This window comes from Strix aluco, chromosome 22 (genome assembly GCF_031877795.1).
Source record: "Strix aluco isolate bStrAlu1 chromosome 22, bStrAlu1.hap1, whole genome shotgun sequence".
Classification (NCBI taxonomy): Eukaryota; Metazoa; Chordata; class Aves; order Strigiformes; family Strigidae; genus Strix; species Strix aluco.
This window is the reverse complement of record NC_133952.1, coordinates 9,700,316-9,765,486: the sequence shown is the minus strand read 5'-3', so window position 1 is coordinate 9,765,486 and position 65,171 is coordinate 9,700,316. Positions and strand designations below refer to the sequence as shown.

General features: G+C 44.2%; 1 protein-coding gene and 1 long non-coding RNA gene across 4 annotated transcripts; one reads left to right on the top strand and one right to left on the bottom strand.

The window, feature by feature from the left end:
• The first annotated feature begins 35,366 nt into the window (after positions 1–35,366).
• On the top strand, positions 35,367–42,520 carry LOC141933570 (uncharacterized). Its single transcript, XR_012626127.1, has 3 exons — positions 35,367–35,604; positions 39,080–39,405; positions 42,393–42,520. It is a non-coding gene; the product is annotated as an uncharacterized LOC141933570 (long non-coding RNA).
• LACTBL1 (lactamase beta like 1) lies at positions 42,329–59,796 on the bottom strand. Of its 3 annotated transcripts, XM_074848332.1 has the most exons (8): positions 59,786–59,796; positions 58,776–58,863; positions 55,030–55,174; positions 53,465–53,574; positions 50,589–50,746; positions 48,714–48,961; positions 45,722–45,827; positions 42,329–43,933 (listed from the first exon to the last, which is right to left on the bottom strand). In XM_074848332.1, the coding sequence occupies exons 2-8, from the start codon at positions 58,794–58,796 to the stop codon at positions 42,955–42,957; spliced, it is 1,767 nt and encodes a 588-aa protein (XP_074704433.1). In that variant the 5' UTR covers positions 58,797–58,863; positions 59,786–59,796; the 3' UTR covers positions 42,329–42,954. The 3 variants fall into 3 exon arrangements, with proteins under 3 accessions (XP_074704433.1, XP_074704435.1, XP_074704436.1); XM_074848334.1 differs by lacking the exons at positions 58,776–58,863; positions 59,786–59,796 and adding an exon at positions 58,040–58,189; XM_074848335.1 differs by lacking the exons at positions 53,465–53,574; positions 55,030–55,174; positions 58,776–58,863; positions 59,786–59,796 and adding an exon at positions 52,410–53,311.
• Positions 59,797–65,171: the final 5,375 nt, after the last annotated feature.

Sequence of the window (65,171 nt, the reverse complement as noted above, 5' to 3'; positions counted from 1 at the left end):
TTTCCTGCAATTTGCTAACAAAGGTAGCTCTTGCTAAAACCAGCTTGAACCAGGACATGACTCTTGTTAGCTCAAACAAGTCAGTGAAGAAGACTCAGAAGCAAAGGTATGTGCTGGGCATGTGGCCTCAAAGTGCTCTGTCCATGTTAGAGGTTACTTGTGTCCAAGAAATATCTTTTGCCTTGGCATGTCTAAATGTCTTAGGAAAAGCTTCTGTTTCAATTGAAGAGGTTACTGAGTCAGTACAAGCCCAAAGATGTTGCATAAAGACATGGAAATGGAAACAGAAGCTGGCACAGGTGCTGGGAAACATGAGTGATCTTGTTATAAGGTGGTTTTAGCACCACCATAATTTACCCTTGTGAAAGCAAGGGGTGTTGTAAGAAACATTCTTCAAATTGGACCACTCCGGTAGGTGTTTGTTTAATGCATTGTCTTTGTCTCATTTGTTTTGAAAGAAAGCTGCCTTGATATAAAGAGATCCTTTGGGATGGTTAGCTGTATACCGAAGTTAGTGATAGTTCACAATCTATCTGGATACAGTTCCTGGTATGTCAGGCTGCCTTTTCTGCAAACAGATGACATGTTATAGCAGGGCTGCCAACTGTATAATGTCAGGGGCCATATGGACTGCACCAGCTTTACTAGGATTTACTTATTTTCTTTTGTAGCTGAGCAAGCTAGAATTGCTAATTTTCAACCAAGAGTCCTAAAAGAGCTGGCTGAGATCTTTCAGCTTGTGACTTTTTTGCTGAGCTTGCGGGGGGAACAGAGTATGGTTGCTACAGCTGACTTCCAATCATGGTACCATGTTCTCTTCACCATTATATACAAACCCTTCATGTGTCACTCTATGATCATATGAGTGTGGTAGGTACAGAAGAAAATTATTAATTTCACTCTTTTGGTCCTACCTGAGAAGAGGGTTCCCATTCCACCCATCCACTCTTTTCATGGGGACACAAGTGTTATTGGTGAGATGGACAATGCTGTCCCCTTTGCAGCATGTTCACTTACATAGTCCAGAACTTTCAGTTCTTGAGGCAGAACTCGACTTTATTCACATGATAAAATACTATTAAACAGCTATCATCATCTCATTGTTTTTTTGATTTCTGTGACATCACTATCATTCCCAGTAGCCTCTTCTAAAAAAAAAAAAAAAAAAAAGAAAGAAAAAATAGATCTGAGTACATTTTCAGAAATACTGAGAACTCTGAATCTGTTCTCACCTTTGGGGACCTTAACAAATGGTTTGTCATAAAATGTAGTGGGTTGAATATGCATAACCTGGTAATAGTCTGTTTATGAACCCATCACACTGGCTTGAAGCAATTCTTAATTTGGGGTGAGATGCCACTCCACATTGCCAGGCTATACTTATGTGGAGCAGATGTGCTGCACATAGATGTGTTAATTTGCTGAGAGTGTAACATTTTGTTAAATAAAATTGAAATGTAATTTTAGCCCAAGGTCATTATTGCGATTCCTTATTTTGTGCTTATTATAAGAAGCCCATCAACTGTACCTCAGTGGTCCTAAACACTGCCTTGGGATTGTCTAATCTATTCTGCATCTTAAATTTCTTTGACCCATTCCACATCTTAAATTTCTAATATTTTCTTCTTCTGCTTCATAAGATGAAGCTTTTTGTCAGGGTCCATAGTATGGAGATGCATACCTTTGTAACTGATTTTAATATTCTGACTAAATACTGTTGTTTTGCTGGCTTGTGAGGCTAATAGGCACATCTGTGAATCTTTGTTGACACGTAACTCAAAGGATTTCTATAATCTTTCAGTGTATGCAGTGTAAATGTATCCTGATATTTGGACCTGTTAGACTAAGACCTAGGAATCATGAAGAATTGTGGCAGAACTGGTATATTGACCTACTTTGTCACATACTGTTTCATTGCAAGAGTCTGGAACACAGCATTTCCTGCACACACACAAAAAAGTCAGTAAGAATGATGTTTAATTAGACAAAAACTTTAAAAATAAACATGAAGGTGAAAATCAGACCTCATTAGATTTGAAATAAACTCTTGCATGAATAAGAGAATCTCATAATGTCTGCGTAACCGGAGATGTTGACCTTTGTGTATATTTTCACAAATTCTGTCAGGAAGACTTTTTGAAGATGAGTGGGTTTAAAAGGCAAAACCATAGAAGAAAAATCCGCCTGGAGATTTAAGCATAAAAATACCACATATTGCTCAAAAAAATTGCTAAACTGCACATTGAAGAAAGCTTGCAGGCTCAGCTGGAAACATGCTCCCTGAGCATGGCTTATGTGCTGTTCTTCTGCATCTATTACAGCTCCCTGCCCTTTTTGATATAGGGATCATAAGAACAGCTCTTCTGGGCTATATCGGATGACCAGCAGGAGCAGCAGGCTGGTCTGCTTTCTCATTTCTCTCTGGGTGCAGCCCTGTGGGACACCAGAGGATACGCCTTGCTGCTGAACTTGCATCCCCTTGCCAATGGCTGGAAGGAGGAGGCTATCAACAGCACCATCTAATTAAACCACATGGGATGGGGCTTGGTAGCAAACCTGATGAAGGCAGCAAGATGGGGTCCTTGGACGATGGACTACAGGAGACTGCAAGGAGCAAAGGAAAAGGGTATTCACATAGGAGGATATTCTCTCCCTCTCAGGCCAGCCTTCCTTGCCTTTCTCTGTGTGCAGCCACCCTGAAACCTCTCTGCTGAGCACCTGCACAGATATCTGTAACCAGACTGGGTACTTGGCTAAGGTACAAACGGAGCAAACTTAAACCTGAGCATCTCCCTCCTCCTCTGGGATGAGCGGTCTCCTCCACATGTGCTGCTTCCTGACAGAGTCCAACAGGTAGACCCAGCTGCAGTCATGCAAAAAACTTTGGAAAGAAATGCCACTACTTAAAAATATGAGTCCACTAGCCCTGCTGCTGAGTGGTGGATCTGGGTCTGCCCAGACACCTCTGACATCTTCAGTGGCTGAGTGGCCTTCTTCTCTTCTGAGGGGTAGGAGGTCACAGAAATGGTGGCAGCTCACCTACTGCACTACCAGGTCCCTGTGGTGGGATTACTGTTAACCTCATGGTCTGAGTGGTTGCAGCAGGAAGCATCTGCCTTCATTGGTGTTACACATCCTCATGGGCACCTAGTTCTGCACAGAGATTTTAACTCACCTTATGGGGATGGATCAGGATAGAGGTATCAGGCTTTAGCAGACGCGTTCAGGTAGATTTCGCAGCTCACGCGTATACAAAGCCACCTCTTTCACTTGTATCTGGCTGGGAAATGACATATGAAGCCAGTGTTATTGAACCTGTGTTTAATGCTTTAACATCATGTGGGTCTAACATAGGCTGACCTCTTCCACAAGCTGCTGCCTCATATTCACAGCGTTTTCTGTTATATTTCAGTGCTTGGGATCAGCCTCGTGGCAGTTTAAGAAAAGCTTGGCAGAGGATGTTAGCCTTCTAATTGCCCTGTAGAGTTCTGCCTTCCTTGGAAAAAGGAAAGGCACACCTTCCCCTCAGCCTCAACAGTGGTGAGACCTTTACTGCAGCCCACTAGGACATTATCTTATATTCTTGCTCTCAGAGGATTTTAGCTACCAGCACTGATACTGTCATTGTCTTCTTTCAGCTTTTGCACTGGCACCTCTCTTCACCTTCCTGGGCAAGGGTGCTCTCTCCAGACATGTTCTGGATGCTCCTTGCAGCCTCTTCAGTGGAACAATCCACTCTTCAGTGGGATTCCTGGTGTGCTGGGCAGTCAAGAAACAGGCCTCCCATGCTACAGACAGTCATTGTCATCTAGTTAATTTACTGATGATGGAAAAAGAGTGGTCAGCAGAGGGTGACATCCTTAGGGATGAAGGATGTCAGGAAAGAGCAAGCCCATGGCTGTAATAAGCAAAGGGAAACTGTGACACTGGCGGTGGAGGAGCCACGGTTGGAGAGATGTCTCCCAAGACAGGCAATGCTGGTGGGAATCTGGCAAACAAAAGCAGATGGCTGGGCTGGGACTGCCGAGGCAGGCCTCTGAGGACAGTCCGTGTGCCCTCCCTGGGCCTGGAGAAGGGCCCAGCAACAAGGCAGGGGGGTCCCTGCCTCAGCCTGGCAGTTTTTCCTTCTCTGGGCTGTCTTCGTGGGTGGGGAAACACATTCAAATTCTATTGTTTCCGTCCTAACACCAACCATGTTAACAACAAAAGTGTGCTTATTATTTAATAAACAATTAAAACATCTGCTTATCTGGGCCCAGGTTAAAGATTTTCCATCACAATACAAAAGAATGACAACCATGCCCTGAAATGTTATTCTATCCCATATTTAACATTACCACAGTCTTGCAGACATGCCAGAACGGGGTGCTGTGACCTCGTTCAAAGCATTTGCTCCAGCTGCAGACCTGCCTTGAGTTTTGGATTAATTATTTCCCTTTCTCCCCCTAATTAGACTAGATTTTCTAGTTCTGTTCAATGTGACTGTAGCATAAATGGTTCTTCACACCTGACCCTCTCAGTGTCTGTTCAGCCCCCTCCCCCTGCCATCTCAGCTGGCCCAGAATTCATTCTGAGAGCCTCTGGCATTTGATAATATTTAGCCATAGATCATATAGAAGGTGTTTTATGATTAATGGCATTTGGAAGAAACATCATATACCCTGAGAAGTTTTACACCCTGTCTATTCATGTGCCAGCAAGTGAAGATTTGCAGCGTGAGGTAACGTCTCTTATTAAACCAACTGATACAACTGGAAAAAAGAGAAATGCTTCCGAGCATTCAATGTCTTCTTCAAGTCTTAACCAGAAACTGCAAGTTTCTAGCTAAGTTCTGTCTTAGAATAGCTGTGCTGAGCTTCACTTAATTTTTTTATTCAGTTTGAAATAAAAACATGGTTGGTGAAAATGTGAAGTGTGATGACTATTGTGGGATAAAAGATATTGCTAGAGCAAGGAGCAAATAGTCAATGGAAATCCAGAATCAGTCTCTGAATCAGCTCCATGATGACCCATGGACTGATTGCCCATCAGCAGCTCTAGACCATATTTCCTTTCACTTTCACCTCAAGGGAATTTTCCATGCTCTAAAATTGCAGTGCAAGCCAGTCTCACAAGGTAAGACAGTCAGGAGACTTGCTTTAAACATAATGTGTTCTTAACTTGAACTAAAAGTAGATGCTCCTGATGAAGCCAGCTTTTTCCTCCAAAATCTCTGAAGTGCCCAAGAATTCTGATGAATTGGTTTTCCCCAGAAGCTGAACAAAAGTGCTGAGCCTTCATGCTCTCCTTCAACCACAGGTCCAGATAGAGACAGCTCTTACAAAACAGCAGATTTTTTTAGGGCAAGATCCTTTTAAACTGCAGGTCGACCTAGAAAGAAGAGGCTGGCAGTGAAGGAACCTTGGTGTGGATCATCAAGTTATAAACCAAGCTTCATTTGCCACCAGCAAGGGCTGGACTCAAATTCTAGGAACTCAGAATGCTGAGTTGGTGTGTGACCTGCACATCTGAACGAGGGAGATTAAACTACACATTTGAGTCTTCAGTGAACTTGTTTTCCCAAAGTCAGATTTAGACTCTGTCACTGATCCTGCTGGAAAGAAGGCCCTATGCAAGATCTGGCTGACATCATGTGATGACAGGCTCACCACAGGCTCTCGCTGACCCCTCTGGCTACCAGCTCCTGTGTTTTGCTACATCAAGACTTCACATTAAAACACACTATTAAAACACACTATTTTAACAAGCATGTCTCCACACATAATATGAGAAAATGAATGGAAACTAAACACGTTTTAGGCCTTCCCTAACCTCTCTGAGGCACAACTCCCTTCCACCTGATGCACCTTCTCTCCAGAGGGAGGTGGAGGCAGCTCCTCTCCTGGGCTTCAGCTAAGACAGGAGTTGAAGAATAATTCTGTACTTTTCAGAGGAGTGAGCCCCAAGGACACTGCAAACTGGCGAGGAATAGAAATGTGAAGATGTCTTCTCTTGGCCTATTGATATCTCTTCTGCAGTTCTCAGCTGGTGGATGCAGGCCCATGTTGATGTGTTGATGCAGGCCCATGCTGCTTGCCCATAATTGCAGGTCACACGATGGTGTCAGGACTCAGGACTGAGACGAGTGGGTTTATACTGCAGGAGTGTATGGTCAGTGTGCATCGCACAGAGCTTCAGTGAGCTGGCTCTATGAGCAGACAGAAACTGAAGGTACGCTGAGTTGGCCGTCACTCAAGAGGTTTTGGCTCCCATTTCCCTGTAGAAAGAGGGCAAGAAAAGGAAGATAAGGGGGAAGTTAAGGCACACTTCTTTCTCTGGTAAGTCTGTTCCCTGGCTTTAAAAGTCTGCATGTATGAGTTGGCTGTCATGGTCTTCCCTCTTGTGACCTGCCCCAATCTTTCACAGCAGGTTGTTCTCCAAGGAAGGAGTCAGCTAGAGATCCCAGCACCTGAGAGGTGGGCAGCCAAAGCATTCTCAGTCTTTACGTAATGGGGCTTGGACATTTATTCCAGGCCCCTTGAAAGTTATGGGAAGCCCTGAGACCAAGCTTCAGAGCTGCTGTATACTGGGAACTGAGACTTTCTGATGTTAAGCAATGAGCAAAGCCTCAGCTCTTCCAGACCCCCACTTCTGCCAAACAGCCTGTGTGACCTGAGATTCTCAGCTGGAGGGCCTAGCAAGTTGGAGCTCCTCCAAAGCCTGTGTTTCCCAGCAAAAATAACATTTAAGAAAAGATCAGAACTTGCATATTGAAAATGACAGAGCAGAGGCTGCATAGTGTTCATGAACGAGAACTACCATTAGGGTACAGCTGTGAGGAAGTGAGATCCCAGGTCAGGTCTACCTTGTCTTTTGAAGCATAACAGCTCTCCTTTCAGGCATGTCCTCTGTTGGGAGTGGTCTGTCCATTTCTGAAGACAAAGGTAAAACAAAAGTCAATGTTTTGAAGCTTTGGAAGATTCAAAATTGTTGTGGATGATATTTTACCAATGAATGCAAGTTGCTGCTAGATCAAGCAAAAATCAAGTGACGTCTCTCTCTGTCTTTGGAAAGGAAGATCAGACTGAAAGGGAAGTGTAGTCCCTTTGCATTAAAGGCAACAATGAAATAACTACAGACAGAAAGCATTACACACTGCAGGGCACAAAATACTGACCAGCACTTCAGACTAAGTATTTCCTGTGCAAAATCCCAACAGTTTCAAGACATAGTGTGAGAAGAAAAGAGAAGGATCATTGATATTTCAGTGTCATTTGTACATGCTATAGCCCGGCATGCACAGTTCCCAGATGGCTTCAGATACTGAACCATGTCTCACTCTGCAGGAAAGACAGAGCATCCCTGACAGTCCTTGACAGACTGGGGAGAGAGAATTCCTTCCTGAGGTTCCCAGAATAATTAGTGTAATCATGCACACTGGGCCAGGATACCGAGATGTGGCAACCCGGAGGCATCAGCGCTCCTGGCACCCCTGCTGCACTCATCCTGGGATCCAGAAGACTTTCTGGAGCTCACAGGAGCTCTGGGTTTGCTAGGAAATGCTTTATTGCCTGTGAATAAATGAGCTAACTCCTTTTCCACACATTACATGTTTTGTTGTACAAAGTCTAGGGAAAGACAGAAGAAGATGGGAAGAGATATTTAGATATTTTAATGATCTCTTCCCATGCTTAATGGAAAGGGGGTTAAAAGTTGAATTCCATAACCCTTCAAAGTATTTCTGATAAGTACTGACTGGGATGGTTACAAGTGGACATATTAACTGACACTGTCCAGTCCCCGCTTGAAAGTTCTGAATTTCCAGGGTTGTAAAATCTCAGGACAATGAACTCAAGTTGGTAATCTGCAGATGACTGAAGTCACCTCTGTACTTCATGACTAGGCATGTTTATATCTATGTGATGCAAGCCATGCACACACAGTAACTCCAGACTGATATGCACGTACAGATGGACAGTGTACCAACTAGTCAAATTAATAAGGCAAATACAATTCGCAATTGTTAAAAATTAACAGCATAAGTCCTGTGCTTGGGATGTCCTGTGCAGGTCTCTGTCTGTGTCCCTACTATCTCAGGAATATTTGCACCTCTGTTTGCTTATGAGACTGTCTAAAGTTTGTTGACTGGGTGGGATGGAGTTTTCTTCTGGGAGATTTCTTTGCCATGGTAACCCCTGAGAACTCACCAATTCACAGCTTGGGATACCTCAGATCATAGCTTTTCAGCTTAAACAAGGCCAACTTCTATCAGCCTTTCTGTTTCCCACACACATTCACTCTTATATGCACTTTATAGACTTCTATGAAATATATCTGGCCTGTATTGGACTATTGACACCTTTGAACAACTCAGCTCAAATCACACAATTTGAATGCAACAGTGAGAAGTTTGCTGGAATCTCTCCCAGCATGTCTGGATCTCACTTAAAGAAGTGGAGGTGGTGATGAAGGCTCAGCTGGTTCCCAGACGGTACTAGAAATGTGTATCCCAAAAATCTGTCTGTTCCTCAGTGTGCAAACACTGCCCTGCTGTGATCACCAAACTGCACATCTGTGCCAGCCCCAGGACCTCCCCCATCTCCCTGTAGACTGGTGCTGACTACAGCCTAGGATCTTATTAGGGGCTCATGTGGCATGGTGAGGGCACATGGCGATAATAAAGGACTGTTCTTTGAAGTGAGACACTGTTGTTTCATCTGTTCGGCAAATTTGAAGGTTGCTTCCTTTGAACTTTGCAGCCTGGATCTCTGTGTGCATCAGAGAGCAGGGAAACTCACTTAGTTGCTTGCAATGAATATGCTGAGACATCCCAGAAACTCAGCTTTTCCTTTGGCTCTTGCTTCCATTTACAATGAAGATGTCTCTCTTGGCCCAACCTGGTCGCTCACAGAGTGATCCTGTTCAAAAGGCAAGGCAAGGGGCTGGAAATTCAGAAAACAAGCCTTACTTGACATGTATCATTGAAAGCTGAACTGAGTGGAGGGAACTCATTACTAATATGTATTAATATTAGACACAGGGAAGGAGCTTTGAGGACAGAGAAAGCATTCAAATTTTTAACCTATGGACTGTAGAATTAGGATCTGTCTCTCATGCATGTACTCTCCATACTGCAGCTGACCAGCAGCATGTCCACAGCGGTTCAGCAGTTATGCTGCCCATCCTCTCATACTACTCTGGGTGGAAGATTGAGCAGATCGGGTGTTGCATGCAAGATGAACTGCTGGCAGGTCATACAAATCAATGACCTCAAGTTGTGCCAGGGAAGGTTTAGACTAAATATTAGGAAGTATTTCTTTGCAGAAGGGGTTGTTGGGCGTTGGAATGGGCTGCCCAGGGCAGGGGGGGAGTCCCCATCCCTGGAGGGGCTGAAGAGTCGGGTTGACCCAGCGCTGAGGGATCTGGTGGAGTTGGGAACAGTCAGTGCTGGGTTAATGGTTGGACTAGATGATCTTCAAGATCCTTTCCAACCCAGATGATTCAGTGATTCTATGAAATCAGCAGTGTAGCTTGGTACAACTGCTTTTTGTATCCAAATGCAAAGCTGGAAGGATGACAGTCACCTTCTGCTGATCCTGGTCCATTGATTTCTCCTGATTTAAGCCAGCCTGCCTTGAAAACAGGGAAGGGTCAATCAAATGAACAGCAAGCCAAGTCCTGGGAATGAGAAGCATCTCTGGGGAATACCCTGGCTTAGCAGGATCTGCCTTTAGCTTGTTGGATCAGGCATTTTTGTATCACCTTTCCTTGCCTGAAGCAGCGGGTGGGAACGAGGGGAGGCATCTGTCTTGAACAACTGTCCCCTCAGAAAAGTCTTTTCAAGGTACCACAGAGCTAACGCAGGTCCAGGAAAAGAGGTGTAAATTCATGATCTTTGCATATTTAGTTTGCAAACTGATGGATCAGCCAGAAAGGCAGAGACAAGAAAATATTTCAGCAGAGGGTCCCACATAGGGACAGGAGGCTTCATCTCTGCTTATTCTGAGCTAGACAGGAATTTAATATGCTTTTCTTAGGGAAGTTCCATTTTGTAACTGGTGTAATAGAAAAGTTTTAGAACATTATCCAGATCTTATCCTTTGTTCCTAGGTGGGCTAAGATTTAGATAAACAGAAAGCATTTATGTTTTTGTACCATTACAAAGACATACACAGGTAGTCCATGAGCTACATCACAGGTGTAAATGTCCTTTTCAGCAACAAATTTATCAAAGTGCCTGTCAATTTTGCTTGAGCAAGAGCTAGAGGAACGGCCTAGGAACAAGCACTCATACTTATGGTCTCTTTAATAGCTTTTCAAACCTTCTGCATTAGAGCAGGCTAGGAAATGCCAGGCTGACAACTGGGAAGTGAGAATCCAAATAACTGGTGATATTTCAGTCCAGATAGATTTAAATGGGTTGTAAGAAACTCACTGCTTTTCTTAAAAATATTCTAGTAGTCCTTATGTCTGGTAATGGGCGTGCTGACATCGCAGGGTTGAGGTTAAAGAGGAAAATACACCACTTTCAATATTTTCAATATATTTTACTTACTTGTCTTGTTGAATCGGTGCCTCTTTCGGACTGGGCTTCATGCACAGATGAGCATTACTTTTGGTTGAAAAGCCTGTCTGTAATCATAGATAAACTATTAACAGTCAAACAATTTTTTTGAGCCCAAGAAGCACAAATAAATTATTTAAGTGTTATAACCCCTTTGAATAAAGACTGAGGAGAACTTTGCCTGTTTCTTTGTTGTTGTTTGTTTGCTTTGATTTTTAAGAAAAGGGCAGAAATGAACATTCAAATTCCCTTCCGTAACTTTGGGTTTACTAATACACCCTCCTGTAAAAATCCATCTTGAGGGTGTTTGCACCTCTCTCCCAGGAGATGGCAGAAGAGTCCTGATGATGGTAAATAACTGATCACAAACTGTCATTTTGCTGGGTGACTGATGTTTAAGCGGTGGGGAAAATCAGGGAACTGTTGAGGTACGATACAAATTATCAAAACCTTACAGGTTTACAACCAAAGCTTTTCATACTGTCTCTAAATTTATGCCCTCATGCTTTGCATATAGTTATGTGCTATGGCTTGATTTCATGTCACACATCCCTCTGGCTGAAGCAAAGTGAGAAGTCAGTTATAATGCATCAGCTGGGAGCAAAGGGGGTTGTAAAGGGCTGGGCTGTCTGTCAGACCCTGTTTTGGGTCAAGAGTGATAGGATGACAGTGACAGTTTTTAGCTTAGATCTCAGACTGCAGGACTGAATTCCTCAAAATGAGGTCACAATAATCACATTTTACAAATCTGTGGGTGGGAGATGGCAGAAACTGGGACTGAGGGAGCCACAGTGCCACACACTTCAAAGCTCCTGCACCTGACTGTGTGTGACGTGAGACTGTGTATATCAGGAGCAGGGCTTTCAGGTAGCAGCACTGGCACAAAGTGCGTTGGACTGGCTGAGAGCAAGTGGAAGCAGCTCAGGACTGACACCTGCTAAAATGTCACAGCGTGGTGTTGAGGTATCTTGCAGACATCAGGCTGCCTGGTCATCCGCCAAGCAATAGTGGCAGGCATCAGTAAGATGCACCCAGCCCATGGAGGTGTGGGGGGACCAGACATGGCACAACCAACAAACCAAAGGGTGTTTTAGATGGCCAACATAAAGGGCATGGACCTCACCCTCGTGGTTTCATAGCTGGAGTGCTTTTCTGTTGCACAACAGATCTGGTTCAAATCCCTCTCTAACCTGAGCCAGATGTCTCACCTCCTGGTAACGTGCCATCATCAGGAAATCCAAAAACCTTGTTCTTCAGCAAGTTGCTCTTGACCTACCAGACTGAACAGTCTCTCTTTAGCTCCATGAATATTTAACTACTTCATAGGAAGCTGAATCTTTAACAGGCAGGAGAGGAAAATCCTCCTTGTGAGACATCTTAGATCTGCTGTTCAAGGTTTTTCATGCAGTGGAGCAAGACCATTTCTGACCAGATTAATTGTCTCCTGCCCTTACTATCAATCAGCTTTTGAAACCTACAGTTTCAAAAGTAAGCTAAGACTGATATTACAGATCTTACAGATCTACCTAACAGAAATAAGGAAACTAAATACTAAGGGCATGTTTTATACAAGTGCAGAGTTCATAAAGCAACAATTGCCTTAACTCTGCCCTCAAATGACACCATGATGGAGGAAGAATAAAACCAACCTTCTGTATGTTTTTAAAAACCACTTTATATGAAACTATAAAACCTGCAGTCATAGAAGTAGTTGTTCTGTGGTTTCTTTGTACAAAACAGTTAAGGTTTAACTAGGTTATTTAGTCATGCTCCATTACTTTTTTAAAGTGTTATTTTTGTTTTGTTTTTGTCTGTGAGGTCTTTGCACTTACTGCTGCACACCTTGCTCAGTTTGTAGTCTAAATTTGATTAATTCAAGAGTTTTCCAGAACATCAGAGGCAACAGGCACATACAGAAGGATACAAAAATCTCCTTTTCTTTCATTTTAACAAAGACCTTCTATCTCAGTTTTCATAGATAAGTATAACACTATTGCAAATAAAGATCATGTGTGAAAAAATCTCACTTACTGGATCAAGAATCTAAACTATTTAACTATTTCTAGGATTACTGTTGAAACGGAATTAATACTTAAAAAGGACATTAATCTGTCTATGACCCCCATTAGTGCTTGGGATTGCCTCCACCCAGTTGCAGGACCTTGTACTTGGCCTTGTTGAACTTCATGAGGTTTGCATGGGCCCATCTCTCAAGCCTGTCAAGGTCCCTCTGGATGGCACATCCCTTCCCTCTAGACTATCAACCACACCGCTCAGCTTGGTGTTGTTGGCAAACTTACTGAGGGTGCACTCAATCCCACTGTCCATGTCACCAGCAAAGATGTTAAACAGCGCTTGTCCCAATACCAACCCCTGAGGAACACCACTCATCACTGCTCTCCACTTGGACATTGAGCCATTGACCACAACTCTTTGAGTGTGACCATCCAGCCAATTTCTTATCCACTGAGTGGTCCATCTGTCAAATCCCTGTCTCTCCAATTTAGAGGCAAGCATATTGTGTGGGACAGTGCCAGATGCTTTGCACAAATCCAGGTAGGTGACATCAGTTGCTCTTCACCAATGTTGTAACCCTGTCATAGAAGGCCACCAAATTTGTCAGGCATGATTTGCCCTTAGAGAAGCCATGCTAGCTGTCACCAATCACCTCCTTATCTTCCACATGCCCTAACATAGTTTCCAGGAGGATCCACTCCATGATCTTGCCAGGCTCAGAGGTGAGACTGACTGGACTGTCAGTCTCTGGGTCTTTCCTTTTTTCCCTTTTTTGAACATGGGGTTATGTTTCCCCTTTTCCAGTCAGCGGGAACTTCACTGGACTGCCACAACTTCTCAAATATGAAGCTTGGAGGAGGTGATCCTCGAATATTAACCAGCTTTCTTGGGCCCCTCTTACCTCCAGGGCTGTATCCCATGGTACTCTGCCAAGCAGATCCCTGAAGAGGCTGAAGTCTGCTCTCCTGAAGTCCAGGGTAGCGAGTTTGTTGTGCGCCCTCCTTGCTGCCCTGAGGGTATTGAACTCCACACTGTTTCATGGTCACTGCAGCCAAGGCTACCCTTGAGCTTCATATTCCCCACCAGCCCCTCCTTATTAGTGAGAACAGGGTCCAGCATAGTACCTCTCCTTGTTGTCTTATCTATCACTTGGAGAAGGAAGTTATCATCAATGTATTCCAGGAACCTCCTGAATTGCTTATGCCCTGCAGTGTTGTCCCTCCAACACATATCAGGGTGGTTGAAGTCCCCCATGAGGACTGGGGCTTGTGAACATGAGGCTGATCCTATCTGTCTATAGAGGGCCTCATCCACTCGGTCTTCCTGGTCAGGTGGCCTGTAGCAGACCCCCACTATAATGTGACCTGTCCCTGCCCTCCCTTTAATCCTGACCCATAAGCTCTTGGTTGCTCCTCATCCATCCCCAGGCAGGGCTCCATGCACTCCAGCTGGTCATTGACAGAGCGCAACCCTCCCTTCACATCTGCCCTGCCTGTCCTTCCTAAAGTGCCTGTACCCTTCCATTCCAACATTCCAGTCATAGAGGCCACCCCACCATCTCTTCATGATGCCAATAAGATCGTAGCCCTGCAGATGTGTACACATCTCTAACTCCTCTTGTTTATTCCCCATGCTATGGGGGTTGGAATAGAGGCATTTAAGTTGGGCCTCCAATGAAGCTGAGTGACTGGCTGGAGTGGCTGGAATTCCTTTGTGCTGCTCTTCAGGTGCTCTCCTGCTGGCCTTTGATCCCTCTCCACGCTCTGGGCACCTATTGCACTGGCATCAAACTGGTAGGAGTAGCATGGGTTGAGGTTCCCCTCCCCCAGCATCTTTACCTTAAAGCCCTATTCAGCAGCTTGGGAAGCCTATGACCAAAGATGCTCTTCCCCTTCTCTGAAAAGTGGACCCCATCAGTCCCCAGTAGACCAGGTTTCTCAGAGGGAGTCCCATTGACTAAGTAGATGAACCCCTGGCTGTGGCACCATTGCTGTAACCATTTGTTGATTTGCCAGATTCAACTGGCCCTTTCAAACCCCCTCCCTTTGACTGGGATGACTGATGAAAAAACTGCTTGTGCTCCAAAGTCCCTTACTACCACTCCTAGGGCTCTGTAACCCTTCCTGATACTCCTCAGACTGCTCCTGGATGTATCAGTGGTGTCCATGTGAAACAACAGCAGCAGATAATAGTCAGTGGACTGTCAGGTGCTGACACCCCTGACATAAGCTCCCGGTGAGCAGCACACCTCTCTAGAGAGTGTGTCAGGTCGGCAGCTGGGTACCTCCGTTCCTCACAGAAGAGAGTCACCTACTACTACCACCCGTCGCCTTTTCTTGTTTGCGCTGGTTGTTATACAGGAAGCAGACCGGGCTGCCTTGCTCAGCTCCAGCGTCTCTCCTGATGTGATGCATCTTTCCTCTTCAGTCTGCAGAGCAGTGAAGCAGTTCTGCAAGGGCAGCTCAGGCTTTGGGGTACGTTGCTTCCTCTTGCAGGTCCTTGCCATTGCAAGCTTCCATTCTTCTGCATTATTGCCTCCCTCCCCCCTTCTGTGTGACAGTGGGGAAGTTTTTGGCTGTTTGGCTGTGGGTCCGCTGCAGACTGCTCTTGGAACGAGCGATCTAACTCCTTCTCAGCCTCCCTGATGCTATGCGGCCTTCTCACCACCTCCTGAAGCTCAGCTACCTGCTGCAGAAGGTCCCCCACCTGGGCACACCTTTTGCCCACAGGTCTGCCTCCCATCCCTGCCCCAGGAGAAAAGTTTGGGCACTTCCTGCAGTCTGAGGTCTGCACTGCAGCCTCTCCCTTCAGCAGCCCCATCTGGGTGGATGCGTCGGCCACTGCTGGGGTAGATGGTGCAGACCCTTCAGCCAGAGTTGCATCCTCTGCTCTCAGACGAGTGCCTGCCATCCTGCCCTGAGAGCCAGGTCGGATGAGTGCCCTTGGCCTGTGCAGATGATCACAGAACAGTGCCCCATTGCTGCGTTATGTGGACTTCACACCTCTCCACTCAGTCAGTGGAATGTCCCTCCTTCGAAAAGGTGCCCTCCCTGCACGCCCTCCTGCACCAACTGCCCCGCCCTGGCTGCTGCCCCACGCCCTGTTCCCCCCCTCTGTTGGCATCGCTACTGCTGGCTGGTGCTCCCTGGTGGGACTGGGGTGTGGCCAACGTGACTCCTGGCACCACCCATGCCCTGTCCGCCGCTCACTCTCATGAGAGCTGTGGGCTGCTGGTGGGTCCCCGTACTCCCCTGGGGTTCCCCCAGCCCAGGAAACCGCCCTGTTTGCTGCAATCCCCTGCTCTGCTGTGAAACGTGCCCACACCAGAGCTGGTCACCTCAGCGAGTGTTGATGGCGGTTACACTGCGTCTAAATCTGTATTTTCAAAGTGCAATTTGCATGATGCAGGTGCAATTGAATCTGGGTTTTGCTTAGAAATATTTCTGCTACAACCTGACCAGCAGTCACAAGCACCAAGTTCAAAACTTAGCAACAAGTGGATTGATCTGTGCTGAGAAGGACCTTAATTTTAAAGAAATTTAAAATAATCTGGTGTTTACCTGCCTCAGCCTCCTCACTGAGAAACAATAAACCAAAGCTCTCAATGAAGAGCATCTTTTGAGCGGGGGACAAGGACAACAGAAAGAAAACCTGCTTCATATATAAAAAATAGCAGTTCTCTGTTAAAAGTAACACTGCTTGGCCATTTTCTCTGGCGTTTTGATGAGGTGGCCCCTGGTGTCTCATACTGCTGTCCACCTTGGGCAGTCAATCCTTGCTGGCAGCTGGGAACCACGGGACCAAGGGCTCTGGTCCGGATCCTCTGGGGCAGAAATCACTCAACATCACTTGGCCACATCACTCCAGGCTGGCTCACGCAGCTTGCTGCATGGGTCTGTTCTCCTCAGCAATGCAGGCAGCAAGCAAAACTCCCTGTGACTCCAATGGAAAACCACCTTCTGTCCTTGCTTGCTTTGTCTGTTGCCTAAGGCTAGAGGGACCCTTCACCATAGGTCTGTGTCCGTGCAAGCAGAGGCCCATGCTTTACACATCCTCTCCACTTCAGAATAACTTCTGTGTTGTTGCAGTCTTCCTGTATATACATACAGACCCTTTTAAAACATGTTTTGATTAATTTCTGCCTTTTTTTTTTTCCCTGGCTGTTCTCCCAGTCAGGGTAGACCTGCTCTGAAAACAGGTCAGAGGGGAGCAGAAAGAGGTGGTCAGACACCAAAACAGAGACGTATTTTCTGCTGTAATCTCAGCTCTGCTATAGGGATGGAGCAGGGCAGGGCTGTGCACAGACATTTCTGTCTCTTGCTGCCACTGGTCATTTGAGTTTTCTGCTTAGGAAGATAAATTTCTAGATTTTATTTGAACTGGAGAATTTTTTATCTGATTTTAGCTTGGAGTAAGAGGTCAAAGTTGTGAGCAGTGGGGGAATGTGCCACGGGATGCTCTGAGGCTCCATGTAATTCATCCTGGAGCAGAAGAGTTGCCTCCTTTCAGGAAGAGATAAAAGTTTACACATTAGCAATTGAAGGTGTCAGAACTAAGATGATGATGTTGTATAAGGGGAATATGTAGAACAAAGGTCAGAAAAAAGGTTGAAGAGCACTAAACAATTAGCAACCTGGAATGTCATTTGCCTTCCCTCTTTCTTCTGCAGAAATTGGTCTCTGCTGGAAGTGAGGTTAATGGCCTTCTCCCCACAGCAGGGACCTTGGATACAACCTGCCTTTCACCAGTTCACGGATCACAGTAATACAGGAAACCGCATTTGTAAAAGAAGCTCTTTTATCTCACTATGTTAAAAATTGTCTCATTTTGCCATAATACATAATCCTTAATTACAATGTCACTATTTCTTCAAGGAATGACTAAGGCATCTCAAGTATTACCTAAGATCTTTGTCCTAGTTCACTTGGAATTAGTTTTTCTGAAAAACCCATAGAGTGAAAATTGTTCCCTTTGTCTGTGTGTATACGTAAGCATGTACACCAGTTTATCGTGGTGGTCCCTGTGCGGATAGAAACTGTTCTTCCAGTTTTCAAAAGCCTGGGAACTGTATGTCTATTGTCACCAGTACCATGAAAGTTACTTTCAAAAATTTCGCACTTGACTTGGCTGAGACTTTGGGATTCAAAATATAAATATACCTTCAGGGTGTACCATGTGCTCCACTGAATGTTTTTGTTTATTCATTGGTTATTCATTATCCATTGATTATTGAAATAATTCATTATTATTTTTATTAGGTAACTCTCAGATAAAAGAAATATTGACACAAGGTAAGAAGCAAGATTGCTAGCCTGTTCTTGTAATACACACACAAGATGTGCAAATGTAGGCAGTGGATAGATCAGCAAGGAGACTTTGACGTGCAAACTCTTATGCTGTCCATAATGCAAAATGAGATCCTAGCTAGTGTGGCAACTGAAAATGGGGTAAGATAAAATCCTTTCAGCTCCTCGGTAAATAGCAGTGAGGAGAATAATGCTCCCAATCGGCTTTCCTCCTGTGGTATTGCACTAGTTGCTCCAGGCTCTCTTCATGGGTGGACAAGTGAAAGCAGAATTATTTGTTTTACTACCTGCCGCACAGATGTTGAAAATTACTTTTTTAAAGAGAAAAATTAATCTATTTTTAATTTTCAGTGGACTTAAAATTAAATAATGTTGAAAGCATCGTAAAGACTTAAAATTAAATTATGTTGAAAATAACTATTTTTGTTGTTATTCTGTCTTTGGGGATTTATTTTTTTTTAACTCCACTGTGGGTTTTTCGTCATTTCACATCAAAATCTTGCAAAATACAAACACTGCCTTTTTTCCCCTTAAGGAATTATGTGACTGCTTTTCAGTAGACCTTTGCCAAAAGTATCCTGTCACCTGCTGGAAGTAAAACAAATGAACAGAAACCTTTTTGCAGTTGCTGGTCACTTCTCATCAATGAAGTGGATGTAAACAAAACATTTCAAAGCATGTCCTGCAAGAACAATGAAATAATGATCCACCAAACTCAAATGGCAGTAAAATCTTCCCATGATCTAGCTAATGAGATATACATTCCTCATGGAGCCAAGTTATCTTCACCAGTCACATGCTATCAACAAAGACGTTGCCCTCCACATTTCCAACCTAAATGTGCTACATCCAGGCTCTCTGGTGCAAAGCTGACAAATCTCAGCTGCTGACCTCTCCCTGACTTGTTCAGAGCCAGGCCCATAGCCCAGGTAAAACAGACATAAACCTGCTGCCCTGCTCCAGACCTCCATGTGCTTTGGGAGCCTCCAGCCAGCTACACGTGGAGCAGGAAGACGTGAAGCGGGTGAGATGCTGAGACTCTGCATCACTGCCTGTTAGGGACCTCTGACCCAGGGACCCTGACTAGACCCTGTTCTTTTTCTGCAGCCCAGAGCTGCAGCAGAAGGTTCCCTTTTCAGCAGCAGATCCCCCTTTGGGGAGTCTTGTGCTAGCAAGCAACAACAAAACTCTGACACTGGCATAGCTTGTGGCACAGATCAGACCAACTTGGCTTCTGCTGTAGGTGGTAGGCAGTGAGCTGAGCAATTCTGGGTCAGGCATTACTCTCTGATTCCTCACATTTTTATAAAGGTGATTGTAAATGAGGTATTGGATTCAATCAGTTAATCATCTTCCAGAAAACAGAACCTGGTACTTCACACTTCACCCCACATGTGAACATCTGCAGATCACTTTACATGATGGGAGCAGCAAGTCTGCAGAAAAGCAAACAGCACTGTCTGCCCCTTTTTGCACAGATGACATCTTCACTACAAAAGTGGAGATGACTTCTGTTGTTTGGTTTTATCTTTTTTTTTTTCCCCTCAGCTAGGTGATGAACATTACTAATTCTATTACTTACAAAGATTTATGCTGAAACAGTTGGTCAATGCTCACTGCTGACTGCAACTTTTGGAAGACCTTTCATTTTTTCCCCTTGGCAAGATTATACAGACTGGGCACTGACAAAGCCAGCACCTACCACTTGTCACACCTGCTTTAGATCAACAAGGTTGTGCTTTTGTTTTTCAACTTAACTTACCAACTGAAATTTCACCTGTGCTTCTATCTGCTGAGATAAATGAATATCATTACATTTTCCCAACAGTTCCCTGAGATGACCTCCTGAAAGAAGAAAACATTGTGTAAAAAAAAAAAACCAAAACAAAACAAAAAAACCCCACAAGAAATACTGGAAATTTAATTGTTTTCATTCTTTTTATTTTAGTTAAGGTAGAAAATCGAAGGGAAAATGGGAAGAGCAACCCAGGGAGTCTACTCAGACCTGTGGTGAGGCTTGCAGAAAATTGTTCTACATGACAGCATTATTATTTAAATCTCTGTGTTTAAACAGTGGAGCTATTAAACCAGATACAGAGTAGAAGGAGGCAGGGGAATGTGCATTTTTTGTGAAGAAGGGTGACATGAGATGGAGATGGGAAAAGAAAGGCAGCCATCATGGGCTTCAAGCTTCAAGCACCTGCTCCCACAGTGCTTCTCCCAGGGCCTTGAGCCCTTCTGAAAGGGGACTTTTAAATAATTAAAATCTGAAATTTGTTCACCAGGAAACTAGCAAAGAATGAGTAGGCTCTTACTCTCCTCTTAGGCATTCTGGCTGGGGTGCATTTTATTTGTATAGCAGACTGCAATACTTGTCAGTTAATACCCTGGGTATAGGTGAAATTTTCCAGTTAAAGATTGCATTAAACCTATATTAAAGTAGAGTTTAGACTGAAACAACAGACCATTTGGGGAGGGTTAAAAACACCACAGAGATGTTGTTGTTGCATGTGTGATAAATTCCAAGTGAATACTATGCATCAAAATAATCCACCCATAGTTAGGGAAGAAAAGATGTTAAAGCACTTTAGATTGCCCTAAATCTTGCCAAAAGTGATGAGAAGTATTTTTGCAGCTCTGCTGTCAACTCATGCTATCTTTAAAAACAACCCCACATGTTCTGCAATATTTTGTGCCTAAGAAAGTAACTCAGCTGTGAAAAAAGCCTTATCTGGTTGTGTAGATTGCATACTTCCCACTTATCCATATTTGAATGTCTTTCAAGTGTAACCTTAGCTGAATAATTTGAGTTTATTGGGCTTGTTTTGAGAAAATTATCTCATCATGGAGTAATTACAACATCCTTGTAAGACTCATTGGAGAAAGACAAACTCAGAGAGGAGTTATGAATGGTTCACTGTCAAACTAGAGTGTTGTATCAAGTGTGATTCTGCAGGAGTCTGTGTGAGCCAGCACTATTCAATATTTCCATTTAACACCTTGTACTGAACAGATTTTGCTTACATTTGCAGATAAAACCAAACTGCAAAGGATGACTTGTACAGGAAGACATTTCAGAGTAAGAGTGGTCTTTCCTGGCAGCCTGGAGGTGCAGCCCTTTTTTTTTTAATGAATACTGTTGAACACAGGCAGGTACATGCCATGTAACTTCAACAGGAGTACTTGGCTACGTGTAACCACATAGGAACTACTGGCCATGGAGCAGTTTTGCAAAAATCTGGGTATTATTATGGATTACAAATTTGATGTGAGACATGAAATTGAAAAAAAAAAAACCAACAACAAGGCAAAGAGCATAACCAAGGGCTGCAGAGGAAATAGCATTTCCTTGGCCAGAGAGAGGAAGGAGGACAGTTCAGTGAATGACAGGTGAAGGGACTGGCCAGACTGGGCTCCTGTCTCGTGAGCACTTACTGGAGGCACATATCCAAGCAAGGCCAGATGTCCCTGGCTGCATAGGACAGCCTCAGCCCACAGAGCTGGTGGTGATGTACTAACTCTGTGCAAGGCCTTTCCAGATGTTAAGACCACCTTCTGGTGTAAGGAATCTTTCCTGGGAGGTGGTGGAAAAGAATGGGGGGACACCACTTGGTGCAAGGCATTTTCATGGCCTTCTCATACAGAGGTGGACACCTTCCAGGCCAGAGGAGGTTTGGCTGTTATGAATCGCAGAAGCAGGTGGCTACTTCTGAGTGTCAGATTAGACATCGGGATGCCAGTGACTGGTGAGATTTAAAGTCTTTCCTTGACATTTCCCACTCACAACACCAGCAGTTCAGGATGTCATTTTGAAACACCTCTATCTCTTCATGTATTGGACAGGTGATGTGTCCTGACTCAGTCTCACATGGCAGGATTGCCACCTGTATCTTGGCTTTGGTCATTCACACAATTCCATAGCTAAGAGATCCCAGCTGGGGGCTCTTCCAGGGTCTCACAGTTGCTGAACGTCATCACAAGATGGATGTGTGCATGTTGTCAGCCCAGCCGCACTTCTGGTGGATGCACACTGAAGACTGCTATTGCACTGAGGGTTCTTACTTACAAATTCTCTTTAGTATACCTCTTAATGTGGGTTGGTGCTTGTGAAACATGAATTTGGACTTGCATAGGCTTTGCCAAATATTGCCCAGCATTGCCAGCAGGACTAGGAGACGATGATGGAGGCAATTATCTGAGAGTGGAAAGCATCCTGTCTGAGCTGCCCATGGCCCAGGCTACCCTGCCAGACACTGCTCTTACTAACATCAAGAGATGGGCCGTCCAGTTTGTGAGTTCTTTGTAGGCATAGGGGATGCATGAAATAAGGGAGCTGGGAGTAAAATGCTTGCTCCGTACATTCTTGTTGTCAAAGCATGGGACAGGTCTTGCAGGACAAGGTGTTCCTACAACATATACAAAGTGTGTTGATCCCTGCAGGCCCTGAGTATGACAATATGAATATGAAATCCTCTGCAGCACTTGTCCTGGACTGACAGCAAAGACAAGATGATGGAGTATGGTGCTCTTAGAAACAAGCAGAGGCAAGGTGAAATATTCCTAGTTTATATTTTACCTGACAGAAACGTTCAATGAGAAAGAAAACCATTGGTCTTATTTTTCATTGAAGAAAATGTCTGTAGAAGAGGAGTGAATTGGCTGAGATTCAACACATGTGAGCTGCAAAGCAATTGCACACAGATGTGGTGTACAAAGGATTGAGTAGTGTATAACCTTTTCTGTTTTACTTGGTGATAGGGAACAGTTTGGGAAACAGGAGTGTTAGAAGACCCTACTTTCAGGTTTGTTTTCAAGAACAAGCAAGGATTGGATGGGATCCTGTGACTGAATTTGGATTCACAGGGTATAAAACTGGTACAGCTCAGGAGACTTCATGGGACTTGCTTGAATATTCAGTGAATGTACCCAAATAGCTTAGAACAAAACCAAGAATCAGGATGAATCCTCAGACCCTCATTCATAACAGAGGAAAGTGCCTTGTACTCTGGGGACCATGTTTTGACTTTGCTCACAAAACTGTAACTAGTGTTGACACAGCAGCAGATGATCTTTTCCACAAACCTGTAGTGACAGGACCAAGCTTTCTGGATTCCCATCTCTGTGACCTTTGCTATACCCTGTGGAGCCACCACTCACAGGAGGAACACAGTGCTTGCAAGACTGCAGCTTTTACTGGGGTTGTCTGTGCAGAATCCCAGACATGCAGCACTACAGGGATTAACAGGGACAGCACTCCAAATCCAGCTCTCTGCATAGTGATCTGTGTCACCTTCTGTCACCCTGCTTGGAAGCTGCTGCCACTCTTGTAATTCCCAGAGAAATCTGGACCCACAAATGTTCTGATGTAAATATAATCCTCAGAGAGAGAGGCTTGTAATATTATCCCCCTCCCACACGTTCTAATCCTGTTGAAATTCCTTGACATTGTACGTAATGCTTCCCATAGCTCCCAGCCTGTCTGACCCTCTAAAGTGGAATAGCACTCTCTCAGTGTGGAATTTTAACATTTATTTTGTTTTTTCCCAAAAGATGGAGCTGCAAGACACAGTCACCATGGTCTGTTCCAGGTGCAGATTTTATAAAGTTCTTGCTCAATGAAGGTTAGGCTGAAATTTTAATTTAATCCTTTTTGGGGTGACACAAGACACATCTTCCCAGAGCAGTGGATCCCACCATTCAGGAGAAGTATTAATCCCTTTTCAAGGTCAGGAGGAATGTGGGGGACAGGTATCATGTGGATTCTTGCCTATCTACCATGAGATGCCACAAAAGATCAGAAAAGTGATCTTTCCTTGGGTGAATGAGGTCACCCGTAGACCCCTGTGGCTTTCATATCCTCAGAAGCATCAGTTCAGAGCAGAGTTGGGTCAGGGTGGGTCACTGCTCACACTGAAGAATGCATCAGATATATCAGCATCTCTGATATCTCCAAATCTTCTCAAAACTTCAGTGAATACAACCTCACAAACCCATGTGCCAAACCTCAGCAACTGTGCCAGACAGAAAAGAAACCTGGGTAAACCCATTTTTCAGGCAGGGAGAAATGAGAAATGTTGTGTTGAAAAGCTGGTGGGTAAAACATTAAGATAATATAGGGTACTACTACAAAAACAAGTTACAGTAGGCAAGAGAAGATAAGTACATGCCCATGTATATATTTTAGCCACTGGTATGAAAGGCAGTTAACCCACAGGACTCCTCTAAACCACAGCAGGCCACAAATAGCTCCCTGAGTTGACAGGCACACTTACCAGTCTTTTCTTGCACCATAAAAAGCTTTCAAGGCTGATCAGTTGTGATCAGTTTTACTGTCTACTCAGGTTGCCTGGGAAAAGGGAAATGTCTCTGCAAATCCCCAATCTCCCTGTGTCTGACACGAACACTTCTCCATAGATCCCTTGAGACATGCATCTTTGCTTCATCTGAAATGAGCCTTTCTCAATGCCCTTCAGCCAGATTAACAGTTAATAGTGTATGTTTTACACCCTTTTCCTCCTCCCTTGTCCTTGAAGTTTATGTCCTGAGTTTATGGAGTTGGGAGTTTCTTTGATGCAGGCTCATGTTCTGGCAAAGATTTCCAGACCTTATCATTCCCTCTATGTTTCGCTCAATAGTCAAGTGTCCTTGACAGAGGTGAAGTGCTGCTGACTTGGGAACCTCTGAAGATGTTGGTCACGCAGGGATTTCTCCCTCTTTCCACAAGGAATTTTTTCCTGGGGCAAAAACATGAGCCTGAATGGGAATTCAAATGCTCTAACTTCCTTTAAAGCAGCAGTTTTTCTTTTTTTTTCAGACAATTTTTACTTTCCTGTTGGGTTGAAAAGCTCTTAAAACCTATTAAGCAGGGCTTTCTATGTTGTTTTGGTTCCTAGCATAAATAGGGAGAGCCCCACATCCTGCTGATTCCCTGTCCAGGAGACCAGGTGAGGGAAGACCACAGTGGAACAAATTCCTGCTCACCTACAATGGATACAGGAGTGTGGGCCACCGCAGAGGGCCCATGTCCCATGGTATGTGTAGCGCAGTCTGCCACAGGCAGCACTATGTTCCACTTGTCAGTTTGTGCATAAAGACAGGAGGAACTGAGCCTGGAGATAACACTGCTTTTCTTGTCTACCTGCAGCCTAAGTGGTAGTTCCCGTAGTGAGTTTGCAATGATTTCTGAAATAATGATGTTGAGACCAGGAGTGAAATCACAAATGGAAAATTCTGGGAATTCCAGCTGCAACAAGTGTTGTATTATCTCTGCAGTGAGGGGTGTAAGCAACAACAAAGAGATGCTTATATTATATTCATCCAAAAAAATCCCAAACCCCAAACCCCTTAATAGGAAATTTCTTTGTCTTCCAGAAACTATATTTACTTCTATTTACATGAATTTACAATTTTTATACACATTTACATTTTAGCTGCATACAAAATATTTTTTAAAGTATATTTACTACAATTTCTCACAGTGTAGGAAGAAATCAGGTTTGTTCTCAGCTTCCAGATAAAAAATAAGGACTGTTGATTCATCAGGAAATGCTTCCCAGTCATTCAAATAAAATAAGCATTAGCAAAATACAGCCTAAACAAAAAAAAGAAAAGTATATCTTTAAGCAATGTGATTGAAATCTCTTCCTATTTTAGTAGATGTGGCTTCATTGCCTCATGATCAACTCTTTTCTAATGTTGCTAAAAAATCAGCACAGATGGCACATGAATTTCTATTGTACTATATAAATAGGAAAGACATTACTATAAAACCTTCCATATTTGATTTTTTTTTTGCAAAACTCAAAAATTGAGCCTTGCCAGACATATAATCAAAGGACTCCTCACAATAAAGCTAGCTCCTGTAACCTGTTTGGGGTTCCATGGGGAGCACACACTGCTCTTCCTCTCTCCTCCTCTTCCTCACTTCTATCCCACAGGACCTCCAACCTGACCATGAGTACTGTGGACAGCTATCCACCTGTGGTGGGGGAGCTCAGGAGACGTTTTGTGGGAAAGCTCACTACTGACAGCCACTCTAACTCCCCAGATTTATGATCACTGTAAAAATATAAAGGGACCTTTTGCCATCTGAATCGTCTCTCTGAGGATATCTATGCCTAGTCCAATGCCACTTCTACTTCACAGAATCACAGAATCATCTCGGTTGGAAAGGACCTTGAAGATCATCTAGTCCAACCGTTAACCTCACACTGCCAGTTCCCATCTACACCAGATCCCTCAGTGCTATGTCAACCCAACTCTTAAACACCTCCAGGGATGGGGACTCCACCACTTCCCTGGGCAGCCCATTCCAACGCCCAGCAACCCGTTCTGTAAAGAAATACTTCCTAATATCTAGTCTAAGCCTTCCCTGGCGCAACTTGAGGCCATTACCTCTTGTCTTATTGCTTGTTACTTGGTTAAAGAGACTCATCCCCCCTCTCTGCACCCTCCTTTCAGGGAGTTGCAGAGGGCCATGAGGTCTCCCCTCAGCCTCCTCTTCTCCAGACTAAACCCCCCCAGTTCCCTCAGCCGCTCCCCATCAGACCTGTGCTCCAGACCCTGCACCAGCTCCGTTGCCCTTCTCTGGACAGGCTCGAGTCATTCAATGGCCTTTTTGGAGTGAGGGGCCCAAAACTGAACCCACTCATCGAGGGGCAGCCTCACCAGTGCTGAGTCCAGGGGTAAGATCCCTTCCCTGTCCCTGCTGGCCACACTAGTGCTGATACAAGCCAGGATGCCACTGGCCTTCTTGGCCACCTGGGCACACTGCTGGCTCATGTTCAGCCGGCTGTCAATCAACACCCCCAGGTCCCTCTCTGACTGGCAGCTCTCCAGCCACTCCTCCCCAAGCCTGTAGCGCTGCTGGGGGTTGTTGTGGCCCAAGGGCAGCACCCGGCCTTTGGCCTTATTGAAACTCCTCCAGTTGGCCTCAGCCCATCGCTCCAGCATACTTCCAGCTCCCATACTTCGTGCCATTTTGCTGAGTTATATGGTTATATGTGCAATACCTCTAGAGCTGATGGAAAAAGTAAGACTGCTAAGGTTTGTCAGGTAAAAACAAACAAAAAAAAAATGCAAACTGGTTTGTGAATACTTTCCTAAGTGTTAAGCTGAGTTATAAATCTTTAGAAAGACATGAGTCAAAACTGTAAAAAAAATTCTGTATGAAATATAACTGACAGATGAAGATGTTGTACCTACTACTATGATCATGGATGCAGTTTCCAAAGCAAAATGTCCTAAAGTGGGATGATTAACCCGCACACTGCTGTATTTATGGTGACTGCACAGCCACTTTTCCAGAAACCAGAACTGTAGAAATTACTTTGCCAGTATTTCAGGTACAGAGAGTGGTAAAAAATCTGTTCTGTTACTCAGGAATCCTGTATTTTGCCTGCTAATTTTTCAATTAAAAGATTTTAGGGAAATTCCTGCCTTTGCCAGAAATGTCAAAATTTATCCTATATTCACAATGAATAATTAAAAAATAAATTAGTCAAGAGCTAGTAAAATTACCTCAATCAAAATAAATTGTTTATTATTCAACACTTTTGTATAAAATGCATCTAATAAAACTGACAATTCTACCATAAGCCCAATGCAGTCCACTCCAGTTAATGCCTGACTGGCATTTCATAACATATGAATTACAAAGAGAAAAGAAGGGGAAGCAGGTACCTGACAAAGCATAAACTTATCTATTAGGGGAGAAACTGTTTTCCTGGCAGTGTCAGGAGAAAGCTCGTCCTTCTGCTGCAGCTCTGCGCTCCAGCCTGCACTGATGACCTTGATTCCCAGCACAAAGACATGATCATAGTGAGATCTCTTTTAAAACTGACTGAAATATGGAGCTAGATCTTCAGCCAAGAACAACTGGAAGGCCTCCAACCACTCACCCCAGATGTGTCTGGCATTTTTTTTAAGATGCTGAACCTGACTTGCAGAAGGGAAGACACATGGGCAGTGTTTGTTCTGATTCTGGGAAGGTTTGTGAGATTATGTCCTAAGCATTGCCAAAATGCTGTGTACCAAAGTGGGTATCGGTCACTAATTTTTCATATTGGTGTGACATGAGTAGCATTGGACAGATGTACTCTATGACTCTCCTTTCCACATAAAGAAATACTTATGTAGTGTGAATAAATACTCCAAAGCCATAAAACAGATTAGTGGAAGAGCTGAGCAGATCACACTCCTTATCTACCTGTACCACATCTATGCTTGTCATGAAAGTTCAAGTTCAAATGTTTTAGAAACGCTCCTAATGTTTCTTTCAATTCTAAGTTGGGCTGATCCAACCTGGCCACTGGGATGGCAGAAATTTCTGTGGATGATGAACCTCCCACTGACAGCAAGGGAGTATTCCCTACACTAGACCAGGGTGGCTGAAGCTTTGTCAGTCTTGGATAGAAGATCTCAAAGAATGGGAATACCTCAGCGCTCTGGTGACCTGTCCAAGGGTTGCAGAAATATTTGGGGAGAGAGTTTTTCCTAAAAGCCACCCTGAACCTCCCAAGGTAAACTTTGCGGCTATTGCCCCTTGTACTTTGTGGTACCTTGTGGTACCACTTAGTTTTCCTGTCCTCTTTGTAATTGTCCTCCAAGTAGCTGTAGCTGCTTCAGGCCTCTCTTCATCCGACTTACCCAGCTCAGATCCCACCACCTCTCCGTATAGTTCCTGTAATCCAGCTATGATCATCATGATCACCCTCTGTTGAACTCTCCAGTTTTGCAGCATCTCAGGATCTTCCTGGGCAGTTGAGAAGAACCTAGGGAAGATACATGGTAGAGCAATGAATTAGAGAGGTTCTTGTAAACTGCTGTGAAATTATGGCCCTGTTCACCTGGGAGTCTTGACCGAAGTGCCCTTCAACTCTGAGCAGGAGGCTGACTCCATGGCCTACCTTGTAGCCTCGAGCTCTCCTCATGCAAGAACCCAGCTGCTCTGCACTGGACATAATTAATGCTTAAGGCCTTACTTACAGGAATGGATTTGCTGTTTCTCTGAAATAAAATATATAGGAGGTCTATGGTCCCTTTCAGAAACCATCTGATATTGTTCAATCAAGGCAGAACAACAGTGCTTCTGTTAAGCTGGCTGGACATTTTTATAGACTCATAGAATCACAGAATCATTTATATTGGAAAAGCCTTTTAAAATCATCAAGTCCAACCATTAACCCAACACTGCCAAGCCCACCACTAAACCATGTCCCTAAGCACCACATCTACACGTCTTTTAAATATCTGCAGGGATGGTGACACAACCACTTCTCTGGGCAGCCTGTTCCAAGGCCTGACAACCCTTTCGGTGAAGAAATTTTTCCCAATATCCAACCTAAACCTTCCCTGATGCAACTTGAGTCCTTTTCCTCTTGTCTTACTGCTTATTACTTGAGAGAAGAGACCAACACACACCTCGCTACAACCTCCTTTCAGGTAGTTGTAGGGAGCAATAAGGTCTCCCTTGAGCCTCCTTTTCTCCAGGCTAAACAACCCCAGTTCCTTCAGCTGCTTCTTGTAAGATTTGTTCTCTAGACCTTTCACCAGCTTTGTGGCCCTTCTTTGGATGTGCTACTCAATGTCTTTCTTGTAGTGAGGGGCCCAAAACTGAACACAGTATTCAAGGTGTGGCCCCACCAGTGCCAAGTACAGGGGGACAATCATTTCCCTAGTCCTGCTGGCCACATTATTTCTTTTACAAGTGAGGAGGCTACTGGCCTTCTTGGCCACCTGGGCACACTGCCAGCTCATATTCAACCGGCTTTTCACCAATACCTCCAGGTTCTTTTCCACCAGGCAGTTTTCCAGCCACTCTTCCCCAAGCCTGTAGTGTTGCCTGAGGTTGTTGTGATCCAAGTGCAGGATCCAGCACTGAGCCTTGTTGAACGTCATTCAATTGGCCTTGGCCCATTGACCCAGCCTGTCCAGATCCCTCTGTAGGGCCTTCCTACCCACAAACAGATCACTACTCCTGCCCACTTGGTGTCATCTGCAAATGAGGGTGCACTCGATCCCCTTGTCCAGATCACTGATAAAGATATTAAACAGAACTGGCCCTAGCACTGAGCCCTGGGGAACACCACTTCATGACCGGCCACCAACTGGATTTAACTCCATTCACCACCACTCTTTGGGCCCGGCCATCCAGCCAGTTTTTTACCCAACAAAGAGTACACTCATCCAAGCTATAAGCAGCCAGTTTCTCCAGGAGAATGCTGTCGGAAGCAGTGTCAAAGGCCTTACTAAAGTCCAGGTAGACAACATCCACAGCCTTTCCCTCACCCACTAAGTGGGTTACCCTGTCAACAGAAGAAGATCAGGTTAGTCAAGCAGGATCTGCCATTCATAAATCCATGCTGACTGGGCCTGATCACCTGGTTGTCCTGTACGTGTCATGTGGTAGTACTCACGATGATCTGCTCCATAACCTTCCCTGGCACCAAAGTCAGGCTGACAGGCCTGTAGTTCCCCAACCTCCTTCTGGCCCTTCTTGTAGATGGATGTCACATTTTCTAACCTCCAGTCAAATAGGACCTCCCTGATTAGCCAGGACTGCTGATAAATGATTGAAAGTGGCTTGGTGAGCACTTTCACTAGCTTTCTCAGTAGCCTTGGGTGGATCCCATCCAGCCCCATAGGCCTGTGTGCGTCTAAGTGGTGTAGGAGGTTGCTAATAAATTCCCCTTGGATTATGGGGGCTTCATTCTGCTCCCCAACCCTGTCTTCCAACTCAGGGGACTGGGGACCTGGAGAACTGGTCTTATTATTAAAGACTGAGGCAAAGAAGGCATTAAGTACCTCAGCCTTTTCCTCAGTCTTTGTCACTGTGTTTTCCCCTGCATCCAATAAAGGATGGAGATTTTCCTTTAACACTCCTTTTGTTGCTAATATATTTATAGAAACATTTTTATTGTCTTTTATGTCAGTAACCAGATTAAGTTCTAGTTGGATTTTGGCCCTTCTAATTTTCTCCCTGCATAACCTCATGACATCCTTGTAATCCTCCTGAATTGCCTGCCCCTTCTTCCAAAGGTAATAAACTCTCCTTTTTTTCCTGAGTTTCAGCCAAAGTAATCTGTTCAGCCAGGTTTGTCTTCTTCCCAACCAGCTTATCTTTTGGCACATGGGGACAGACTGCTCCTGCGCCTTTAAGATTTCCTTCATAAAGAACATCCAGCCTTCCTGGACTCCTTTGCCCTTCAGGACTGCTTCCTGAGGGACTCTGTCAACCAGGCCCCTAAATGGGCCAAAGTCTGCCCTCCAGATGTCCAAGATAGAAGTTCTGCTGAATCCCCCCTTAATTCTCCAAGAATTGAAAACTCTATCCTTTCATGTTTGCTATGCCCAAGATGGCCTCCAACCATCACATCACCCACAAGTCCTTTTCTGTTTGCAACCAACAGCTCCAGCTGGCCACCTTCCTTAGTTGGCTCCCTCACCAGCTGTGTCAGTAAGTTCCCTTCCACACACTCCAGGAGACTCCTAGACTGTTTCCTCTCTGCTGTATTGTATTTCCAGCAGACATCTGGTAAGTTGAAGTCCCTCACGAGAACAGGGGCTAGCACCTGTGAGACTTCTCCCAGCCACTTATAGAATATTTCATCTGCCTCTTCATTCTGGTTGGGTAGTCTATAAGAGACTCCCACCATGATATATGTCTTGTTGGTCTTCCCCCTGATTCTTACCCATCTCAACCCTATCATCACTATCATTAAGCTCTAGACAATCAAAACACTCCCTAACATACAGGGCTATCCCACCACCACTCCTTCCTTCCCTATCCCTTCTGAAGGGTTTATAGACACCCATTGAAGCACTCCAGTTGTGTGAGTCATCCCACCATGTTTCCATGATGGCAACTATATCATAGTTTTCCTGCTGCACAATGGCTTTCAGCTCCTCTTGTTTGTTGCCCATGCTGTGTGCATTGGTGCAGATGCACTTCAGCTGGGCTATTGATCCCGCCACCTTTCTGGGGGAAGAAGCCCTGATTGCTACATGACCATGGTTTCTAACACATCGATAACGCACAGCACTTCTGGACATCTTGATGTTTTACAGAGGTCATACTGCTTCCACTAATCTTCCTTTGTTGACTGGAATGGGGCCTATTCTGGTGTACAATGTGTATTTTTTAAAGCTGATTTTTTTATTGTGCATCAGATTTTAATTTACTTAGTAGTTTCCTGCGATCCTGAGCTATTTTATTTGTCAGGAAAGGTCTTTGTAAAAATATAACTACTGGGTCCAATGGATTCCCTGATGTAACACTTCAGTGCTTATATGCAAAGATTGTAACGCAATCAGTCAAGGCTAAACCAGAGCATTATGAGATTATGCAGGTTTCCTCACAGTGACTGAAATAAGAAGCAATTTCTTAGGGAGAAGCTGCAGACAGCTGTGGATAGCAGAAAAACAGGTCTTCAGTGTACATGAATCCTCCCTACATATCAGCCCTGCATTGCTAGATGGTGCAAGATCACTCTGCCATTCTCTGGTGGGGCTGGGATAACTTCACATCCCAGTCTGCAACTGCTGTATGACAAAAGCAATGTTTTGTCTCTCTATATGATCTCAATATCTACACCAAATCTGGGCAGAGAAGTCCTTTTAACAAGCAGCTAATATTACCCCAGCAGGCTAGGAATTTGTATGGTTTCCTACCTTGAAATAACATATTGGAGAAGGGATACAGTCCTGGGCAATTTCTGAGGACAGGGTGGAAATGAGAAAGAGGCAGAGAAGAGATTAGTCTTCAGCTTCTTGTTGAGTTAATAGAGACTGTGGGACTGAGTGAAGATTTTGCCCAGGGATTGTGTTATATGATTGTGCTGTTGAGGCACTTAAAAGATTGCTATTGACTTCCAGAGGTCACCAAAAAGTTTCTGAATGCACTGAAGGACCGACATAAGCAATGGCATCTAAAACAAGTATTCCCTGCAAGCTTGCCCCAAATCTAACCACTTCATTTTATTTTTTTCTTTAACAAAAGCTCCTTCAACAGAGCACTAGCAATACCAAAAAAGAGAACTGTCATGGCCATGAGCACTTTGCACACACCAGGTCTTCCTTGAAAGGGTCTTCAGGATCTTTACCATGGTCATAGTCAGATCTGTACACTCACCACGTCAGACTGTTTCCCTAAAGTCTGTTTTCACCATCATCCCTTTCTCCCCTATTTTTCCTTTGCTTCTTGTACAAATATTTATCTATCCTTTTTCTTTCTAATCCCTTCTCCCCCTCCTTTTCCTCTGTTGGTGGAAAACTCAATGATACATTTTTAATTAGATGAAAAAAAAGTGCTGCAAGTATATTCATTTTAAACATCACTTTGACTGTTTTGACTGTGGGTTCCAGGGGGCATCCTTGCAGGTGGTACATAGTGTAAAACCACACTTCAGCACGTAGTGACTCTAGTCACACAGAAGAAATTGTCTGATGTGTCTTGCCCTTGTGTGGGGGGTAATTGGTGATTGTACCCATGACTATCTTGAGCATTTGTTTTCTACGCTAGGGAGCACTGGCTGGTTTCAAGGACATGTGGGGTGGACTGGCTTCCTTCCATACTGCTCATGTTCCACACTTTTGAAGCAACAGATTAAATCCCAGCTGCACATCAGCAGGAGCACACTGTGGTGCCCTAGCTACCCCAGAAGCCTGTGAATCTCCACCACAGGTGTTCTTTCGTATTCATTCTCTTCCCAGTTCATCAGTGTCATGTGTACTTTGTGAACATGATCATGCTCTGCTCAGCCTTGAACTCACATCACAGATAAGCACCTGATCCCTGCCAGCAGCATCACAGCTTCCACTGCAGAGGATCCCCCAAACATTTTGCGGGGACTTCACTCTTTGTCTCAGAAGTGAAGGTATCCGGACAATAGGATGTTACCTGTGCTCCTTCCCTTCAAGCACATACAAGAATAGGCCAAGGACAATAATCCTGTTGCTGAAACCACTGCCTCCTGGAAGAGTTAAATCACCCCCCATATATAGATCAACAAATGTTGGCTGTAAAATTCTAAGAAGCCTGTCATCCTGGGAGCCATCCAGGAGACTGTGCACACATTTCTTTGTGGGCACCTCCCATTTTTGGATGCATTGCCATGGCAAAAAGTGACCATTATCCTAATGAAGTCCAGCCCCTCCTGACTCATACAGATCAGTCAGGAAACCACTCAGCATAGATACAGGACATTCTGTGGCATCAGATGACCCTGGGATGGGGCTAGACTGTGGGCTGACATCTTCCAGATTGGACAAGAGAGGGAAGCTGAAGGTTCCTTTTATTCCCTTATCCCTTTATTTTCCCATGTTTGTTCCTCTGCAAATGCTATTGATTCCTCCTTTTCCCCACCTCCCCAAAATATGCCATAGTAAGTCTTGTGCAATCCTAAAACGCTCTTCCCCTGTGTCCTATAAGGTGTCCCACATCCCCAGCCAGTAGCCTCCCTCGGTCTGTAAGGTGATCCTGGAGAGAGTGTGCCATTTTTTGTCCCAGTTTGTCCCAGCTTTCCTGGCATGCACCAGGGATCACACACACACATGGACAATGTTAATTTATGCAATAAAAGTCTTTTCTGCATGCTCACAAGGAAGGAACAGAAAGATGCAACGGCAGGTGGGGGAACCAGAATAACATCCCTGAGGGAGTTTATCTCTTACAAGAAGCACAATGTCAGCAGACTTTTAGAGATGATGAGACTGAACCCAACACAACTGCAGTCAAACATGGTGACCTAGGAAAATCTGCATTGCATGCTATCACAGTGAAGAGTTTACCAGCTATTACAGGAAGAGGCATGGCAGTTTAGGGGCTCACAACACAAGTTGTGAGAAACAGCCCATTTTTCATTCTGGAATTGGCCTACTATTGTCAGCAGGAGATTGTTCAACCCACAGTTTGGGTGAATGCAGAGCACAATGTGTTTCAATTGCCTGTTTGGGAGCACATTGCTCCTATCTTTCAGATTTTCTGTTTAAGCAACTGCTTTTTTAACATCTTCATCAGTATATTCAATAATTAGCTAAATGCGATAGGAAATTGTGACTGGACATTTTTATTCCAGGCAGCATCTCAAAATCCCTTTACATTCGGCTCCCTCTTGTGCTCATTTCATCCTCCTGCTGACTTCTCTCTTCCCATGTTTTTCCACAACCTTTTGTTAGCAGGATGCTATTGCATCAGGCCATCTAATCCACAATGTTCAGGTGGAACTGAAAATAAATGAAATGTGCTTGCCCATCTCCAGCAGAAATATCACTCCTTAGAGGAATAAATTGTGAGCTAAATGAAAGCAGACAGAGCAGCTTCCAGGAAGAGTTGGCATCAAATCATGAGTCTGATAACTGGGTTCTGAAAAAGGAACAGCTCTCAGGGGAGGCCTGGCATCTGCCTGAGAGCAATTATTACCAGACCACAAGTGGGTAGGATGGAGGCATTCCCTTCTCTATTTCCCTCCTGCTTTCCTGCTGTGGCACTGTGCAATGCAGAACCTGTGATAAAGACGACAGCATGGGAATGAAGGACAAATGCAGAAATTGGGAGAGACAGACCACTCCAAGGAGGACTGCCAAGCTGAGAATTGAAGCAAAGGGGAAGATGCATGATATGTCTGTGAGAGGCTGTATGGCACACGTCAGTCCAGACTTGCAAGCTGTGTCCAATTTCCTTCCAAGCACCTAGTAAAAGTGGTTTGGCAGGAGCAACAGGCAGAAGAACTGTCCTGATATGTAAGTCTTTCTCTCTCTCATATTGATCTTTGTGTTTTGATTTGGGATGAATGACCAGAGCTCTCAGTGGCCAAATGCTCTGAAGATAGGTGACTTTGGGTGTGTAGTGGGCTTCCAGTGGGATGAGAAAACAGGAGCTTGCAGTCTGTCAGGATGCAGGTCTGTGAGTTTCCCAAGTGGCCATGGTAAATAACTCTTAATTACAGGTTAAGCACACCATTTCAGTGTTGGCTGGTGACTGCATCATATACTTGAACTATTGTTGCTGCATTCTTGCAATTCCTGCTTATGTCTGACAAAGGGCCTTGAATCCTCCTGTCCAGTTAGGAAAGTGATTTTTTTTTTTTTTTTTTTTTCTGTTGTGAGATGTCCATGAGTGTATTTAGGCATGAAAGATCCATTTATTCTTTTTTTTTTTTTTTAAATCATTTTTCAACATGGCTGATGTTAGGCACTGTAGTATTACTGTACTTCAGCCTGGCAATGTCAGCACTCTCTGTGCAATAATTCTACTTTTACCATTAAAATTATGTCTGTTTGCTAGCCAGGAGGGATGGACTGGGTGCGCCAGAGTCCAACAAGTTGAGAAAAAAGTGCTTTCCAGGACAATGTGATCTTGTGGGGTATGCTCCACTTTAGGCTCTGAGAAGAAAGGGGTGGAACGTGAAAACTGTGTGTACTGGAGTACCCAGAAGACACACAAGCTTGAGAAGTGAATGCTGGGGCTAAAAGAGACATAGCTGCAAAAGAGAATGGGAGAAAAGTCATCCCTATGTGCAGAGATGGCAGCTGTGAAGAGGAGTTAAAGCAACCACACTGAGTCTGAAAAGGAGTGAGAAATCTGACAGAAAGTTGAGGGCAATGATCAGACAAATAGCTGGAAAGTTGAGTAATCTGTTTATTCCCAGCTGGGACACGTTAGGTGGTCATTGGGTAAAAAACTGAATGGCCTGAGCTAGGGACTTTCTAGTCTCTTTCTGTACTGATAAATCCTCAGCGATCTATCTGCCTGGCTACCAGGGCTCCGGCGTTGACCAGGACAGGCAAAAATGTCACTGTTTGTGAACAGGGAACTGATCTGAGAGAAGTGCATTCAGGCTCCTGAGTCTCATTGCTGTAATGAGAAAAAGACACCTTGTTTCAAAGAAAAACTCTGCCATTGGCACCTCAGTGCAGAAATGAACTTACAGAGAGATGCTGCATGCCTGCGGTCCTTTCTCCAGCACAACTATCTGCCCAAGGATTTTGTGCCTTTACAAGCATTTTCTCTGCGTTTTGCAGCACTCCACATATGCTCTGTATCCTGAGGCTGGGCTAATAATTTCTGGCATGTAAACACCATCTGGTAATTGAACAAAATGGTAGCTGGCTTTTAATAACGATATCCTAATTCTGAGATTTTAATCAAGGGCTACCTCAACCACCATATTCAACCCATACCCATTTTTTATGTCCTTTGTCCTCAAAACTGTTACCTATGCTAGCTTTCACTTTTGAAACAATGGGTATCATCATTACAACTACCTAAACAAGTACTGTGCTTGGGCAGACACACATTCCTCTGTCTGTCAGTGATTACCAGGAGAAAGCAAACTGCACACTTCAAATACTGAAAACTTTGTCTCATGCTGGACAAGCGAAAAACATAAAATAGGCTGCCCACTATGGGGCTCGACAGCCCCCCCTGGGTCTCAGAATATCACTTGTGTGATATTGTGGGAATGTATACCTGGGAATCCTGCCTACTGCAAAAGTTATGAATACAGTGCCCCGATTTATGAAAATAGGCATCAGTTATAGCCTGTTAAGAGAATAATATGGAAATGCCTGGTTCATATTAGCTAGAAGCATTGACTGTCAGGCTCACAGTGCTCCGAAACACTTTCCCTCAGGTCCCTGAGGACACCCAAAACAGGACAAATCCTACTGAGCCTGAATCTAGGCAGATCTTCACTGCTGTCAGAAGACTAGGGCTCAGCTCTTGCTGTACTGCCTCATTCAGACTGTGGTGACAGATGGAAAAGTGCCTTTCTTGGTTTCCTCACTCATTTTCCCCTTTTACTTCAAACCCGAAGACCCTGAGACCTATTTTCCTTTATCCCTATTTTGAGACCTGATGTTACCATCAGGCTAGCAGATCTCCTCTTTCTTTCTAGGGAATGTGGAATCCTTTGTCTTGCTCCCTCCCCCTCCAGGCTTTCCAGTCCCTGCTGGGTGATAGTGTTTTGTGGCCAATTTGTTACACTTCTCAGTCATTATATTCCACAATACAAAAACCAAGCCAAATGCCTGATTAAATAGCATCAGATGGTTTGAGCTGCACTTCAGCATGTCCCACAGGAGCAATCCCTCACCTAACAGCATGCAGCTTTTTGTCCAGGGTCCCTGGCAGTCCAGAGGGATGCTGTTAACAGTGTTTCTCAGCCAGTCCTCTCTGCTTCTTGAGCTCTGTTTTTGTTTAACACTTTGTCTTGCTCTCATTTCCTGATTCCTCTTGTCTGCATGTGTCATGGTAGTGGTGTTCATGACAATCTGGATGGTATTTCGGGCAGAGAGGCTGCTGTGGAGCTCTGGTGTCCCCTGGGCAGATCTGGTGCACATCGTCTTCCAGGGTGTCCACATCTTGCTAAGGATCTACTTCAGTTCTGACATCAGTCCTATCATCTACAGCCTCTTCTCCTCTCATTTCCATAGCTACTACCAAGATCTGGTCTGCTGCTGAGATGGGTGTGAAGTCGCCCCCGCCCCTGGGATTCACTGCAAGGCCAGGACAAGATGCTTTTCACTTGTACATGGTGTTCATGTTATGACACTGAACTTCAGATACTAGCTATGTCTCTTATCGATATTGGAAACTGCACAAAGAGTGTGTCCTCCACAGTCACAAGACCAGGAGGCCAGAAGTAAGACAGGCCTGAAACTAAGAGCTATTTCATGCAAACACAGGATTTAACCTGGTGAACTAAAGCCGAGACTGTCTTTGTTGGTGATATACTAGCTATGTCTGCAAGGATGAGCCGCACAGAGAGCCATTGAGAGCTCATGCTCAGCTGGGCTGCACAAATGCCTATTAAATGTAAATGGAGATTGTCTTAATTCTCTGTAGACAGAACTGGAGATTTTCTGGCATCTATTTTCTTTGCGACTGCTTATCTGCAGCTCTGTAAACCAAGTCATGAGATGTCAGACTCTTCATAAAGGCAGAAGTGGATGGACAAGAAATGATTAAGCTTGCAAACAGGCTTCTAGCCTTTGCATTTTGAAGCATACACAACCTTCTCTGGAGTGAGAATCGCACCTAATAGCAATATATACTGAAGCTTCCCTGCTAACTGTGAAGTACTTAAACATTTGTTGGTATTCATTTTATGGGTGAAAAGGAGACAGTGACTGGCTTTGACTCAGCAGCTCTCTTAACCTCTCTCTTAAAGGGTGGACACTGACTTTTTTTTTTTTTTTTTTTTTTTTTTAACAGCTCCTACAAGCTCCTGGGGAACTGAAAAGTCAAAAAGGCTTGTGCTTCACATCATGGGGGCTTAATACATCCCTTTGTGAGAAGAACATCAATACATTTCTGAGGAGGAAAACAGGGAGCTTAAAGTTAGTGTTTAATAAATTTTCAGACTCTGACACCAAGACTCAGTCCTTGCTAGCCTGACTTCATCCTTGTTTTATGAGTTCTGCTCTGGTGGTGGTTGAAGGCAGATAGACACATCATCTTACTCCCATCATTGGAACAGAAAAGCTCTTCAAAGCTGCTGTCCAGTAAAGAACCGGGCCACATTGCTCTGGCTGAGAAGTGTAAGTATGAAGGAATGAAGCATGTAGAGATAAACTGATGTTTTCAAAATGTAGGTTGAAGCTTTAAGCTTGATATCATCCTCACCTGAGCTAATATTCCTGAAGGTGGGGTTCTTCTAAAAGGGAAGAAATTATCTATCTCAACTAATGTTATGCTATCATGGGACCACAACAAACATCACCACATTCTGCTTTGGGCCTGCTAATCAATGAACTTCAGGTCTTCAGGGCAACGTTGATGCAACAAGTTGAGAACTTTCCCTTACCTGGCAGGCAGATTATGAAAGTGTTTCACTTCTAACTGAAGAGTTACTTGTCATAGCAAGGGTTGGATCCATCTCAACCAGCCAGAGGCTGGGGATTCATAGAGTGTGATTCATCAGTTTATTCTATACGTGCTTTAAGATGAGATGAATCTATTCTACTGATTAGAGTCATTAAATGTCACTGAGTAGAAAGGAGTTTAAAGGGGCTAGCTCAGAGGAAGCTGTTTATATTTTACCAGGTTAATCTCATTCTTAGTGGCCCAGAGCATTTTAACTTGTGGACTAAATACAGTTCTCAGAGACACTATTACAATATTATGTGGTTTCACCAGTGCTCCTTAGAGCAGAATTTAGTCTTCTGAACCAATGAGTAAGTTTTGTTCTAGTCTCTTTTTGACACTGGGAATGCTAATGAAGCATATTCTATTTGTTTGTTTCCCTGATGAGTAATTATAAATACATTTTTAAGCACACTGTTTCTATAGGCTGCTGCAGACACATCCAGTCACCTTTTAAAACACACTCCTGTGAAAAGTGAGCAGCTGGGTACATTTTTATGTGTTTGTTGTACCTATTGTTGGAGCCAGTCTCTGATGTGGATGAAATAACATTGGGATATTTTTTAATTCAGCAACAAACATACACAGAAGCTTAAAAATTTACTTAGAATGGTAACTTAGATTCTGTATTAAAATGGAAAGTTTATTAATACCTGTTAAAGCTGGTATAAAGCACCTGCTAACATGAGTCAGGTCACAGAAGCTGGTTCTGCTCTTCTTAGGATACTGTTAGTCATGAAGTGACAGAAAGAAATTGGACATTTATGTTTGTAGAATTTACTCAGCATTGTGACTCTGGCTGCTCTCCATGGGTGACTATGGTCCTCCAAAACTCCACCTTATCCTGCCTGCCACACACAGCCTCTCCCAAATCCTCTGTACAGGCATCCCAAGGTCTCCTTTCCCCTGTCCATGCTAGGTAAGGACACTCTCCTGCCCCCATGAAGGGGCAGTGTAGGAAGCTCTTGTTCACCTTCCCAGCGTGACAAGGTTTTATGAGAAGAGCTTTACTGCAGGTGTGGGTTCACACTATGAATAGCAAAGAGCTGTACTTTGCTGTTACGGGAATGAACAAGAGCACCAAAAAGTGTCAGTGTACAGGTTTGAGGGTCACTCACTAGAAAAGAAAAGACTGTTAGTGTCATTACTGATTGAAAAGTACAGATGGAGACAGTCCAGTGTGATGTTTCATCCTGACATGGAATGTAAATCCTAATTTTTCTTGTAAGCTTTTAAAGGTAGCTGATGGGTAAACAGTCACTTCTTTTGTTCCAAAGCAAGAACAGCCCCAAATGGGCACTTAGCCCTCACTCAAAAAGACTAGGGTTAGACTGCTCAAATATCTTGCTATCAGACATCACATCTTGAGAGCTCAAAGCCTGGAAAGCACTGTTGTGTCAGGCATGTCATGACAGACTATAGGCACCTCTACAGGAAATCAGCCATAGTGCAACATATCTGCCTGCACACATACCTCTGGGCATGATTACACATGACAGCAACAAGAATTTGCATAGACTTTATTGCTACAGCCCAGATTAAATGCTGGAACATATGAGGTTCTACAAGGTATGAAATGTAATCACCTACAAAGTCCAGAGGAAACCAATACAGCAGCAACCATGACTGTCTGTAAGGCAAGGGCTACGTTATTTCATATGTTTATCATGGAACTGAAATTGTCTGAAAAAAAACCAGGGAACTGAGTTTGCAAATCATAGATTTCTAGGACTTCAGTGATGGTCTCTACTCAAAACTGAAGTTGAAGAACTGCACACAGAGTGAGAGGTAACAAGAGAGAAGGGAGGCAGGGAGATTTATTTTCTCATCCTGAGACATGCCCACTTCCAAGACTGTGTGGGCAAAGAGCAGAAGGCTACTCTGCAAGGGGATCCAACCTCATACCAGATAGAGTATGGGAGAACATGCATTTTGAAGAGTCTCTGACTGTGCTAGTGTGCCTACCCTTTTGCACTTCTTCAGGATTTCCATGCTGTACAGCCATTGCCATACTCCACAGCTAGGATATTCATTTTAAGGTAAGAGTCATCTTGCTCTGTCCCTCTGCTTGCTTTTTTTTTCAGGCTCCAGTTAAGGCTGCAACCACAATACTCTCCTAAACTTGAAGGGGTATTGCAGGAGCCAAGAGATCTCAGTCGGTGGTACTTGCCCTGTCTTGCTCTTGTGCCTGACACTTTTTTCATCACAGTGATATGGTGTTGGCCATTACTGACATATCGTCAGTCCTGCCTGCCTTGGCACTGAGTGGGCACAAGAAGGGAGAAGAACACACACCTGTGGCTTTGCAGATTACTTGCAGGTGCACCTCTCCTGAATATGGTGTCCCCCAGGCTAATGCACTTTCCCTTAGCATCCTCTCTCATACCTGCATAAACGCAATGGGTATGTATCCATACGGACACCCTGCCCAGAACACACATAAAGATTCCCATACATTCCTGTACTTAAATGCCTATATATTGAGATAGCCACAAACCTGAGTTCAGCTAGAATATACCAGCATATGTTCATATGGCCCTGCTCACAGGAGTAAGCTTCAGCTTCTATACTTAAGTGCTACAACATCCTTTGTGTGACCACTGCTTTTGCAGGAGTCCATGGAGCCAAGATATAACCACCTTGCTGTCTGCTCTTTTCACAGCTTCCCTGTTGTGATTCAGGAAAGAAATGGACCCTCACTTCCCAGGTATCACAAGCAGGGTCTGGTATCAGGCTTGTGCCATTTTCTAGCACATAATGTTTTTAGCAAATCCAGGTGAGGAATCTTGTTCATGATAGATGGGGTCCTGAAGAGCCCTGGAAAAACCCTTGGACTGAAGAAGAGATATTTTCTGAGAGACACAGGAAATTCTTAGCCCTTTGATGATACCAGTCAATCACCACAGTGGTCATCAAACAGACAATGAAAGTGTGGAGACTTAAGTGCTTGGATTTTTTTATGGCATCAAACACCATCCATCCAGCACATTTCCACCTCTTATTTCTGCAGGCATCCCCAGTTGCTAGCTGGCATACAGTGCACTGCCAAGGACTGCATTAAAGTCATGTTAGAAGGGGGACGTGTCATATTTGTTGGGCAAAAGAGTCATTTGCCACCATCTTTCCCTTTTAAATGGCATCCATAAACCACACAGACAGGAGAGTCTGATAAGATACAGATTTGGAGCACCTCCCAGAAGTGGTCAGAAAAGTAGAGGGGACATTTAGCTATAGAATACAGGTTTACGAAGTACACGCACCACATTGTATGTGTTCAGCCCTGGTGCATCAAAGCCAGGAGACAAACCGTTGCCGTCGAATGGATAAAAGTTAAAGAGCTGCCCATTTTGGGTCTCCAGTGAGATGGAGGCAGAGCCCAGGTGCAGAACACATGGGAACTCCTTGTCAAAAACAACTTGGAAAATGCGATCTTCCAGGTGGTGGAGCTTGATCGTCCGGTACTTTTCAGGGATCAGCTCTTCCACATGAGGCCCAAACTGCTGCATGACCAGCACCCCACCAGGTCCAACTTTAATCTCATAGAAAGTCAGGTTTGAATAGGTATAATAGCCAACATAAGGGCCTGGACTTGGAGGAGGAATCAAGCTTTTCTCTGCCTCTCTGAATGCTGTCTCCATGGCAGGAATAAGATACTCATATGTCTGAGTCACAATATCTCCACCCTGAGGCCTGGGCCCAGCCATCAGCACAACGAAGCTCAGGCGGAGCTTGGGGATAAGAGAGAAGGTAGCCGAATAACCGTCGAGGTCTCCATCCTTCCTAATGACATCATATCCCAGTTGTTCATTAATCTCCCAGGGTGTGCCAGTCTTGTTAGCAAAGTATTCAGTGGAGCACTTAAACAGAGGGGTCAGCATCGTCTTCACTGTGTCAGGCTCTAGGAGACGACGGTGATAGGTGCCTAAGAAGACCATTGCCAGCTTGGCAAGGTCGGCAGCTGTGGAGTACATCTGGCCAGAAGGCCTGTACCATCCAAGGTCATAGAGAGGGGCCAGCTGCCGGCTGCTGTAGAAACCCACAGCCATCTGGGAGCGGATCGGTGGCGTGATGTCGAAACCAGTGTCTTCCATACCCAAGCGATCAAGGATGTTCTCTGAGATCCAGCGCTGGTATTGCCCCTCAGCTGCATGGTTGGCTAGCACATGTGCCATCAGTGAGAAGGCCAAATTGCTGTAGTGACATCTGAAAAGGAAGAGGAATATAGCTGGATCAGCCTTACTTCAGTGACACAGTGTGGGTACGACTATGCAAAAACAGTGGCTAGATCTCCCTTCTCTGTGGAAAAATTCTCATTTTATCCAATGATGTGTTAAAGAGAGAAGAGTTGAAGGAGAGACAGAGAAAAACTGTATGCTGTTGCCTTGATTTGTTGTTAAGTCAAGAAAGATAAATTTCTTACGGGAACATCAACAGAGCTATTGAACTGCTATGTACGGAAAGAGAGCTGGAGATGGAAAGCTAAAAAAAACTTTATGCAAACCCCTATATATTTGCACATCCTGATTTATTGTTTATAATTGTTCACCAAAGAATATATCCATTCTTTTTAAGAGCAGAGTTGAGAGTTACAGGTGCTTACTTTAAAGGTCTCAAAATCCCAGGTAAGCCTCTTTGGAGATTTAACATAGTATAATCACTTAAGCAACCAAGTTACCTTAAGATGGTAAAAGCACTTAAAAATCGCTTAGAAGTCTACAAAGCAGCGTCCAGCAATGTTGAATCATTAAGAATACCTGAGTGCTTCAGTCTAATATCCATAAAGTGACTTAAGTCTTTATAATTGAATGAAGTTTAATGACATGAAGATGTGAACGCGCAACTTTTTTTCAAACACATTTTCAAAATTCATTATGTTTTCAACCTTGTTTGTATTGTTGTTTTGTGGGGTTTTTTTAATTGTGTGAAGCCACACATCTCACTAGGCCTATATATATGATAAATTTGGTACCACTTCAACCATTTCCAGACCATCTAACTGATGATTCTGTGATTCTGTGATTCTGTGAATAAAAGCATGATGACCATATATATTTCTACCCCAAGAATAAATACATTCTGGATCTAAATTTTGTATCTGAAGTGGAGCTGAATTTCAACATCCCCAGAAAAATATGTTAACATTTCTATATCAATGCATGAGTATCTCCTTCAGGAAGAACGATCTGTTAGCTGTGAAGTATATGCAGGAACACGGAAACAGAGTTAAAACTATCAACATGTCAAATAATAAGGGGTTGAGAGACTATGAGTGTATGTCCTTATACCAAAGAAGATGATGGTATTAAAGTCTTAAAATTCTTTAAGGAATATCTATTGTAACCTCCTACATGACATGGGACAGAACTAATACAAGGTTGCCATGACTGAGCCATTGAGTTTTCTAAGCTTGTAGACTGCAAGCCATGGTGAATCCTCAGCAACTCTAGGCAAATTATTTCAGAATGTAATTCTATTCCCTACAAATTTTGCAGACTTAGAAAGTTCTTCCCAGTTAGTCTGAATCCTTTCCCTCACATGCTGTCCGCTGGATCCTGTTCATATCTTGGAGTATTTGCAACTTTTAACAGGCTACACAAATTGTAACAAACATTAATAGAACTTATAGATAATTTAGAGACATGCAAATCGCTACAGACATAGCATGATTTTAAGTGAAATCCATGACGATTTAAACTGATAAAATTAATATGCCTTTCCATTTTTGAAAATCCTCATCTTTCACAATTTAAGGCTCATTGGACCTAACTAGATGAGTTTAATTTGCCTCATCCAGGCTTCTCACTCACTCTATACACATTGGCACCTCCAACAGTCACTCTTTGCAGCCTAAGATGGGTGTATGGGTAGATGGCTGAAGCTCCCTTTAGGAATGTCTGTCTTTTATCCATTGGCCATGGAGACTGCAGCTGGGGCTAATATCAGTGGAGAACACAAACCCAGACCGAAAGCTCGTAAGTGAATATATCTGACCTGGTTCCTGGATCAGCAACCAAGACATCATCTTTCAGGAGAGCTAGAGCATCTTGCGTATTGCCCTTCCACAGCAGGCTGGTAGATCGCAGCCTCCTGGGCAGACCTGTGTCGTGGAAAAGAGAAGTTAACAACTTGAGAGAAATCATGGTCCAGGAAACGTTGAGTCTGGTGGAGACTGAGCAAAAGGCGAGATTCAATGGCAAGATGGAAATAACAATGATGCTCACATGTGCTTTATGCACATAGCAAGTGTGCTGCAAGGACCTGTTCATACTGGACTGCAGGACACGGTATTCAACTCATGGACCACTGAATCAGGGTTGCTACATTTCAGCAAAAATACTTTGATGAATGATTAAAAATACACTGTATCCCCAAGTGTGTTTTGGAAGAGAAGGGCATATTGGTTGTTGGGGAAATCCCTGTCCATATTTCCACGTGACTGTATTGCCTTGACTACAAAGGTGTCTAACAGCCCCTTAGACAGGTTTTTGTTCTTTGGCCTTGCTACAGAGGGCTTGAACTTCTCTGAACCATTCCAGGCTTGGCCTGGAATATTTCTAGCTTTTTTTTTTTTTTCAACTTTAACAACATTTATTCAGGGTTTCTCAATGTAGAAAAATTGAAGTTCTTTTCACTTTTAATTCTATAACACTGAACATGGATCCCCTAAAAACTTTTGGCCAAGACTTTTTAAAATGCCACAGCTCTTTTGCACAGGATCTACAGCTCACCAAGTCCAGAACTTGGATTACATCTGGAATGAAATCCTCACTGCAGTTTACAACTGATTTTGATTTAGAGGTTAGTAGGAAATCAGGAAGGGTACATGACAGAAAAGTGACTTGCAAACATCTGCTCAGTGAACATGTGCTTAATCATGGCAAAGCGGATTGAGGCCTGATTCTTTCGTAGCGGCAGCATCTGTTTTTCTCAATTGGCCTGACCTTGGGATTTGAACTGAATCGAGAGCACTTTTTCTGTTTCTGGTCTGTGCTTATTTGTGCAGCTGAATGACCAGGTAAGAGATGCACCGAGCATCTTCCAGTAGACAATGGGCTCTTTCCTTTCCTACTTGCCACAGTGGCAGCAAATAAAATGTTGCACCCCTGGGAGAGTTCAACCAGTGCCATGACAGCAGTGCAATGTCTCTCTTGGGGTTCATTAGAAATGGTAAACCAGAGAATGTGTGAGCATAACAGAAAGTCCATGGTCATTGATACACATCATGGGCTGCAAACTGATGTGACAAGCATGCTGTTAACAATTTACAATAGCATCTAATACTGTCATTCATATATATTTGAAAATCAGTCTTAACAAGCTGGAGCTTCCCTCTAGCAATGTACCCATCAAGTGTTGAGGAGAAAAATCTTTGGAGTTACTTTTGTAATATGCAATGTAGAGAAGCCCAGATAATAAGGATATATTATAGATCAGTTTCCACTGGAAGATTTAGATGAAAACCACTTTACAGTATGTCATGAAGTGACTTCGATCTTGATGCTAAGCAGAACCTATTCCTTTTTGGGTTTTGACAGACAGGAAATGTGACATGTGACCTCAATATTCATTTGATTTTCAGTTAGGATTTTGAAAATCTGCTTCTCCTTTTACTAAATTGTCAGGGTGCAAGCTAGTTGGTGTTCCCTGCTGGTGTGATCTGGGAAACTTGGGCCACATTCCAAAAAAAAAATACAAACATGGAAACACAGAAGGAGCTGAGCAGGGACACAAGTTCAGCACATGGATGGAAGCAATGGAATGGCTGCACATTACAAGCAATTATGATATGACTAGGTACACATTTGACGTATGCTTCCTACAGGTATTTCTAGGGCATACCTCACACCTCACCAGCTGACAGGGAACTGCAGCAGGTTTGGGAGCTGCAGCCGCAGCACACGCTGCTCCCGCAAGGAGCAGCCAGACCAGCTTCACCTGCTCCTGAGTCAAAGGGGAGCAGGCAGAGTAGGTGCCCCTGAGGACATCATCAGGCTGGCTAGAGCAAGACCTTGTCTGCAGGGAGAGGAGTTGGGCAGGGTTGTGCACAGATATTTCTTTCTGCCTCCTGCTGCCACTGGCCACTTTGGGTTGTTTGTTTGTTTCCACATTTCAGTTACATCATTCCTTTTTGGGGAACGTTAGTTTGATACTGGCTTACTTCCAGTACAGCTAATGCTGTACCCTGTCCTGAGGTACTGCCATTTGGCTAAATGCTATTTTGATCTTAGGTCCTAATTTTAGGACATTTATTCCACTATGGAATAATGCAGGTGCTACAGAGTTTAATCAAAATGCCACATGAGATATCAGCACAGTCTCTTTGGCCATTACATTATGAAATCTCAGAGTCATGTATTAGCAGCTTTATTTCTGAGAAAGGTTAAAGTTATCCTGAGTCCTGTGAGCTCCTTCTACCTTAATGTAAGAGTTACCCAATTATGAAGGTAGCAGAGAATTAATAGTCTTCTGCCATCAAGAACAAAGCTATTAATAGCTCGGGAATCCCAGATCAGGAACCACACTGACAGCTAAATTTAGCTCAGCAATCAAGGTCTATCTGTTCAAAGCAAAGAGGTTTGGTGCCACTTTGACCCTCAAGTCTATGTCTCAGAAAAATGAGAGCACTCTAAACTGGAGTACAAAAAACTGTTACGCAATTGGAGCCTGGTCATGCGACTGTGTTAAAAGAAATATATGTTCACCTTGCGTAGCAAAAACAATTCCTCAGCCCACCGTGCAGCTTGGCCTCCTTCCTAGCAAGTGATCTGGACAAGAGTTTCCTTTTAGCACTTCATGAAGTTGCTGACAGCTTGCTTCCAAAGGTCCTGCCTGACCTCTGGGAAGTGCAAAGGTGCAGGGTCCATAGTGAGAAATGGCCTCAACAGCAACTTTTTTTCCTTGACATATGGTCTGTTCTCTCTGTGGTATTTTTCAAGTGGCGCAGCGGTGAGCAGAGGATAAGCAGGTAGCAGTGTTGTCTCACCTGAGAGCTGGCTGGCCATTCTGCGCAAGGTAACAGGTGATGGCTTAAGTGGCATTGAGCCTTTTTCCAAAGACACCATCCCATCTGCTGTGTATCTCTGTTCTGATTCCTTGATCCTCCCCAGAGGGTTCTTAATAATAAAGTTCTGGGCGTAACGTTCCAATGGGTCATCAAGAGATGTGACTTTTCCTTCCTCCCACATCTTATACAACATAATGGTGGGAAAGATCTTGGAGACACTGGCAATTCTGTTAAGGAACAAACATTTACAGAAATTAAGCATTAAGAAACCCATGAAACAAGACGAGAGATGATCAGTACATGAGATCACCCAACTGACCCACTGCCTGTAGCTTTACATGCTAATTCAGAAGGGAATGGCTCAAATGCAGGTAAGACTCTGCCCTTTATGGACTGCAACTTAACCTTCAGTACTATCTCCCCAGTAGTGAACCGGGCTACAGAACTTCTTCTGTTCACTTAGTATACATAAGGTAGCATATTGTGTAAATTATTGCTTAGTAAATACTGTAACAAGTTGCAAGTAGTTTATTGGAATTTTAAGGTTAAAATGCCATAGAGTTTTACATTTCATATTCAGTGTTGATATTTGGGTGGCTTCAGAACAGAGTCAAATTTACAAAAGTCTCCTGGAATAAGATTCCAGTTCTATTTTGTTGATTTTCAGAAACAGGGTTGTGATTAAGAGGGACGACCAGGGGCATTCGTATTGTGCTGCTAGAGATGAAATACTTGGACTGGTGCAAGATGGCCTAGAGTGGAAGCATTTGCTAAGAATGTTTTCATTAATCAGAAAGGAAAGTCAGAGGTTTGAAGATGATCAGGTACCACCATATTTCCAACCATAAACGATGTTGACTTGGTGGGGGAGGGCAGGGGGAGTCTATGTGGAACAATTGGTTAGCATGTTTGGCTGTTAACCAAAAGTTTGCTAGTTCGAGCCCACCCAGAAATGGGTTCCCCTTTCCCTGCCAATGACAGGGACGTTGGAACTGAGATGGCCTTTAAGGTCCCTTTCAACCCAAACCATTCTATGATCCTGGAAGAAATAGCATGAGGTCATCTATGCAGGGATTTCACCATGATACAGAGAGGGTGAAAACAAGTAATCACAGCTGCTGAAACTTTCCAGAATTGTTTGTTCTGAGGACAACATTTGATAGTCAGAGTGCAGCCCATATGTTTCATATATAGCACAGTTATAAATCACTGAAAATCTTTAAAGGAAGTAAACACTTCCTTTGTTTTTTTGTTTTTTGTTTTTTTGTTTTTTTTTTTAACACACACTAAGGAATTGATTCTATCTTCATCTAAAAAATAATAAGCAATATGGTTTTGACTTCACTGGGAGAATGAATAAGCATACAGGTCTATTTTATGTGTTTAGTAGATATTCCCCCAAAAGCCATTTTTTGCTAGACTTTTTTTTTTTTTTTTTCCCTCATCCTATGGCACTGTCTTCTTGCTGCTCACAAAATCTGTTCTAGCTCTCAGTTTTCAGATTTGTGCCCTAGGCCTCCTCAAAGCATAGAGACATTCCTATGTAAGGAGTAGTATGTTTTGAGGTTCTTCAGGATGGTCACTGCTACTCCAATTCAAATTATTGTCAGATCAAATTTATAAAAAAAAAAATCCAAAGTAAACAACTCAGTAATCCACAAGCACATGATAATTTAGGGATTAGCTGAAGCATTGTTTCACAAAGTTTCAGTGTAACACAGAAGAGGTTTCTGCAGTGGACCTGAGCCAGTAGAGGATGGGGTTTGTGACAGTGGCTCTATTCCCAGATATCAGATCTCTGTATGTATATCTGCTTTTTTTCTAGCTCTCATGCCTGTGATATATCTGTCTCACCTGTAAATAGTGTACTCATTGGGCACCACTGAGGAGGGGTCTGAACCATTCTTCTTTCCAAAGTTGCCTGTCCAGAGCACAGTGTCGTTGTAGATAACAATGGCAGACATTGCAGGGAGACCAGAGCTATGAATCTTTTGGCGCAGCATCATATCTACCTGGAGAATGATCGGAAATGATGAATTTCCAAATTAAGAGTCTTATAATGTGTCTAGTCTGTAACAGGCAGTAGAAGACCTAGACCATCAGCCGTCCTTAATTCCAAGCACTTGAGAGTGATTTTTTTCAAAAGTGTTTTAGCAAAAGAAAATATTTTAACTGTACTGTTCCTTTGAATTGCTTATGTTGAATTATCCAATACCTTTCTTTCCACTGTGTAGAAGAATATGATGCTCATCCATGTAATACCTATGATGTTTATATGAATAAAACCAAAAGCTAAAACCTAATAATTGTAATTGCTTCCTTTTAAAATTGTACTGCACACATCTGTTCTTTGCACTAGTATTTTAGGTTCAAATACGCATGAAAAAAAGATTCAGACTTTTCAAATATCCCATGACACTTTTCATGCCATGAAACATGCAGATAGGACTCCTCTTTAAACTGCAATCTGAGAAACAGCACTGAGCAACTAGAGAGCTGTGATTGCTCTTTGCTCCCTGTTGTGCCAGGGTTACACAGATCTCATCAGCCAGCTGTGCTCCACCCACCTCCTGAAAGCAGAATGCATTGGTCATGCTCTTTTATGACTTTTTCAAAGCTATGTCATCATCATGCATAAGTTATCTCTTGCACAGAAAGGTTAAGAGAAATGGCCTTCCAAGCCTAGTATCTGAGACAAGAAAGACCAAGCCAAGTCATGTCCTCAGGACCTCTTCACTGGATGGACTGGTGAGGTGCACTGACAGACAGCAGTGGAAACATCCAGCTTGTGCCAAGTCCTTCTGTAGTGGTTCTTTACCCTCCCTTCCCCACGTGCCAGTGGCCCATCTAGTATGGTCAGGTACATCAGCACCTCTAGAGAACAGACTGGTCTCATGCCAGCAAACATGATTCTCCTTAGGGTTTTCTCAGAGAGAGTCTGGCATGTAGACCTGCCTGCACCTGCAGAAAGTTGACAGAAATACACGATGCTCTTCTAAACTTGAGTGTCATTGAATCCAATACTCAGCGTTTGGATTTGGCCACTGGCAAGATTCTTCTGAGGAAAACATAGGCCTTTCTGATAAGCAAAAGTATTTAACCTTAGAAGAGAAATGTTTCCTTAAGCCTCATGCATGAATGAATATCACTCTCCTGTTTCAAGATGCTAGGAAAAATTCTCCCCTGCATGCAATATAATTGCATCTGGTACTGTCCAGAGTCCCAGTTCCAGGGTCCCTGTCCTGACACAGGATGGTAGTTTGTCTCAGTGCAAGATCTTTAGGATGGGTTTGAGCAGAACCTAAGGGCATCTGAAGATACACTTTTGAGGTGCTGGTGACTAAGCCCCCTTCAAATACCTATGTCTTCCTGAGCATCTAGTGTTCAGGTTCTCTGTGCCTTATTCCATCTGCAAAATAGAAGTGCTTGGATACTTAATTTCTGAGGAGCACAAAGAAAGGAGATTATATGACTCTCTGATGGACACTCAATGTTCTGCACACTCCCTCACTTCTCTGACTAATCCTAATCGAATAATAAAATACCTCTCTACAGTAACCCCAGAGACAGTGGCAGAGACTTCAGAAAAGTGAATGTAAAGTGATAGCAACCGAAATTCAGTGTAGATAAAGTGATGTGCATGCAGGAAAACAGCCCTAACTTCACAACACATACACATGGATGGGCAGTGAGCTGGGCTTTAGCACTCAGGAACAAGACCTTGGGGCTATGATAGATGCTCCTATGTAAACATCTGCTCGGTGCCCTGTGGCAGAAAGAAAGGTAAATCAGATATGAGGGATTATGAGAGAAGTAACATAAAATAAAACAGAAAACACCATTTTATCACTGTATAAATCCCTGATCCACTTGCACCTTGAATACTGTGTACAGTACTGATTTCCCACATCTTCACAAGAGTATGATAGAGCTGGAAGAGATTCAAAAAAGGGTAAAAAGAATGATCAGAGCTGTAGGACAGTTTCTATTATGACTAATTAAGATACTCATGAGAAAGAGACTAATGAGAGGGTATATTATATGATATATACTACAAAATCTACAAAATCAGGAGTGTCCTGTCAGAGCATGACTGTCCTTATGGTCCATGCAATCAAGGCAATGCTGCGGTATTTCCTCATTGCAAATAGAGCCTACCCAAATTTCAGACAGTGCTAAAATTTCAGAGACACTATATCATACAGAGGAAAACCAGATCTCTCTCTAATTCAGATTCAGGTCCCCTTCTTCTCCCCCTTCCCCTCCATTCCTTTCCTTGAAGTTACCTGCAAGTGGCTTTTTAATCTTTAAATGGTGCCATGGGGAAAGCCAGCAAAGCAATAAAATAAGGAATCGGCAGTCACTGATGAAGAGGAACTAGTTACATGAGTCACTTACTTTCCAGGACATGAGAGCTGCCCAACATTAGTCAAGATGCCAGGAGCCATCATTTTGTGCTGTTGTATGCTCACCGGACCTTCTGATGGACAGGTAATAATGTTTCTTCATCACAGCTTACCCTTTGGATAAGAGAACTGCTTACTGACCCGTTCTGTATGTTCAGTGAAGGAGTTCTGTATACCCATTTCTAGATTCACGTGTTCTCTGCCTCCTCAATTCCCCACCTCGTCCCCTAGAGATGCTCAGGGCAAAATACATATTTTCCCCTTTACACCTTCAGAAAAGAAGTCATGAGCTCTGGGTCCCTCTGTTCCCTTCTCCTCACAGACCTTTTCCAACGCATCCTTCAGAATGGGGATTGGGTGGTCCAGCGGTACCGGTTCAGGATAGCGGGGGCACATCTGCACAGCTTCTGATCTCACGTCCATTACAGATGGGCCTGGAAAACATTTCAAAGATAACATATGTGACTTAAATAGACACTCTAACAAGCTTTAACCTCATCCAGCAGTCAGCACTACCTTTCTTGCTTGTGCTGTCCAAAGCTGAAGGACACTTCTGCATAGGAAAGAGACTATCTTGAATCATTTCTATCTCACATAAAACAGGACATGAAGAGGGCACTGTACTCCCTTATTTCTTATTCCAACACGGGATGGATGTGGGATGGACAGGAGCTGCAATAGGCTTCAGCTGACTCTGCAACCTGGAAGAGTAAGGAACTGAGACTACAGAAGACTCTGTAGGATACCTGACAGTGCGTTTAGATCCCATGAAAATGCCCTGCCCATGTCTAGGGGGAAGTCTGAGTTTGGGTTCATGAGGACAGAGTTGTCCCATGCATATTGTAACCTCAGAAAATGGATGTAGAAGTGAATTGTAAGTGCCACCTGAAATCTAACACTGTAACAGCCGTTGATAGGCTTCATACGTAGTATATTAGCTGTCTTCGGAATTAGCTGTATCCTGCATATGCCAGAGACATATCTTAAATCTTATGGCAAGCAAATATCTTTAAACTCAGTGAGAGATGTGAACTCTCTTACTTGGAGGAACTATATTCCCAACTGATCCCAAGAGGTTCATAAACACAGGTTCTCTGTTCTGTAAACTGTAAACAAAATGCTTATTTATCTTTTTGCTTACCAACTGAGCATGAAGCATTAGAAATACAGATGAGAAGAGAAATAACATTAAGGAAATTTTGAGATGAATGGGCATGGATACACGAGAGCCTACAGGCAACCTCTGATACTGTGTGATAAAAATGTAGGGACTGCAATCTTTTCAGACATTGGTCTATAAAGAACCTCTGGCACTTTCACCATGAATTTTATGTCACCTTTGGGCTACTTAAAACTCTGATCCACTTACACTGTATATACTTCATCCTTGCTCATACAGTGCCTTGAGTCTATCTGTTGACTTTTCTATAACCAACACAAGGGAACTCTAGTGTGAACTGGGGGCTTGAGCCAGCTTAAATTCAAAGATCTAATATTAGGGGAATAGGAAAGGAAGCAAACCCATAAGCTGAAGCACATGGTAAAGTGTAAAACAAAACCCATTCTAAACTGTGTGATTTTAAATTGAATGATTTTTACAACAGGATGCTAAAGAAAAAGATAGAGAATGTAAAATAAAATGTCTCCATGGTATGTCAATTAACCTAGGTTAGTGTCAGAAGTAACTTCTCTGGAGACCAGCAGAGTTACACTGTACATCATCAACCCAATGTTCATCTCCTCTGTGTCCTTGCACCAGCTAGGAGAAGGTAAATCTGTGTGCTCTTTGGGGAAATGCTCTTTGGGGGAAAATGTCCACATGGGGGAGAAAGGCATTTATTGGCCTCATAAATTTTTGTGGCAAACCAAGCTTAAAGATGAATACTCACTGGGCTCCACCTTGGGGAGGTTGTACTGCCACAGAAAGCAGCCTGTCATCGCAACAGACAAGAGGAAGAAGAAGATGACCAACACGTGAATCCACTTGACCTCCATGACAGTGAGCTTGAGGAGGCTTCGGCTGCTGGATGCCTGCTGTAAGCAGAAAAGATATGATCTCAGAGAGAGAAAAACTGCCTCTCATGCATATTGGCTAGGTGAAAGAGGCACACTACAGTGGAGAATAAAACTACTGCAGGGACAGGGACTATTTCCAGTACTACTGTGGCACCAGAGCTGGGCATATGAGCCCACATTGAAATAACTGGAACCAGAGACAACTTTTTGTCTTCCAATGAGGTTTGCAAGACATTATTGACCTTTCTGGTTCTTCTAGAAGAACATCATTCACTCCTTTTGCCTTTTCCCCTCCCTGCATGTGAACCTCATCAGCCCAGGCTGGTAGGATTCTCTGTCACAGCTCTCATTTCCTCCCTTCTCAACCATTATGACTTATTCCTGGATATCCTTCCAACCCCTTTTTTCCAGAGTCCAGCATGGCAGCCACCAGCCACATCATCTGAGCAGATCCAGCTTTTATACATGAATGGTGGAATTTTTCACCATACACTGCCCTCACCTTCCTATTTTGTGCCTGTAATTCCCACTATATCATGTACCATCTGTAAGCTTGGCATTTCCAGATGCCATGTTTTTGAAAATATTTCGGCTAATATTTCAGGCTTGTGCAACTCTTACAACACTGGAGCCCGTCCAGGTTGGTGATACCACCATGTAAATGTTGAAGAAAAACAAGAAACAGATGACAGTGCCTAAGCATGAGCTGTGCTCTTTCACTGACTGTAACAGGTCAGTAGGGTGCTTTCGAAAGTTTGGCAATTAAAGTTATAAATATATGGCCTGCCATTTGCATCCAATATGGTCCACATTCTAAAGCTGTTTCAGGTTGTCTGGACTCACTTGTAGGATAGACAGACTAAAATGCTCCCTTTAGATTTCCACATGGCCCTTTTTTTCTTTTTTTTTTGAGATACAGGATAGATCATGCAAAACTTCTGCAAGTCAACTGAGCCTTGTCACTCGCAGCTCGGGAATCTGCAGAGCCACTTCCAGACTTGCACATGGCTCTGTGGCTCTGTAAGGATCCAACTGCAGAATCTAGCCCCTGTTGAAACTCTAGGTTGTAATTCCACTTTCTGTATAATAATAGAAATATGTCACAATTATTTCTGAAGCCTTTTAGCCTGTTCAGGCATTCCCACAAAAATTTCTGAAGGCAACTTACTTTAATTTCTTCCATAACATACTTAAAACTTCAAGGATGGCTTAAGGCCATACAGGTGCCTGCAGACCCACTCAGACCTGAGCCTTCCAGAACACGCATGCAGTCCATATTCCAGCCTAAGTGACATGTGTTCCTAAATAGGGGAATACCATTTTGACATCAAAACCAGCTTGGTTTAGATATACCAACCTCACAGAGTGCCTTAGTAGGCAGCAGATCATATTCACACAAGGAAAAGCCTGTGTCTTGAGATCTCTTTAATCACCCACACGCTGGCAGGCTTCAGCTTATGCTGAAGGATGTTGTCTAGACCTGCAATGAGATGGTCTTTTCCTGCATCAAGGAATGGGATAGGGATCTCTTTGTCCTGGAGTAGTCATGCAGTGACTTTCTTGGGTTTAGTGCCATCATAATAAGGTGACTCCCCCAACAATCTGCAGTTCCTCTGACCATTTTTTTGCCTCTTCCCTTGCTTTACTGAGAAACCCTGATTCCTGGGTCCCAAAGAGCAGGGTAAAAGGAAAAGATTTTCTGGTATATGCCTCATCTTGTGAACTCCAGACTCCCTAGACCACTAACTGAGGACCCAAAGGTACCAACATTGAACTCTTATCCTTTAGTCCAAACTCCCCTTTACCTCTTGTGGATGATGAGTGCCCTGAATGTCTGTCATCCTCTGACCAATAATCTAGTGGCTATGCAACGAAACCACGGCAATGCTATGGAACTAGAGACATGGATCTCTCTTTTATTGATGGGGCAACAAATGTTTAGATTGTGAGGAGTATTCATCACCTTGAGGATATGCTCTACCCTCTAAGTCACCTCTCAGGAAAAATCGTAGAATCATAGAATCACAGAATGGTTTGGGTTGGAAGGGACCTCAAAGGTCGTCTAGTTCCAACCCCGCTGCTATGGCAGGGACACCTCCCACTAGATCAGGTTGCTCAAGGCTCCATCCAACCTGGCTCTGAACACTTCCAGGGATGGAGCATCCACAACCTCCTTGGGCAACCTGTTCCAGTGCCTCACCACCCTCACAGTAAAAAAATTCTTCCTTATATTTAATCTAAACCTCCCCTCCCTCAGCTTCCACCCATTACCCCTCGTCCTATCATTACAGTCCCTTGTAAAAATTCCCTCCCCAGCTTTCTTGTAGGCTCCCTTCAAGTACTGGAAGGCCACTATGAGGTTTCCCCGGAGCCTTTTCTTTTCCAGGCTGAACAAGCCCCAAAATACCACTCTTTCCCTGTACCTGGGAGACAGACAAACAGATGGATAGATACCTACAGACAGACTCCTCACACCTCCTGCTCCGGGACCCATCTGGCCTCACCTCCCTTTTAGCTGGTTTCTCCATCTCACATATGTTGCTCAGTGTCCATCACTGCTAACAACACGAACACAGCAAGATGGGGGGAGGGAGGCTACCAAGCACTTAGACACACGTAAATGAATGCAAACACATGCAGGAAGGAGTGTACACAGCTTCCCATGGGTAGGTTAGCTGTACACTCTGTATTTTCCCCTTAGCTTTGAAAAATTAGGATGGGGGGGAAGAAATGGGGATTTCACATAGACCACCCAGGTACACTGTCCTGCCCCACTATGCTCATCTGCGCAGACTACCACAGACCCTGCGAGCTGCTCAGTCAGAGGCACATCTCAACACCGGTTAGGGAGAGCCAGAAGGAGCCCCAGTCCCCTGCACATACCATCGTCGGAAGCCGTCTCAGTCCCAGAAGCTGTTGTCAGGCATCCCAGCGTGTGCGTGCCATAACAGAACCACACCGTCTGATCTCAGCCCCAGTAAAGGGGGAGCAGAGCACCTTGCCACGTTCCTAAATGCAGCTGTATATCATGGGCAGGTGCTGCTCAGTCACTCCAGCTGAAGTGGCCATTTTTAGCTCCCCAGCAGTCCTGCTCTGGGTTTCCATGTCCATTTGACCCATTCAGACCCTCCAGAAAGTGCTGCTGAGCTCCCCTGGGCAAGGAGATTAAGTGGCAGGGACAGAATGACATTTGTGCTCAGGAAAGTGCCTGAGAGATTGAATGTTAATTCTTCCTAATGCTTCTCTGCCATGTGTGTGAATCACAGCTGAAACCACGAGGGCTTCACCATCTATTTATAGCAACTTCATCTCCTCCTGACATCTGAACAGGAGGCGATTAACTCATGAGATGGACATCCCCTGCGTGCCTCCAGCCAGCCGTCCCTGGCCTGGGCTGTTCGCAGGAAGGGGAGGTGGGGGAACTTAAGCCAGGAGCTCAGGCACTCTCTGGGCTTAATCCTGAACAGCTTCCTGGAGTTCCCCGCAGTGATAGACAAGGGAGTCATTCCCAGCTAACAGGCTCACTAGACATAGATGGAGCTGGTATTTTCTTTCCTCTTAGCTGCTGGGGACTCTGAAGGATGGTGGAAGGTTATGATTTGCATGAGGTGAGCCTTACCTGCAACTGTAACTCATCCATGGCTGCTCAGAAGTCTCTTCTCATCCTCTGTGCTGCCTGTCTCCACAAACAAAAGACTCATAAAACCCTGTGATGAAGAGAAGCAAAAAGTTAGTGTGGGAAAAAAATGGAGTCAGAGCAAGGAGGAAAGCCCGGACAATCAGAGCTGCAGGGAGGGACTGGTTTGGATAGGGAGATAACCCCCAGTAACCACATGAGGTAAGTCCTCAGTAAACACCTTCCCTCTCTCTGCCTCTGGTTTGGCAGCACCTTGTGTTCACTGCTGTAATGGTTTAGTCCCTGCCAGGGTCTGAGACTACGAGGCCGCTGCTCCTCCCCCACAAAGGGAGTGAAATACAAAGCCCCAAGGCTGAGATAAGGAGAGGTTTAATACAACAGTGCAACAGCAACACAGCAAACAACAACAATAACAATAACAGTAATAACAATGAACAGAGCAAAATCTCTACCAATACAGCAGTGAGAGCAGAGCCAATCCCACAGTACACGAGGTAACCGACCGTCTTGCTTCGGCGCCAGGATGTGACGTCCGCATGGTATCTGAATAACCCTCCGCATGGTATCTGAATAACCCGGCTAGAGCTCCCCCCCACTGCTGGGGAAACTTAACCCTATCCTGACTAAACCAGGACAACTGCAAGGGCTGGACCCAAGCTCTAGGACTTGCCAGGACCCACGGCCATCCTCACCCCACCTCCCAAATACAAGGACCTGGAGCTCTGAGACCTTCAAGGCTGATACACTTCCATTGTGTCTGCTCCGCAGGATCCTTCCAGCCCTCTCCCTGGCTTCTCAACCTTGCTCCCTCTACACAGCCAACAACACCCTCTGTAGTCTTGGAAATCACAGACACAGCCAAGAAACTGTATGACAGGTGTGGAAGTGTCAAGATAATGGCACAGCTGCCACATTTCCCATAAATTCTCCCTCTTGCCTTTCCACCTGGCAGCAACAATTCAATAGGCAAACCCCCCCATAAGAGCTCTTACCAGACTTGCTGCTACCCTCCAGCTTCCAGTGCTGATGAATTTGGGGCTGTCCTGCAGCTGCAGATGTTAAGAGCATCTGAAGCACTAATCTCAACAGTCAGCCTCTCTGAGCACAGATTAATCGGCCATGCCTCACCCCTCCTCAAGCAATGCAGCATCTGTCCAGGGATACAGCCTAAAGGGAGTATTGCTAGCGATTTCATGGCTCAAACAATACAGCAGAGTGGAAAACGGGGAGCTCGGGAGGTGGGTATCCTTAACACACTCTGAGCTGGAAATGTTAATAATGAACTGCCATTATCATGTAAAGTACATTATAGATGCTGTTCAAAGTGGAGGGCATGGTCATGCCCTCAGTTATGCACCAAAGCCAGGGGGATTATGCACCTCAGGAGTCTTGACATCCTATTGCTTTCTTCAGATGTTCACAGGTAAGGGTGTTCTCTTCAACACCACTTCTTTATTTCAGTATCTCCAGTAGTGGCCCAGGCTCTGACGATGCTCAAAATACTCAAGTGAAACCTATGCAGCCATGTGCCTGTACCTCAGAGTTGTGCCCAAATTTTGCTGAATGGAGCTGCAGATGACCTCCTTACTAATTAGAGTAGATCAAGCTCCTCACAGTTTTGTTGCTCCTCATTTCTGGGAACTCTATTTCTTTCTGTCCCTGCTACCAACCTTCCCAGGCTCACAGTCTGTGCTGTGGTCTTCCCTCAAAGCCAAAGGGAAGAAGTGCATATGTAGGTAACTCATGGTCTTTACATATTACACATTGTCATCCCCTCCCTTCTTCATTTTCACTCCATTTTTGTAGAGTTCATTTAAAAATTTACAGTTTTTCAGTCTCTAACACAGTGTGATTTGCAGCAATTCATTCATTATCCCAAGGTATTTCTTGACCTTCTCTCTGAGAGATGCTGCCTCTGTGCTTTCCCCCATAAAAGAACCTTTGTACCCACAACCATGATGGAGTCTCAGTCTTTCCTGGCTCAGCAGTGTTTCATAAGTTTCACTCTTGTGTTTTTCAGTCCCTCCTTGCAACTGAATGACCCACTGGCTCAGAGAAGCATCCCATCTTAGAGAAATCTCAAAACATGGCAGAAGGGTGGTAAGAAGAGCTGATGCCCACTCTGTCCTGAATGGGTTTCCAGGGCAGTCTCTCCCTCCTGGCTGTTCTCTCAGAGCATCCCTCTGACCCAGAGAGCCACAACCAGGAAGGTAAAAAGCAGTTGTTTTCCCTCCTGCCCAATCAAACATATTCTGCACATAAGTGACAGCACACAAAAGATTTTGTTTCATAACACCAGTTACAGCAAAGCAACGCAGCCCGAGGCTGCAAAGGTCAGCCCATGAAATAGCTTTGACCTGGAAGCATCCAGGATTCCACTGGGATGGGGAATGATCAAAACAGACAGCTGTCCGAGGGCTTTTTAGGCTTCTCTCCCCCCTCAGCTGCATATTGACGCAAAGACCTGCGCAGGTCCCGGGCCACCCTGGCAGACAGTCTGCCTGCATCCCTCTCATGAGATTCCAGCTCATTTGGAGCCAGCCAAGCACCACCGCAATCACAGGCACTTTGCATGGGGCAGGCTGTTTCTGGAGCAGTGAGCCAGAGCACCCAGCAGAAAGGCTCTCTGCAGCTAAATTAGTTGGCCAGCCCTGCCCAGAAACAATCTTTGTGATTGGCACTAACAGGGCAAATGCAGAGACATTGGAAATCAGCAGCGTGAGATATCACCCACACACGCAACCCCTTCCCTCCCGCACCATCCTGCTGGGCGTCCCATGCATTTCATTCTTCCAGAATCTCAATTTTCTCCTCTTTCTTGAGTTCCTCTCCCATCCCATTTTCCTATCTGAATTTGGGGAAATAGCTTGCCATACTGTATGGGGATACACAGAAAGGATTTGGTAGTGGAGGGTTGCAGACTTGGCCTCTGGGGAGAGGTCAGGGGCTGCCTTGTGCAGGTCCCAGTCAGCTCCATAACAGACCCATCACAGGTCAAAGCTGAGCCCATCAGTGAAGCTCATGATGTTTCTGTGAAAACGTATTTAAGAAAGAGCAGAAAACACCAGATAGAGGAGGAGGAAGGAACAAAGTGAGAAACAAAAAAGGAACAGTAAGGTCAGAAGAGGAGGTGCTCCATGGTGATGCAAATATTCTCTGCAGTCCATGGAGGGCTCATACCAGAGTAGATATTCCCTACAGCCTGTGGAAAGGACCATGCCAGAGCAGATATTTACACAGCAGCCCATGGGGGAACCACTCCAGGGCAAATGGATATTCCTGACGAAAATGCAGCCCATGAAGGACCCACACTGGAGGAGATTTTGCTGAAGGACTGCAGCCTGTTGGGATCCCATGCTGGAGTGCAGGAAAGGTGAGGTGGAAGGAGTGACAGAGACAAACCACTTTGTACTGACCTTGATGCCCAGCCCCCAGCCCCTCTGCACCGCTTTTGCTGGGGAGGGGGTGGGGTGGGGTGGGGGTGGGGCAGGGGGGAGGGCTGGATAGGGGCATGTGTAATGAAAGATTTAAATGGAGTCTGGGAAAGGGGGGAGGAAAGGTCTTGGTTTAATGTTTGTCTTTTTGTTTCCTACTACCCAAATTTGTAATTACATTATATTTTAATTGGCAATAAATTAAGTTACTTTTCCTGAAATTGTGTCTGTTTTGCCTGAAGAAGTAACTGGTAAGTGACTTGCCTGTCTTTACCTCAATCCATGAGATTTCTCACTCCTGTTTTTTTTCATATTTTCTCCCCTTTTCCTGCTGAAGGGGGAGAATGAGTGGGCAGCTGGGTGGGAGTTTTGCTGTTAGCCAAGGCTAACTCACCACACGTGCATAAGGAGAAACTCTCCCATATGACTTTTTCCCAGTACTGTTCTGCAAGATCTCTGCCTTGAAGGGTATTCCTGCCCTTTTCCTGCCACAGGCAGGAAAAAAAGATGCACCTAGGGGTCTTCAGGAAGGTCCCAGTTACTGCCCAGGCTGCTGGTTCAGAGCAGATCCCTATACAGAGACAAGGTTTGGTTTTACTAGATAGCAGGAACTGATGTGAATTTTTGTGCTCAGAGGTGTGCTGGCTCCTAGGCTGGGAGAAAGAGCATCTCTGAGCTATTCCTTTATCTACAAAACAAACAGGCCCAGTGACTAAGCAGTGAATAATCATGTCTTGGTGAAGTATGGCAGTCAAATGGACACAGAAGCTTGGACTTAAACAGTCCCTACCCTGCTGGGGATGACTTTTTTCCTGCTTTATGTGTCTGAAGATTCAAAACCACCAGAAAATATCTGGGGGAAATTTTACCCAAAATACTTGCACAAGCTCAAATGAAACAGCCTGAGTGGATGAATCAGGTCCTGATGTAAGAGTAGCTTAAGGAGAAAGAAAGAATTAGAAAATGAACTGAGACAGGCTCTTGAATGAATGGTCCAGACACTTTCTGTCTGCCAGGGAGAGCAGTGAACATGTTTCAGGGACATGGGCTCAGCCCATTATCGGTCTGTCAGTCTTTTAGCAGTTACAAAGGGGAAGCTGCAGCAGGAAAAGCAATTGGCAGTTCTAATTGCCCTCCTCTCAACACCAGCCTTTGAACCAGCTTGGGGGTGAAGGGAGATTTTCCCCCTTCCACAGTGCCACATTGCAGACCTCAGCCAGGGACTCTGTTGTCCCACTGGGTGTCCTTTGTGTCCTACCGGGCACCATTGTCAGCCTTTGTGTCCCATTACCAGCTGGTTCATTTTCTTGATAGTTTTGTATGGTTGAAGTGAGCTTTGAAAGTCAAAAGATAGAGCAGAGTGCCAAATGGGCTCTGGCTGCATGTTCCTGTATCCAAGCGTGTTAGCAACAGCGCGGACTTGGATGGCAATGGAGGGGGTGGCCAGCATTGCCATTTACTGGCATTGCCCAAATCAGGAATTCAGAAAGCAAGAGTCAGAAACCTCAGAAGGAACATTCCAATATTCCAATTCCAATATGCAATATTGGAAACCTCAGAAGAAATATTCAATATTGGGACATATTTCAAAGGTTTCTCCAAAATTAATAGTACAGAGGCACACTGTTTTCACTCTTTTAACATGTCATGATGCTATGACTCCAGGATTTAGGATTTTATTGAAAAACTGTTTGTCATCAGATTTGTGATAAAATAATAAAAAAAAAAGTCTATAGAAATGGAGAATGCTGCTCCATACTACAGTATGGGATATACTACATGATGTTCCATGAGGATTTGTCAGGGCCTGGAGAGCATTAATGGCCCGGACCAGCCTCACCTGGAGCCTCCACCTACATGCCCTGCCTGCTGGCCCAAAGGGCTGCATTTAAGCTCAAGATCTGAGCCTTTAGTCCTTGCCTGAGATATGTTCTAACACTGTTGGTATCCCGTGCAGCCATGCCCATTCCCATGCCTGGCTGTGAACTCCACTGATCCTGACCCTGACGTGTAGTTTGACAATGGATCTGCCTCATTGACACCAACTCCTCTGATGATTGAGACTCTTGATTGAACCTGGCCACGACGTCTGGTGCTGCTCACCTTGCTTGGGTACTGTGTGTCTGGGTCCTGGCTGGTGAGGTCCCTGCACCACTGGCCATGTTATTGTCCTTCGCTCCTGGTTTCCTGTCCTGTAGGAAGCAGACAGCCCTCTTGCTTCCTGACAAGAACAAACTCCTTTCCATACATTTGATTTATTTAATACATTTAAAGAAAATGCGTTTTTTCTTCCTCAACTTCCCAACGTGTTGATGCAAAAACATCCTGCTCTTGGAACATACACAGTCATCAAACGTACCTGTCCTAGATGCCACAATCTTACTGAATATTTGCAGGTTGTTAATAAACATGAGGTAGTCCAATCTTTCTGCCACTGAAAAACTAGAGACTACCTACTGTGCATTATGAGATTTTTGACAGTTACCTCAATCTGCAGGTCCTGGATTCATGTGATTACTATCCACCATTTCAGTGAAAACCTGTATTTCTAACCCTTTTGGTTACAACATGAAAATGCCATGCTAAAGGCTGATTCTAGAAGATAAATGAAAAGCCAGAAACTGTTACTCCTGGCCCCAAAGTGTCATCTATCTCTTTTACGTTTTAGATCTGCTGATGCTGAAATTAATTTTTTAAACACTGGGAAATTCCTTCCACTTTCTGGAGCATAATTATGGCAATCTGACACATCCCATTCTTTTCTGTATTTAAAGCTACACCAAGCTACACTGCATTTAGACTTTGCAATTCCAGGTATATAAAAAAGTTTAGCATCCCAAGCAGGTATCTTTACCATGTTTGCTTCTGGGAGAACTTTATGTAACCAGAAGGAGCCCTGCTAGCATGAGATCCATGATGCACTGTGTGTTTGCACTGTTCATAG

Bases quoted from the DNA above. Each gene is read 5' to 3' on its own strand.
- LACTBL1 (XM_074848332.1), bottom strand. From the start codon at position 58,796: ATGGATGAGTTACAGTTGCAG. The intron at 53,575-55,029 runs GTGAGTATTCAT...AATGTTTTCCAG, and splicing joins CCTCCCCAAGGTGGAGCCCA to GCCCATCTGTAATGGACGTG. The intron at 45,828-48,713 runs GTGAGACAACAC...TCCACGACACAG, and splicing joins AATGGCCAGCCAGCTCTCAG to GTCTGCCCAGGAGGCTGCGA.